The 67,283-nt window shown below is 31.6% G+C and overlaps 1 protein-coding gene and 1 long non-coding RNA gene across 3 annotated transcripts in view; both read left to right on the forward strand.

Moving 5' to 3' along the window:
• Positions 1 to 15,762, forward strand: part of LOC106466468 — a 22,594-nt gene extending 6,832 nt beyond the window's left edge. The window contains exons 2-3 of the long non-coding RNA XR_001291268.2: positions 9,437 to 9,484; positions 14,296 to 15,762. This is a non-coding gene — a long non-coding RNA (uncharacterized LOC106466468). The remainder of the gene's footprint in view (positions 1 to 9,436; positions 9,485 to 14,295) is intronic.
• Positions 15,763 to 18,498: 2,736 nt separating this feature from the next.
• LOC111087534 (histone-lysine N-methyltransferase PRDM9-like) lies at positions 18,499 to 54,114 on the forward strand. Of its 2 annotated transcripts, none has more exons than XM_022394476.1 (2): positions 18,499 to 19,460; positions 52,259 to 54,114. In XM_022394476.1, the coding sequence occupies exons 1-2, from the start codon at positions 19,397 to 19,399 to the stop codon at positions 52,648 to 52,650; spliced, it is 456 nt and encodes a 151-aa protein (XP_022250184.1). In that variant the 5' UTR covers positions 18,499 to 19,396; the 3' UTR covers positions 52,651 to 54,114. The 2 variants fall into 2 exon arrangements, 1 of the variants encoding a protein (XP_022250184.1); XR_002612211.1 differs by lacking the exon at positions 52,259 to 54,114 and adding an exon at positions 37,294 to 38,020 and having other exon boundaries at positions 19,396 to 19,460.
• The last annotated feature ends 13,169 nt before the right edge of the window (positions 54,115 to 67,283 follow it).

Genomic DNA, 67,283 nt, shown 5'->3' on the forward strand with positions numbered 1-67,283 from the left:
AACTACGAATGTGTCCATGAGAGTAACTATACTATAATTTTTCATAATGTATGCACATCTTTACAAAATTTTGCAGGTTATTGGTAAACACTACAAGGTTTTCGTACACAAAATGAGGTTTTTAAATTAAGTATTAAGATCTCTAAACCTTTTTCTTTTAGAATGCTGACTATCCAACATGCAAAGCAATTTTTATTTTAAGATTAAAAATACTTTAATGCATTAGAACATTTTCAAATTTCACATGCGAAATCTTTATAATCTCCTGATAATTATCAAAATTTTTTTGTATAAAAAACTTTTATTTGTTATTTTCACGAGTGTATTTCTTTAAGGGTTGGTTTGATATGACTGTCTTCATAACCTCAATAAAAATTAGGAAAAAATGATAAATTATGCTTTTTTTGTTCTAGAATGACCACAAATCATAACACGAAAACACAAATTTTTAGACTAAATAGCTTAAAACTCATAACGTTATACATTTATATATATTTATTATTTTTATTATATTAACCTTCCAGCTGTGCCTGGATCACAATACAGAAGTTACAATGACGAGGTGCACGTGCACTCATGTTATAATAATAATTAGTCTTTACAAAGTGACTTGTCTTGGCTGTGTTTCAGTGGACTAGTATTTTGTAAAATACAGTCGTATTTCAACTATTATACATTATGTAAGTATATACATTATTTATAAATAAAAATATTCTCTTAAACTTATTTTTCAAAGAACATAGAACAGTAAATAAAGTAAAGCAAACAATTATCAATCTAGTTATGACCTTTGTACTCATTTGCCACTTGTCGTAGGGTGCCAAACATTATGAAATTTCCCACGTGGAGGATGTAAAAAGACTTTTTTTTAGGTTTTATATATACATTTTAAATAACAAACAAATCATAAATTACTATATCGATACCATAGAATTCCACTATAATTTATCAACCGTAGTAACTAAGCTGTATTTGGGTGTAAATAAATATGAAATTTCGAGCTCACTAAATACTTACCTCATCAATTGAAATCTTGTGATGAAAGAATGAAATTAGCACAATAACACATAAAAATGGCTGAGGAAACCACTAGGGGACATTCTGAGGTTTTGATTTGTTATTCATGTTGTATATAGAAGTAAGTGTATATAAGGGACTGTTTCCAAAATTTTGAATTAAAGTCAATAAATGCAATGACATGTGACCTGTCAAGATAGGGTTAAATAGAAGTAATGAGTGTAATTTTCATATATCTTTCTGGCTGTATAATTGTATTATATATATAACTCTTTCTTCTGTAGAGTACATTTAATCAGAATTATATTGGCATATTTTATGCTGGTGGGTCTAGTTTTTTTGTAATGCATCAACAAATTTATTATTACTTTCAATAGATATAGTTTTTCTTGCTGTAAAACTCAACGAAGATGACATTTATAATACCACTGTAGCAAAGTATAGGCCTAGAATAACCCAATTGCATGATGAAGCCATCTAGTGAATAGTACAAAACCTACACCATTGTCATGTGGATAATAAACACAAATTCATCAATATATACAATTAATTCACATTTTAAGATTTGACTGAGAATAAAACAAGTAAATTTGCTTAAGAGTCAATTTGAAAGTATTTAAAAAAATGATTTGTCTGTATCACGTTTGTTTAGTATAGCATAAAAATTAGACTTAACTTGCATTCTAAAACATCCAAGTACTTGCAGTATTAGCATATGCATAGTTTTTATATTTTTCTTTCAATTTAAGAATTAAAATGAGGACTTAGCAGTTTTGCTTGAACTTGAAGTGGATGAAATATCTTCCCAACATTCTGTCAATTTTTAAAAACTTTTTAACCAGTGAAGCCCTTTTGTATATGACCTTGCATGTGAAGGACAGTTTAAACGCTCACAAGATCTTGCCTTCTGTAAGCAGTTCCTTTTTTCAGAATTTATTTATAAACAATCTATGTAAACACCCAATCACTATTATGTAAGATATGAAATATGAAGAACTAAAGGCATTAGTTGACTTCACCTATCTCGGTGATGTCAGTGTCATACGAAACCAGCTAACTATTGAAAACTGCTGAAGCTATAATAGTAAAATATCTTGTAGATGTAACTGTAAATGATGAGCATTCTTTTAAAGGCCAGAGGAAAACCTGGCATAGATCAACATGTTAACTACTGTAAAATTCTATGAACTTCATCAAGAGTTATAAAAACAAGCTTTTACTTCCATAAATGCTAAAAAAAAAAAGATTCATCCACAGCATTGGTCCACAGTTAATAGTATTGATGGTGAATATTATGTACCTCTGAAAATGAAAAATATGGTGTCACCTTCCACTGCAACTTTTATTGTGTCCAAATGTTATACAACTTTTGAACAGTACTGAGTCAATAAATATAGATCACACCAACCTTTCCCTTAGTGATGAAAATTTTGATATTGAATTACAAGAATATACAGAGGTGCCTTAAACCTGTTGTTTCAGTATCTCCGGTAAGTTTTGTAGAACACTGGAATATTTCTAATGGAATACATGTATGGAGTAATCACCTGTTGCATCTGTGTATCATACTTTTTTCTTTATTTTCCTAAATCAAGTAAACTTTTTGCCATTGAATGACAAATTTTCTTCTACTTCTGTTTTTGTCATCATAGTATTGTGAATTATTGTATCATGTATCTAAGTATGGTGCTAAAATATTGAAGATCTTAATAGATTCTATCAGGTGTTTTAATATGGAGTAAAATTGAATGCTAATTTTATCAGAGACAAAGCTGAAGCACAAATGCAGGGCACCACACTACTTCTAGAACAGGTATGCTCTTCATCCCGTAAGAAGGAAATGAACCTGACATGAGCGGAAAAAAAACAAAAGACATGTAAAAGCTTAATTTGATTTGAGTCATGCAATCCATATTAAAAAATGGTGTGAGTTCGAATTGTTCTCCATCGAACAAAACAGACCGGAAAAAAACCCGCTCTTGTAGGTGGAGAGCCACTCTATGAAACAAAACTCAAAAGCTAATTTGATACCCACATGACAAGTCAAAGGACAGTTTGCCAAAATATAACAATGGAGAAAAACATCTAATTATGGCTAGGTATCAACTCAATCTCAATCGGACAGACGAGGTCACACAACGTGTCCTCGGCAATAGGAAGTTGAGGATCATCCAGATAAAAGCAGAATTATAGATACATAAGCATTGTACGTAATCAGTGTTCATATATCAAGCAACTGAAATTACGAAGAGGAAGTTAGCATTCAGCTGAAACCGGACAAACTCCCAAAGCCACCATAAGAGGAAGAAGTACAACAAACCGAATCTGGCATTATGGGGTTGTGTCATTGCCTCAACTCAACTGCAAGAATGGGACAATACCTGTAACCAATATTAAGAGAAGAAATTGTAACTCACTCAACTGTAGGAGCAGGGAAGAAAACCTCCTGCAACTGATTTTAACAAGAAGGGGGGCCTCTACTGCAATCAACCGTGGGAACAGGGCCATGTCATTTTGAACCCAGTGTTACAATGAAGGTCCCATGTAGGCTGGTCGTGCACCAACAGTTCACCTGGGAATAAGCATCCAGAGGGAACCCAGCTTTGCCCTCTACTCATTGAGTGGTTGTTTTGTAAGGTAAATTTCTACTTCACACTCGGATGGAAGCCTCCTTGGTCCACCACCAAAGTGACTGGTAAATGGTGAGGACTCCCATGCTCCACTTGGAGAAAAAATGGGAGGAAATAAATGCAGTCCAGAGAAACATCACACTTAAAAAAAGTGGAATGGGTGTCCATAATTCTCTGTTTTGAAAAGCAGACCATGCCCGATTTATGTAATTAAATGGTTGGCAGAGATGGGCAGAAATCCTCTTTTGCTTTACTCATGATAGTTCATGAGTGACGGTCCACCAATGAGTTAAAATTACAGATACCTAGAGACACATAAGTATATACCACCAGGCATACCACTATCGGTCTTTCAGAACACCTCATCTCTAATGTGAGCATTATAGCTCTACTGGTATGTAGTGCAGATTTGATTAAAAGCACATCTGACCAGGCAGCACTTGCCACAGAGAGGGATCCTATTAGTAGCAGTTAAAAAGGATCCTTGAAAAGAAAACATAAATGAAATGTTGTGAAAAGACGTACTCAAGTCAAATGCGAATGGATATGTGTAAAATCGCCATGGAAGGGAGACGATATCCACCTGAGAAAGATGTGGCCAGATAATGAGCGACAAAGGAATAGGGAAGAAATAGTCCACATTCCATCCTGAACAATTTCTTCCAACTGATGATGAAGATGAACAGCCAAAGACACGGTGATATGACAAATTTGATGAGAAGAAACATTGAGGAAACAGCAACCTTCCATGGATAAGTCTGAATATGTCAGTCTAAGTAGTTGCAAACCCAACCAGTTAGTGTGACAGGGGATAGATCACAGAAAACAGAAGGGTTCCAGGGAATAAAAGGTCAGGAACATGAATCCTGAAAGGAGGCAATACATGCCACATAACACCTTATGGAGCAAACCTGACAAAGAAGCCGATTAGGATCAGAATGGTTGGGAGATGGAATGACCAGTCTGGATATAGGACGACATAAGATGAATGGTAGAGTATTCTAGTAACATTAATAGCATAAATATGCAATTGCTGATGTCCACAAATTAGGAGGAAGAGGAAACACATAATATACCATATACCTGATTAACCAGCTGAAAAAAAAGTGGTAAGATATCCTGTAGAAGTGTAAAGTGTGACAGACCAAAATAAGAAGGTGCCAGAAAAAGTGAATCCAATTTTCTTTCCTTGGTTGTATTCATCCTCAGAAATATTGTAAGGTTGAAAATGAGAAGAAATTGACAGTTGAACATAGGAATCTAGCTCCCCGCAATTTCAGGCCTGAGCCTCTTCAGCAGATAAAGTCAAACCCAATGCCTGTGTAGTCATACCAGAAGTGGTGTCTACCATAACGGGAACTTCTCGTTGTCAATACATTGAATCACAAAGTCATTCTAAGTTATTGTGTAATTCAGTAACAATAAACAAATGCAATAAAAAAAATTGAAACAACTGAATGCAAACACAGGAAAACTGTTGAAAAAGTATTGAAATGTAAATGAAGTACAATCGTAAACATTAGTCATATGTGAAAAAACGTGTCTAAACTATGCTGTGCCAATTGAGAAAGTGAGGATTGAGCGGGAAAATCAGAGGGAGCTAGCCACATCAATATAGGTGGTACAATACTATTGGTGGAGGGTGGTCACATGCTATATACATGTTCAAATGTGGCACGAAATTTGTGGGGTATAGAGAATGGTGTGCCGAGTGTTAAAATGTTTTAGCAGTGCTTAGAGGCAGAGAGAAGATCAAGATAGCTTTGTATGAAGGGAGGTAATTACCTATTGGAAATACATTTTCAATATAAGAAAATGTTAGCTCATTATTCCAACAATCATTTAATCAAAATTATGATTAAATTTATTTGCAAGAAAATAAGTGACTAATTGACAGTAATGTTTTTGATTATTATTGTTTTTAATTATTCAAACAGTTGATTAATTGAAATTATGATTAAATTGACTACCAATAAAATAATCAACTAATTGAAGTTAGTTGTTCCAATTATTACCATTTTTGATTGGAGTGGATCTAAGGAGGATCCAACCTCCTCTATTTCCTTCAGAATTTAATATAAAAAAGAGCTAGTCATCTTCACTCTATCATGTAGCATCCAAGACAAACATTAGGTGTCAGTTTATTTGATTGGGCCATTAATTACCGTAAAGATATTTTAAGTTTTATGAAATCAACACAGCTAGTCCACAGCAATCCAATTAAAATCCTCAACCAATAAGTGATTATTTCTAAGTTAATACAATATAATATGAACATCAATTAATGTTGGAATGGTAAATTTTACTGCCTTGGCTTTTTTATACACTAATAATTTATCTAACCTTGAAGAATTGTTTTTGTCCAAGTTTGTATCATTTAGGGAACCTATCACTTTTATAACAGACTTGTTACACAATCAATTTTTCATTTTTTGGAAGTTGCGAGAATGATTATACTTATAAAACATTAGTATTAGGCCTATTACATTTGTAAACACTACATTCTTTATCTGCATATTCAAGAATTAGATGACTGTATTATAATAATAGTATTCCAACAGCACTAAATTTCTCGTATTCATTGTGGATGACATGTTTGCAACTTTATCATTAAGGAATGAAAAAGAATAAAACTAGAAAATCTATTCAGATAATGTAGTACCATTGTGTTAACAACACTGTTTAACTTCTCCATGTTAACTTATGTTTTATTGTTATGATGAGGGTATGATATGCTTGAGCTTTTAGAAAAGTTAGCTGCATGAGTCAAATGGAAACAAGAACAGAATTAAAAACCAAGGCTAATGAAAATCAAGATGAAATATACAGAACTTTGCCAAATTCATTTCTGTAGTAAGTGATCTAAATAACTAGTATGATACATAACTTGTATATAGCTACAATAAGAAAATCAACTTGCATGAAAACATAAAGTATGGTGACATTGTATGTAAATATAAGTTAACCATGAACAAAATAAAAGTAAAATTATTCGTTTTGTAATATGGCATTCATCCCACCTCCAGTGGTAAGTTTTAAGGATTATAATGCTAAATGTTGAGTTTCTTTACCTGTGTTGGGCATAACACAGATACTTTGTTGTGTAACTTTGCACTTAACAACAAAAAAAAATGTGTTATGCACAAAAATTAGATGTGTTCAGTTTGGCAAGTATGTTTGGACTGAGTAATGTTTTCTTTATTTGCTTGAAGCAAAAATAATTGCTAATCACTAAATGATTGTGTAGCCTTCTGTTGAAGACCTTTTGGTGAAAACTGATTTTACAAATATTATTACAAATAGATATTTTTGGGCCTATTTGACTTTGCTAAGTTATAATAAGTTCCACATCTCTAACACAGACTTTATGAGCACAGCATTTTCAATTATTGTTCATTGTTTCTTAAAAGAAAAATCTTAAAAGTAATACTCAATTTGTGTATATTTTTATGGGATGGTAAGGGAACAAGTAGATTTTTAAGAAGAATGAATAGATGTTTCTTTTATTTTCTCCCTGGAACAAGAAGTTTTTGTCAAATTCCACACCCCTGTTTGTTCAATAAATAAGGATTAAAATCATCTGAATGTTTTGTCATTGTCTATCATACTATCTAAACCTAGTAAGGATTACCTGATTTTTTAAGACAATTTCCATAGGTTTCTATCAAATATAATGTAACACAAACATTTTCAGGAACAAAATGAATGTGTCAAGAAACTATACAAAAATTCCAAGATGTGTGCTTTGTTTTTGAATCTTCTAAAATTCCCATTAGCTTCCATTATTCTTCTCTGCACGAGCTGGGTTTTGTCACTTTCCCTTGAAACCATAACTCAGTTCTCACTATTTTATTCACTGTAAATTGATGTAAGTAGTTTATAATTGCTATATCCTATGGCATGTAATCTATGCCTTTTTCAAGCTGGCCAAGTATGATTATAATTAATTATACTTGCCATAAGACAGGTGGACAGGTTCATGACATATTGTGAGGTTATATAAGGTTGTAAATGAGAGGCTCTAATAATAAAATTGGAGAAAGAGTAAGACATTCACAGGAGAAACAACTATTGATAATTATATTCTTGTCCCTCCAGTGTCACAACAGTAAGTTTGCAGACTTATAATGCTTGAAACTGAGTTTCAATATCTGTGGTGGGCACAGTGGAGTTTCACTTGAACCACCAACTTGGCACTAAATTTTCAAAAATGAGTTTCTATACACAGTTAATGATAATTGGTAGTAACCACTGTGATTACTAACTAAAGCGTAGGATAAATAAAATTGATGCACGTGTATAACAAAGAGAAAAAATATTTGTTATATAAAAAAATGAAAAAGATTGTGAAAACTTTGGAAATATCATGACACAAAAATATGATAGAAAACTAAGTCCAGTTATATGAATTTCTTTAAGCTGAAACTAGACACTGTTTAGTAAATTTGGCTAAGTATTTTCATTGTAAGAACGAAAACAATCAAGGAATATCAGTAACATCTCTCTGGGCTGGAAAGGGTTAATAGATGCTGTCATGTTTGCTAGGTTACTGTGCTCACTATCCTTAAATATCCTTACCTTATGTCTTTTCGTATAAGAATATGTTTTTAGTTTTAAAATATTCACAATGTAATAGAAAAACATTTTCACAAGTGAAAACATAGTCAAAATAAACTATAAAACAAATTTCCATGCTTGGGGCTTGTTCCTAAGTTTTATAAACTTCATGCTAGAATCCTTTGTTCTTCATTATGAAAGTTCCACTATCACTTTTCACAAATCATACATTACTTCTTACCCACACATCTTTTACTTTATAATGATGTAGATAGAATATTTTACATACAAACATATTTAGTTACTGTCTAACCCACATGCTATGACATCGTATAAGCCTTTCAACACTGCTATAGCTAGATGATTAGTGGTATTTGCTAATTGATTAATGAATGAATAGTTGATAAATTATGTTTATTAATCAGTTAGTATAAACTACCCCATGCAAGAAATGAGATGTTTGCTAGCTTCATAACCTTATTATTCCTATTTCCATTTATCCTCTTTTAATTTCTAGATATAGTCAGGCACAGAGTTACATTAGAAATTTAATTAAACAACTTTATTCTCAATATTTGTCAGTAAACTTGACCTCAAAACAAAGTTTATAATAAAAAAAATTGTGTAACTATCTTGAAAACGTAAAAAATAATATAGGAGTGGAAACAAATTCTAAATTAGGCAATTCTGAGCAAAAAGTGTCACATGAAACATAAAGTGAAGATTGAAAATTTATTTAAATATTTATTTTTGAAATTAAGAAACTTAAAACTTATACAATATTAATCGACATCCCTGAGAAAAAATTAAAACTTGTAGCATCTATACTTTCTGTTTTAATGAATTGTATGCCATAAACTGAAACTTGCGTGCCACACCTCTCCTATATGTACCATCTTAAAAAAAATTAATAATTCTCTCAAAGATTTGCTATTGGTTTATTTATAACCATTAGAAAGAGAAGATTTCAATTTCTTGCTTTCCTTACAAGATTAGCTTGTTCTCATGACCAATTTTGAGTTATTATGCATTCATTTCATAGTTTGCTGTTGTTGAGATTGCCTCAACCAGGTAAGGAAAATATTTTTATGAACATATAACTTAGATAGAAAGCCATTTAAATTATTATAACTGTAGGACGTCATTTTTTTTTTTGCATGTCAATATTTTGTGTTATGAGTTGTATGTTTAAAGAGAAAAAAAAGTACTAATGACACTCTTTCAAAAAATAGGGCTAACCTTGATCAAGACTTAGAGAAAAAAAAGTTCAAGACTCAGATGTAAGTACTAAGTTCCTTGCTTTTTATGTATATATTTTTTTTATTTATTGGTTTAAACACAACTAAAATGTAAAAATTGGAAACTTAATAGGCTAGAAAAGAAAAATTAAGAAATATTTGATAATGTGAACATATCTTGCAAATACAACATGCTGTAATTTGACCTAGCGTGTTGGTAACTTGATGCTGTGTTTACTAGAGTTAAGCATTTAGTGACATTTGCTAACTGATTAATTGACAGGCTCATTAATCAACTACATTTGATTAGTTTTTTAGTACATGCCTCTTACATTGCAACAAACAAAAGAAAAAGAGGTTTATGCTATTTTCTTAGTTTTTTTTAATCAATATTATCCTAGCACAGTATTAAGCTTATTTTCATACCCATTGTTTTCGTTATTTTTTTAAAGTTATTTTAAATTATCCTGGATTTCAAATGACGAACCTCTTGTCTGAAAAAATATTTTGACACAAACTTTATGGACATTTCTTACTTGACAAATAAATTACTCATATCGACTGAGTTACCACCATGCAGTCATCATTATGTGTGTTTTTCAAATATGGAGTAATCCCACACTCTTCTTTTTTTAAATTATTTAAAACTGATTTAAATAATAAAAATGTTTAAGTATCACCAGTAAGGGTAATAATGTTTTTATTTGAAACATATGATTCCAATTAGAAATAATTAAGTAGCCAGTTAGCCATTCTATTCATCTATGTTGTTTGAATGGGATAAACATAAGAATTATATGAAATAAAGATCTGAGCCATCAGAATATTTTGCAGTCACCTATCATAATCATTATACAGTAAACTTGTATGATAATGTTTGTATTTGATGAACACCATAAAAAAACTTGTGTTTATGAGCATTGCAACTCAAAAAACCATTGTATATCTATTAAAAAGTAAAAATGCTGTAATTTTAAACAAAGAACGAAATATCAATAACATACATTTATTAATCCTTAAGCAATCTCCAGTCATGTGACTTCTTTATTTCATACTGTATTCATATTCCTGTGTCTAGGGTAAACTAATTTTACTTGATGATGACAAAACCCTCTTCAAACATTGTACATTTGCTACTGTGTTAAACTTGTAAGAAATGTTTCTTTTTACTCACTCAATCCTTCTAAAATGTATAGACTTATCTTCTTTTAGGTTATCTGATGACTGCTCAGTGAAGAAAACTTGGTAGTTTTTAGAAGATATAATTTAACATACAAATAGAAATACTTTCAGAACTCGCAACGAAAGTAACTGAAAGGAACATTTACAGAAACCATAAAAACCTAAATATATCTACTTAAGAATACATGATAGTTCAGTTTTTTCTCTATCCAATCACATTTAAACATTCCTTGTAACTGTTTTCAAAACTGTGTTTCATTGGTAAATGATAACCAGTTGATGTGGCACAGTAGCAGGGTTTCAACTGAGGCTTGTGTAAAAACTAAGGGAAATGCTTGAAAATCAAGAAATGAATAATATATTCTCAAGGTTGGTAGGTTCTTACCAAAAATAATTATTTTTTGGGATGGGCAGAAAAATTCTGCAGCTATGGAGAAATGAAAACATAAAGTTTTGTTTATTATGAAGTACACTAAATATAAGTCAGAAAGTCACAAAATAACAATTCAAAAATATATTTCAGTTAAAACTGTTTAAATAGAGTTAGAATTAACATATAAAATTGACTATTTTTTATGGCAAATATGTGAAAAGCTAGAGGAAATCCTGTGTTCAGGTACAATAATTTAGGAGTATGAGATTCCATAAGACTACTGTACTAAAATATGAATTTTTATTGATGAAAATAAACATATCACTTGATGATATATTACCCTAGAAACATCACCAATAAAATGAAAATAAAATTACATTTGGCTATAGGCCTACATCAGTTAGGTGAGTACTTCTTTTCTTTCACTGTTGACAAAAAATAATTTTTCAAAACATATACAAAAATGTATATAAGATTTGATGAAAAATACTGCTGTTAATAGAAAATGTAAATTATCAAGGCTTGCTAAATGGAGTACTTATGTTAAACATTTCAATCATATTATTCATGCTTATTTCAAATTATATTAAATGTTGTTAGGGGTTCATACTTTAAGAAACTGTTACTCAAAACAGGGTATGTTATGGAAGTGTTCAGCTAAATCTCTACCAGTACTACTGATTAATATGTACTTTTTTCATAGTCTATTAGTACCTACACACTACTATTAAACTTTGCAATAAAACTAATAATAAGAAAGCCTAGAAAAGTCATTATGAATAGCTTAGTTAGATTATAATTGAGCAATTTCAAAGCTTATATCTTTATAATAATGTGGTTGATAAGAAAAAAACTGAAGCATTTCAAATTTTTGTAATTAAATTAAATATTTGTAATTATATTTAGAAAAAATATAGTCTACTCTTACTTCCATATTTTAACATTCACAAACCAAATGTTTGTTTTCTTTTTCTTGAGGTTGTCACATGTACAGTCATAACACTTGCATTTTCACTTATTTTAAAAAAGCATATTCTAACAACTTGCTTACATAAATAGTGTTCTTACCACTACTGTGTTTGTTCTATCCCAGCCATTGTGAAGATCTCTGGATTGAGTGAAACTCCTTTTTAGCAATATAATTAGAGTAGAATTATTCATTTCTGGAAAAAAATGAATGGGGGTTTGGACCCCCTTCCCTAGACAATATTAAAGAATATAGTTACACAGTTATGAATGGAAAACATAACACAATATTAAAAACAACTAAATTTACACTTTATTTAACATTGAAGTAAAAGAGAGTTGGTGGGGGTGCTTCCAGCTATTCATCTTCTCTATAGTCAGCAGTTCTAAACTTCTTACTATGGTGGCAGATAGCCTTAGCAGCTTTGCAATAACAAAGACAAGATCAGCAAGTTTTTAATGGCAATGGGAAATGAACTTGAGACCCTCAAATCACGAGGCAATTCCCTATCCCCTCTGCCCATTATGTAGCTTTGTGCTTCACAAAAAACAAACATAATAGCAATATTTCAATTACTTGGGTAGTTCGAATAATTAAAAACAGTAAATAATGGGTAACCCTAATTTTTATTAGTTGATTATTTTTGTGACAATTGATATAATAAATTGTTGAAATAATCAGAAGCACTAATTTAATATTGATTAATTGTAGTTGAGATCTATTTTACATTTATATTGTTGTATTAGCTCTGAAGTAATCAATTATTGGTTGAGGATGTAATTAGATTGCTATAGATTTCAGCTATGTTGGTTTCAGAAAACATAAAAAAACTTTTACAGCAATTGATAGCCCAATCAAATATATACACTGACATTTAATGGTTCTTTTTGATATTGTATGGTAGTGTAAGAACATTTATTTGGCTGTTTATTATTTTTTGAAAACATAGAACTAGTTTGGACCCACCTTCCATATCTGTGCCTAATTCTGAAAAAACTTGGCAGGAGGTTCACTTTATGGATCCCCCCCCCCCTACATCCATGCTTGTTTATGCATTCTTAGAGACTAGTTATTAATTTGTGGAAGGAATGGGATAGTCAGGACCCCTAGAACTCCCTTACCAAGATCTGTGCCTGCTTATACAAGATTAAAGAATGCAATTATCAATTAGAAACATAACATTGCAGGGAAAACAGCAAATTTACACTTCAAACCAAACTTAAATAGTTATAGAATTGGTGGTAGTGCTTCCAGCCAATTGCCTTCCCTCTAGTTATCAGTTCATAATTAGTGATAATGGCAGTTAGCCTTTGTAGCTTTGTCATAACAAAGAAAGTGTGGGTAAGTTTAATGGCAATTGAAATTGAACCTGAGACCCTCAGATCACAAGGCCAAGTTATGTAAATTTGCACTTAACAAACAAACATAATGTCAATATTTTTATTACTTGGATAGTTAGAATAATTGAAAACAGTAATAATCAGAAGTCGTAATTTCAATTTGTTGATTATTCTAGTGATAACTGATTTAATTTTAATTTGATTAATTGATTGTTGGAATAATCTAAAATACTAATTTTGATTAACCTATTAGTTTATGTGACACTGTTCACTGTAATAATGCTCATAGTCTGATTATATTGATTAATCAGTTAAATTGCCTAGCTGTAATATATACACACAGTATTCTTGAAAATGGTTATTAGTGTACTTGGATAAGTATTGTAAGGGATACCAAGGTCTGAGTAAAAATAAACCTATACTGTTGGATGGGCAGAAAAATTCTAAAAAAAAAAAAAATTGTAAGGGATTTGTTTAATACCTGTCAAAATTGCACAGAGGTCAAAGTTCATGTATTTTTTATTTGCAAATTACACTAAATTAATTTTGCAAAGTTACAAAATATAAATTATTATGTATTTTGGAGTAAAATAATTCTTGAACTAAAGTTAAAATTACTATTTTTGCTTAAATTGTGAAATTTGATATGGAACTTACCCACTGGACAAAAGAGAGCTGCCCAGATAAGGTTAAGGATTTTGTCATAGATACTTAAAAAGGATTCAAAAAGTTACTGAAATTCTTGTTTTTATAATCATACAAATCCAGATGTTGACATTACATATATATGGAATTTGTAGAAATTCTTGACAAAACTGAGGTCATATGACCAGCTTGCAACCCTACTTTTCCTTTTTAAAAAAATCATCAGATTATTTTATTATATTTTCTGAAATATATTATTCCATTGTAAATCTTATGTAGCCTTGCAAGTATGTTCAGTAAGAAAAACACACAGTGGTTCATATTATTTACTGTAAATGTTCTGTAGGTGTGAAACCACTTCTTCGTATTTAACAAGTTTGTGGAGGACGTGGTGTTTGAGAGTCAGCATGAAGCAGTGACAGAATCAGCAATAATGTAATCAAGAAAGAGAGTAAGATGGAAAGGGGTATTTTATGGGTTGAGTTGGATGCATAAAGCTTGCTCAAGAATCAGGATAAACAACTGGAGTAAAAAACAAACAAACAAATGTCAAATACCTGGGGTATTAGTGCAGAGAAGGACAAAGGTGGATATTACCTGATCATAGTTAAGGACAGAAGAACCAGAACCAATGACAGGCTGTGAGACAAGCTGGTCATAGACATCCAAAGATAAGGCAGCTTGAGCAGAAATTACAGAAACAAGAGGCCCTGAGCTCTGGATTTGTGATGCAGAATAGAACTAATTGTCATGTACAATGTTGGTAATTCCAGTCACCATTTAAAGAAAATAACTCCTGTGAGGGAGAGTCAGGACCTTGGGAGGATTCAGAAACATGGATATGATATATAAAATAAGATCCATGAAACTGGATTCATGGAAAGTATTAATATTATTATTTTATTTTAATACATCTGGTATGTCCAGGGTAGTTAGGTCTTAATCATTTTTGTATTGATGAGGTGAGTATTTATTTGAAATGCGTTTTCATTTGTAGAGTTGAAATGTTGATTGTAATGAAACATGTAAGAAAAAAAAAACACTGAGCAGATTTCTAGTCTTTTTATTGTAGAACCAATATAAGTGTCCTGAAATTTTGGGCAACAGAATTCCCAAGAGTGTGTAATTACAATTGCTGATTTCTGGGCCAACAGAATCTGTCTAAAGGATAAATAACAAGTTGTATTTATCATACTTTTTCTACTGGGCAAGTAACTGTTTCTTCTCTTATAGTTTGTTCTGTTGCTAGAAAAACACTTGAGGTAGAATTCTAGGGTATCACACAAATTCCCAAAAATTGTGCACTGCAGAAGTCTAGCATATACACACAAACTTTAAAAATGCATACCTTTGAACCTCAAACTAATTCATAAACCCTGAGTCACACACATAGTAAGAAACTATTGAATTAATGTGTATATATAAAACAATGTTCATTCATGGCAGCATTAAATGTAAACCATAATTTAATTATCACTTTATGCACATAGTATTCTACATGCTATGCTGTGAAAACATAATGATTAAATGTTTAAAATTATAGAATACTTGAATATATATGAAGATGGAGAACATGATGCAATTCAGTCATGACCTGCCATTTGTATTGATTTTGAACATTGTTAAATAAGATTTAAATCCTGAAAGTTATATTCTACTTTTTGGGGGATGGGGAGGAGAAGGCAATTTCATTTTCCTAGCATTCTGTTCCTTGGATAGAAGGTTTTCAAAAATATAACACACTGCATTTCAATTGACTTTCTTTTTATGAAATGTACATTATTAAAGTTTTGTTCACAAAATTTTTATTATTATTATAACTAAAATATTTTAATAACAAAAATGTGTTGAAAACAATAAAAGTGTGAAAACTGAAAAAGTAAATACCATAAATTACTAATGAAAGTTTTATAGTATTATGATGATTATTCAAAGCTGGTTTCTTGTGCCAAAGCAGAAGTTATTTATTCTTAGCAGTATCTTATTCTCTGCGTTTGCAGTTATCGTGCTTTGAACTAGTGCACTATTAACTTTTACATGTTAGACAATACTTGAATTGTTTTTGGAATACTTTTTTTTTGTATGTTCCCCTAGTCTTATTGTGGAATTGATATTAAGGCTCTCACAGTTTGGGCAATGGAATTAATAAATTATACAGGATTGTTAAGGAAGGTAAGTGTTATTCTTATTTGAAAACATATTTTTAATGAGTGTTAGAGTTAAGCAAACTTTTTAGAACCAGAGCATACACCAGTATAGGGTAGAATTGTAAACACTGGCAGTTTTGAGACATTAAAATTAAATTGTTAAGGAGTAGAAAGCTGTTTTACGTTTATCTCAAAATTAGATTTTTACAAATGTTTTGGAAAACAATTCATTCTCAAATTCTTGAAAAATTATTCAGTTCTGATTCAAAAAGCTCTGTAGTATTGCCAATAATGCAAGAAGAGTATTCAACAAATTTGATTAGGTTTCCTTTATAATGACATGTGGTATAAAGCTGTTTGCAGTGTTAGTAGAGTCCAATGTGTGTTGGTTTATCATATACTCCATTGTCAAACTTTCCATGTTAGTTGTACCCAGTGGTGTCTGTAAAAGGCAAAATAGACTCCGTTGGCATTCACAGGTAAATTCTGTAATCATGTTGATCATTCATATAGTCAACAAACTTCATCAGCTATTCTTCATTTTTAAATAACGAAAATATGTAATTTACATAACGGTTATAATCAAATGGTTTAAACTGAAAAGGACAGTCATTTTTTTCACTTGCAAAAACAAATGCAAGGCCATAGAGCTAAACACGAACCCATGCTAACTCTGTCTGTTTGTTTATAAAACTCAATTTATTAAGAAAAAATGATTCATTAGTTGTGAAGTTTATTAATTTTGTAAATATTTGTCTATTTAACCCATTTTAAATTGATTTTTGCCCAAATACTGATTTCAAACATAAATCAATAGTCTCGTATAGTGGTATGTTTATGAATAAAGACTCATTATTTAGACTAACTATAGATACTTCTCCTTCAAATGTGATATTAACAGTTTTCTTTTAAAATTTGAAACAATCTTTTACTGTATGATTACTACTATTGAACTCCATTAAAAAACAAAAAAAACAACATAAATTTGACTAAATTATAGGTGAAACAACCCATTTCTAAGAGTGAAAGTAATGAAGATATTAGACTATAGGTTTAGTAGGACAACCAGGTTTGTGAATCTTTGGTAATTTGTATAGATAGACTTGCATGAAATCCCACTGGTCTAATATTGTTAGAGATCCAGTTATCAGTGATGTTTTTTAAATTCCAACCAATATTTGATTTTTTTGCCTTTGTCGGATCATTGGTCAGTCTATGGAACTTAGGATAGTAGTGTCACTGACAGTCTGTTTAACCTTTTCAGCATAGTACCTTTATGTCTTGAATAACAACACTGTTGCCTTTATCTGGTTTAGTGATGACTAAAGCTGGCTGAAGGTTGGTTTGAAGGTCTCAAAGAACCCGCCACAAAATTTTAGGGACACATAAGTTGTAAATATTTAGGAAAAATACTAACAGGCAAAGAGAATAGGAATATTTGTGGTGAATGTTTGTGTGCAGAACTTAAATTAATATCACATCAAATACCACAAAATTCACCTCCATATAAGGTCTTATTTTATGTATATGTGAAAATCAAAGAAGTTTCCAAATATGTTTATTGCTCCAATAATTTTATTTACTTTGCCAATTAGTGTGGTAAGTAGCAAAAGATCATTTTTGAGATTAAAGTTCATAAAATCATTTTTGAAATGGAACAAGAGAAATTATATGGGGTAGCACTAATTTCTATAGAAAGTGAAATTGTGAAAGAAATTACTATGGACAAATTAATGGAAAGTTTGTCATGTTAAAATCTCATAAAGTTCCATTTTCTTAAGACTAATCTTTGTTTTTTTTTATATGTATATTTCTACTATGTTCCATTTTTGTACTCTATATTGGTGATGACAATTCGTTTGTTAGATTTGAAGTTATCCAAAGCATTTTTCCCCTCCTTGCTGGTATTAAAATATTTTCTTTCAAAATTATGTTAATGCTGACCTATAAGACCAATGCTGCTTATATGGGTATTAACATTACTAGATGTTTCGTCACTGGCAGGATAGATGTCATGGTTGTTAAGTTGTCTTAACACTAGTTCAGATGGAGTGATATGATTATAGAATTTGATCTTATTTGTGGCTAAAGCAAACCTTAATTTCCTTAATGCTCTTTATCTCTGTTAATGTATAACTAAACAGATTAGTTATAACTTTGGTAGATGTATTTTAAATATGTTATTCTTTCTGTTGTAATTTTAATGACTAATTTTTTAAGATGGCTAAGTCTGCATTTCTTCAGTTCTTATTGTGGTTAAATTCAATAAAACAGATAAAATGTACAAAATTCATATAACTGACAATTACTGGTAAGTTATAGATTTGAACATATTCTTTACTTAATTATTTCTCTAATCTGCATTTGTTTTAAATTTTAGTTTTAAGAAATTTGCATTGAATTTTGGAATAGTTTTATTGTTTTTATATCTAATAAAACTTAGAAAGTTTGGAATGATAATGAAAATTTTGCAGTCCTTTAGTAAAGAAAGATTTGTCTTCTTCAGTCATCTTGTGTGATTTATGAATTCTGTTGAACAAAGCGTGGAGGAACTTGTATCAGTTCCACAATAAGAACAGTAGGGGAATGTATAAAATAACACAGTAATTTGAGGTTTATAAACAGTTCATATATTTTTCAATGTGCAATAGCTGATTGTTATTTGGTGATATTTTAAAGCATGTTGAAGATCATTGCAAATACAGAGAATGAAATGGCACTAAGATTAAAGGAGACTTTGATTCAACAAAAGAAACCAGCATTGAATGACTATCAAAATCCTATAGGACTTTTTTTAGTAATTTAAAGTATTTCAAAAAGATGAATTAGTTCTGAAATAGCTCTGATGCTACTGCCTACTTTAACATGAAAATGTAATATAAGCAGCTATTAATGTAGTGTTACCCACATGCTATTTAAAGTCAGAAAAAATAACATTTTGAACAAATGTAATAATAATAAATAATAATGTATAATTTCCATGTATCAAGTGTAATAGATTTGGAAAACCAAAGAAAAAGGATACCACTAAAATATTATACTTTTCTAAATTTACTGCCTGAGTTTTTGTTTAGAAATTTAGTGTCCACATATTTTGTTCACAGGTTTATAACTATAGATTATTTCATGCTAAATTTAACTGAATCACCAAGGAAGAAGATCTTCAAACCAACTGTGTAGGATAGTTAAAAAAGAACTCGGTGAAGAAAGCAACAACTGAATAATTTGTAGTGAATCAACATCTACAGTGACATTACAAAGGTCAGAACAGTATATGCTTTATAATTACTATTCAACAGAATGGTCTGTAAAAAGGGGGAAGGCAGCCATTGCTTTGCACCACTCAGGAAAAAACAATTATCAGGTATGTCTAAGAGCACTGGTGCTATTATGAAAGATTTAGTGGGACTTATGATGGAAGGAAAGGTCACATTTTGTATTGTTAAATACATATTTTTGTCAACTTTGTATAAAATGCTGTAAAAATGAAAACTTGAATCATTGAAAGGAACTACTTACTTTTGTAAAACTACAAAAGCTGAAAGTACAAAATGTACCCTGGTGACTTCACAAATGATTTTATATATAAATATGTGATCATTAAGACAAATCAAAAGATTTGATGTTTTTAACATTGGTAACGTTTCAAAATTCATTGAAATAGTAAGCTCTACAAAGATTCAAATTAACTTAATAAAACACTAAGTCTCTATGAAGGATGAATCACAGATTAAATAAATCAATAAATATATAATAATAATAATAATGTGTAACTTCCATGTATGAAGGATAGTAGATATGGAAAATCAAAGAATATGGATACGGCTTAAAAAAAATATTATCCTTCTCTCAATATAGTGCCTGAATTTTTTTTTAAAGATTCAGTGTTCACAGGTTTTTGAACTATATATTATTTCATGCTAAACTTTGCTTAATCGTCAAGGCTTCTAAACTGTAGTAGGTTGTGGGCGAAAGTTGCTCTATAGCTCCTATAACAACAGCAACAAATAGTATAAAAATAGGGATTAGGTCTATGTACTATGTAAAATAATTGTAAGTGGTATTTGTATTTTATTAGGCCTATATTCTATGTTAAATAACAAAAAACAGTATTTTTTTATCTCTCGTGTTGTATAGTTTTTTATAAGAATTTATTAATTAAAAATAGTTGCTCATTTTCTTTATTAAAACACAGGGCCTTTCACTAATTAGGCTTATTTAGTTTATCCAGTATGTCATGTGAATTAAATGTAATATTTATATCACAAGTACTACAGAGTTGTTTAAGATAGAAATTGTTTAAAAACTTTTTTTTTAAGTTATTAAAACCATTATCTTCATTTTTGTTACAAAAATCTTTAACATTTTTAAAGAAAAGTGGAATAGTTACACATATTTCTAAACATTTTTTAAGCTATTGGGAGAATACTGCACCTTTGATTACAGTTTTAAGTATTTTTAAGATTGCTGAAGTACCTAAGTATCAGTATGTTGAGTACTTCTAAATTGTTACATGTTTTTAAGCGATTTGATTTGATTAAATCTTTTAAATCAGTTATTTATGTGTGTGTGTGTTTGTGTGTGTGTGATCATGCATTATACAATTGTTAAAATAATTTTTTCTAATATTTGTGGTACTACAAACATCTTTTATGTTCCTTTAAGAGGAATTTGAACACGTGTTTTATATCACTAGTATAAAACATTTTTGAATAAGACTTTAAAATACAAAATTTCCCCTATAATTAACTGAAGGTTGTGTAGCCGTAAAGGTACTATAAGCCAGTGGTTTTAAGGTACTTTTATGTTGCATTGTATAGTAATATACTTCAGTAGCTATATTTTTAAAACACTTTTTTTTTCAACTGTCTTGTGGTCTGGCTGAAATCTCCATACGGATCAGTATTTGTTTCTGGACTGGTGGTTGGGAACCACTCCTCTAGTCCATAATGCCCCCTTGTCTTACCACCTGTCGTCACCTATTGTAGTAGGCTATGGGATAATGGCTGCCCTATAGCCTCTATGACAACAACAACGAGTTTAAAAATAGCTGGGTTGGTTACAAAGGAAATAGTCCTGAAAAATGTATAAACAAACTTATTAGGTGATTAGAAATTATATATATATATAGGACTTTTATAAGGAAAACTGCCAAGTAAATCTCCTATGACAAAATGACATAGTTTATAAACTTAACTGGTTTCATTATGAAAGATATAGACTGAAAATATTATATATATATACAGGTTTTTTAGATATTAGAAATTGTGTGACAAGATAAAAAAAAGAACTTTAATGTGAGGTTAGCTAATGTTACCATGGGGAAAAAAATTTCAGCCTTTCTAACATTATTGGTAGGTATTAGGCTTATATCCTATGTTAAATAAGATAAACAGTATTTTTTATCCCATGTATTATATAGTGTTTTATAAGAATTTATTTGAAATTAGTTGCTCATTTTCTGTACTAAAATACATAGGACCTTCCACTAATTAAGCTTACCAGTATGTAACATGAATTAAGAATAACACTACTGAGTTTTATAAGATAAAATTGTTTAAAAAGTTTTAAAAAAGTTATTAAAATCACTTTTTTCAGTTTGACAAAAGTATTTAACATTGTTTAAGAAAAGTGGAATAGTTATATATATTTTAAAACATTAAAGCAGTTTGGAGGATACTGCACCATTGCTTACAGTTTTACATATACTTGTAGAATATGTGGAAATACTAGTTAATTTAAAAATATTTCTTTGCATTTGAAAGATTGTTACAGAGGAACTATTCATCAAAGATTATTTCAAGCTCTAAGTATTGTATTTACATACTTGGTAGATACTTTTCATACTAGTGTATTTGGATAAGTTGTACATTTATATTACTACAATATTTAAGACTTACAATTGTTAAATCATCAATATACCAATATAACTGTATAGTACATTGTTGCTAAATTAGTTGAATAATTAGTGCCCACTGAAATGGCAGTGACTTTTATATATTTTGCATTAAAAATGAATAAAATTTATTGTTAACACATTAAGCTAATAATGTTTTTGTTAAACTGATGAAATGTGTACAAAGGCTAGAAAACTGAAGGATCTTAAGAGTTGGTTTTCATCTTTGTCACTTCATAGATCATATGTTTGTGTGACTTTACTTGGATGGAATTTTGTTGCCTCTACCTTGATACTTGTGAAACTAAATAAAAAAGCAAATATTGCATTGAGGCAGAATTAATCATAATCTTTACAGGAGATGCATTTTCAGATCAGTAGACAATTCTCTTACTGACCTTGAGAAAAACAGCTGCACCTCTCCAGTACTCGAGCATTTGACAACTGGCTAGATAGAACAATAACAATTGTATTACACTGTACTTTAATAGGATACTGTTTTTGCTGTACAGGTTAAAAGTATTCTTTAGCAAAAGATGGAAGGTTACTGAAAACATTTAATAAGAAACCTTAGAAGCTATAGTTTTACAGTAATTCTTTGTGATGTGAATTGAAAAGTTGGTTACAGTTGGCTTACCAAAGGTTTGGTTGAATTAAGACTGATTGGTGCTTCCCATCTTTGACTAAGGCATTGTCAGTAGTGTATGCAGAATTTTTCCTTTGTAAAATATCTGACTATTAATAAGTATTTGATATTCTTGCTAAATATATATATGTATATGTTGAAAAAGGGGTGTTATTTTTCAAAGCATTCACAATTATCTCAACTGAACGTGTAATACATATGCAAGTAATTTCTGTGCTTTTATATATATCTAAAGTGAATATTTTATTTACTCTAGAATGTGCAAGCACTTTCATCAAGGGTTTTATGTCAATCTGTTAAGAACTATGAATGGTAGTGTGAAACACAGTGATAAACAAAGGCCACTTCAATTTCTTTCAAACATTTTATGATCAGGAAAATATTGTAAAGTGAAAAATTTTGAAATTCGAGAGCTTTATAGCTTCAATGCAGTTTTTGCTTCAAACTTTTCTTATGCTATATGTTCTCACATTCCAGCACTCACATTTTATCAATGATGGCACTTTGCAGTTTTCTCTTGTTCTTCTGTCTGATCTGTGTATTGAGGATCAGTAAATAACTCTTCTTTGAATGAAAAAGTTAATTTTTTTTTGAGTCACTTTGCTAAAGTAACTGTCTTCTTCGCTTGTACTATTATTAATGTCTTTTGAAGCTTCAGTCAGCTGATTTTGAATGAAAGAACTGTTTTTCGGATGACTTAGTACATTACATAAAAGCAAAGTTTCAAATGAATCACCTTCCAATTCACAAAACTATACAAAATCACTGCACAAACTACTCAGTTCACCTCTTGTGTTTTCAGGAACCACTTCACTACATCATCTCTATCACAAAGATCAAATCACTCACTGAGAACTCAGAATTAATGCTACTTAGTGTTTTATTATTCACAGAATACTGAACATGCACATTGTTTTTGGATAAATCTGTTAAAAAGTGAGATATTTCTTATTTATTACCAGGTGTGCTAATCTGAAGTTTAGCATTGGGACAGTTTGTTTTCTCAGTCATCTCATTGTGGGACAAATAGCAAACCTAAAACATTGATTTTAAAATTGCTGTATGAAGCCTTATGTAGACTGTACGATAGTAACATTAAAAAATTTAAGCATATATGCATAAATATTTTACAATTAGAGTAGAGGTGCTTTTAATTGTTATACATCTATATTCAGTTCAGTTGTACATAGATTCAACAAACCTTTAACTCAAAATACATAGCATTTTGTGGAAAACTCATTCTATTTTAACTTGAAAATGTTTCACATTGAGGTCATCCATATTTGTACAAATGTATATTCTGATTTAGAAGTTAGCATACAGGATCACATACAAAAGTTGTCATGGTTTTCAAACGAGACCGAAATCTTGCGCGTTTTCGAATAGATCACTATTCCTTATTCTCGTGAAGAAGAAGAATGAATTATTCGAAAGCGATTGAGATTGGGGTCTCGTTTGAAAACCCTTGTAAACAAGTAGGTCTTTAAAAACCTTTCAATTCCATAAGTTTTAGGGCAGTGTAATGATGTTTGTCTATATTAGTAGCTCATATAATTTTTAAGTGTTTAGACAAAACAAAGAAATACTTGAAAAACACAATGAAATGCTAATAACAATCAGTAAGATTAATGTGTTTTTTTTTGTTTTCTTTTGTATGTTACTGGTTGGTAAGATTTAAATTTACATACTTTTAACTGGTTTGAGCATAATATGTATGTTTTTTTTATCTTTAGCTACCAAAAACATGTATAATGGCCTCATGTTTGTGTGCATTAAAGTGGCAAACTTATATATATTTTGGTTTTGGAATAAAGATAAATACTAATGGTATATTCCTATTAAATAACTGTATCACTATTTGCTCACTATGTAGCACATGTAGCATGAAATAAACAAATTAACACCCTTTAAAATATTTACAAGTAGCTTTCAGTTTCTTGTTCTGTTGAGTCTGAAGCAATTTCTCAAGCCCTCATTAGGTCTTATTCTACTTGATTTTGGGTTGTAAGATTAATTTTCAAGCCCAAAGGCACTGAAAAACACAACAAAATGCAAGTGAATTAATTAAAGAAAAAAATGAATTGAAAATGTATGACAAAGTTCATATCTCAATAGTTTCCTCAACTTAGATGTAATATGAGAAATAAATTTAAAGATATTCTTCCTTCTTTGTGATGTTTAGAACAATTTATTTCAATGTATGAAAAAAGATAGTTACAACTCATTTTGAAATTTCTGGTCTCATGTATAAAAGTTTATAGTTTTTTTATGGTATTTCAATAAGTTTTGTTTTAATGTGCAAATAATTGATTGTATTCTGTTCCAGTAGATTAGCTTTGACTTAACTTAAATGTGTCTTTTCTCTCACATCAAGCTTTTCATGTGAATCTTCAAGCAAATTGCAATCACTATTCAAGATAACTTTAGTTAATTTAAATTCACTTGTTTGTGTAAGTGGTATGTTTCTAAACTGACAAACAATGCTCTCTGCTGGGTAACATTTAATAGGAGACACAGAGGGTTATTATGAACAACTGTTAATATATATATTTTTTACACAGAAAAGCAAGCTATTTTTTCAATTTAATGCAGTTCACACCATAACAGTTTCTCATGCAGTTTGATTAATATAAATAGCATCTCAACCACTATTATGCTTATCGCTTCCCAGCCAGCCTGATGAGTATTGGTAGTTGCCACAAAAGCCTCTTCGGCACTGGATGTACTATAGCAGGTTGCATATTGTTGACATATTGTTATACATTTGTCTTTACTTGCATAAGTTCTTAAAATTAAATGTACATTATTTGTTTGTAACCATTGTATTTTTTATAATTAAGTAGAAATGAACAGACAGGTACATCTTTTTTATTCTTTTTATTGATAGATTTTGAAAAACTGTGATATGATGTGGTGATAGGGAGAATGTTTTATGAACATAGAGGAGAATTTAAGTAAAAATATTTTATAATATATGCTGCAGTGAAAGGGTTAAAAGCTGGTTCATATGAACAATAGATAAAATGAAACCATGAAGTAATTTTTTGAAAGTTATTTATTTCATTATGCTTTTTTATCACTTATAATATTATTATTTGGCAGAACACTTAGTTTTACATAATACAAGTAGTTTCTGCTGGAGCCAACCTGGCACAGTCTGGTGATTAGATGTTTAACTCGGAATCTGCGGGTGGTAGGAATGACATCTTTTGCCAAAAGCTGTAGGGTTTTGTAATGTGATGAAAGAGTAGCCCAAGCATTGGCAGTGGGTGGTGTTGATTAGCTGTCTTCCCTCTAGTCTGTCACTTCAAAATTAGAGCTGACTAGTACTGATAACTTTGAGTAGCTTTGCCCAAAATTCCACAAACAAAATGCTTTACATCCATAGTATGCATATACAATGGTGGAAAAACATATTGCATCACTCATTTTTTCACACTTTTCTTCAGAATCCTTGTCTATTTTGAGGCACTAAATGCATGTTGGTGCAAATGTGTTTCATGGATGATGCAATACTGTCTAATTATTGCATCACCAGCTTTATAGGCTGTCTGGGTATTGCATCAGCCATTTTTAGGCTATAAATAGTTTCTCACTGAAAATCAATTTAGAAACCTATTTGCTAGTTGCAAGTTAACTCCACAGAAAAAAAGCACTCATTGTTTTTTTAGCAAAGAGGGACATTTGATGAGGCAGATTGCTAGAAGAATTAAATTTAGCCAGTTTACTGTCAGCTGATGGGTGCAGAGATACAGAGAGATTGGCTGTGTGGAGAAATGGAAGAGAAGGGGAAGGAAGAAAGCTTCCACAGCAGTTGACAATCATGTCTTGAAATATATGAGCTACAGAATTGTCGATTGTCACCCACAGATCTGAAACGGAGCATGGCAGAAAACTTCTGGGGTCACTGTGTGCATCGTCTGGTCTTGCCTGTGTTCATCTGGTTTCCCAGCAAAACAGCTAAGCAAGAAATCCCTCCTTGCCAACAAGATGAGAAATATGGAGCTCAACTGGGCCAAAGAGTACATTAACTGAACTAAAGCAATGTGGAGCAGAGTGAACTCAGAAGAATCAAGGTTCAACCTACATGGGTTTGATGGAAAGCATTTTGTACAGTGTTGATGTGGAGAAGAGTTTTATGCAGCATGCTTGATTGCAACTGTGAAGCATTTTTCAGGGTCAGGGAATATGAGAATGCATCTCTGGCCACGGTGTAGGATGCCTGCATTTTGTGAAAGGCACTGTTTGTGCTGACAAGTATATCAAGATTTTTGAGTCCTGGTTAAAGCCGACAATCGGGATCATTTTGGTCAAGTTGATCAGTGCACATTCCAGGACGATTCTGTTCCATGCCACATGGTTAAAAAGGTTGGTAATATTCATGCACTATATACATTAGACATGAAATAAAGAGGAAATGTTACTCTGTGTGTATTGAAAAGACATTTTAGGTTTTATTTTATTGCTTCAGGTGAAGGACTGTATTTGAAGATAGAGGATCAAGACACTGTGCTGGCCAGGCAACAGCCCATATCTTAACCCTGTCGAAAACTGCTAGAAGGTAATGGGTAACAAAGTGCAAGAGAAGAAACTGAGAAGTATGTTGTAAATGCAGGAAGCCCTAATCCATGTATGTACATAGTGAACTCGCCTCTGCCTATATTCAGTCGCTTGTGCACTCTATGTCACGGTGATGTCAAGCAGTTATCAAGGCCAGGGGAGCACAACCAAATATTAAAACAAGAAACAGATTCTGTGACCACTTTTTGTCAATTACATTAGTGGCATTATCTTCAAATCTAGTATTTTCTATTTGACAAGTATTTGATCATCTGTTGTCACATGTTTTTCACAGTTGGTTTGTTAATAAAGATGCATATATGTGTTTGGAAGACTGAAATATGAGTCAGCTTACATCATACAATGTCCACAACTGTTTTACACTGATTCTGACACTTCCACAATGCACAATATCATAAAAATTACAGGAACCAAGAAAAGTTTGAGGAAAATTGGATGATACGATAATTTTTTAATATCATTGAAATTTCTAAATTGGAAACAGTATGAATTTTTGTATAAGCACCTAATGCAAGCATTTAATTTTAAAAGTTCTTGTCATTTCTTTTTACTTGACCCTAAATGTTTTGATATTGTTTGTTAAAGTTTTTGATCTCTTCATGTTGAATGAAAAGTTTCTTAGTATACAGGATGGTAGATAATATTATATTATACTGAGTGTCTGATAAAAGGTTGATGTTGGAGCTACATCAGTAAATAATATCATTAATGGAGGTCATCTTATTTTCAAAGATCTTGAACTTCTCTTTTAGTAATGGATATTTAAATAAGGTAAAACTACACTACGTTAATTTGACTCCTTTTTTTTTTAGTGCCTAGCAGAAATCTTGTCTTGAGGCTTCCAGTACTAGCTCTCATGATACTTTGGATTAGGCTTAAAATGATTTATTGTTATTTTGCAGGTTTTCTTGAAACAATTTTCTTTAAAGTAGTGTATGGGCTTCTACATATAGAGTACTGAATAGTGAAAAAATACATGTTTAAGAAGTTAATGGCAAAAACTGAGTACATTAGATAGTGCTAAATGATTTCATGTGTAGAAGTGTCTTTTAAATTTTTAGAATGGTTTCACATGTATGGCATTGCAAATTATCTTAAAGTTTCAAACTTGTGGGCAAGGCATTGCTTCGTGGTTAACATGCCAGACTGTGAATCCAAGAGTTCAGGCTTTGCATTCTTTTGCCACAAAAAATCCCACTGTTCATTTGACTAACTGCCTTCTCTATGTAGTCTATCATTTCAACATTAGGGATAGCTAGTGCAGATAGCTCTTTTGTAGCTTTGTGCAAATACCTGAAACAAACTAAGAGACTCGAGTAAGTTACTTGATGTACATTCAAGGGTAGTTTTTGAGGATAGTGACCTCATGAATAAGTACAATTTTTATGTTTGCAACAGTTATATAATTACACACGTCTAAACTTAGCTACATGATAGACATGTAAATTTCTTATTATAAAGTATTTTTATAAATGGTTTGTTCTTATAGTTTTAAAACATTTAAGGTGCAACTAAAATTTCATAAATAAGGAAACATCAAATGGGTTTAAGTGTAATTTGTTTGTGTTCAGTTTAGATTATCATCATTGCTAGAGACAGTTTTAGACTGGCATTGATAAAACTCCCAAAGGAGGAGAAATATCAAAAACCTCCAAAATTATTTTATTACAGTTCATTTTTGGTATTTTTAAAACTGTTTGATTTTGTATCAATCACAAAAGTTGAAATACCAAATACTTTCAATATTATTTATGTTGAAGATGTGGAATGATAATATTTGTTCATAGAATGCATATCTTGTAAAGAAAGTTTTAGGGATAACATGTAAAATAGTGGTAGGCATATGCATCACCTATTTTTGAACTATTTGATCATTATTTTAATCAACATTACTTCAACAGTTGTTCTTACAAGTTATTATTCAGAATCAAAACTTTTTTACAAAGCTGCATAATGAAAATGTATTATGTCAGCGAATGATACAAAAATATTTTTGCCTTTAGTAGAATAAATAAACAAATTTCTCATCTTTAGTTTCTCTTTCTGTTTTGATAAACATCTTTTCCCATTATTTCCAAGAGCTCAGGTTTTTTACAAAAATGTCTTTCATATTATAACTGCATACTGCAGAAAGTGGCCACTAACCAAACTTTGTGGCATGACAGTACCTCTGCTGCTAGAAAACAATGCATTTGGTCTACAGCTAGGTTTGTAGTAACAACTGAAATTAAGTTAGTTAGTTGTATAGTTAGTAGTATAATTAGTAGTATAACTGCATACTGCAGAAAGTGGCCACTAACCAAACTTTGTGGCATGACAGTACCTCTGCTGCTAGAAAACAATGCATTTGGTCTACAGCCAGGTTTGTAGTAACAGCTGAAATTAAGTTAGTTAGTAGTACTGTAGACAAATTATACAAGTATAAGTAGGGGGCTGGAATGCCGATGTCAGAAGGTAAGGTTCTCTTACTTCTTTATTTTTGTTTTTCTTTTTACATTTCTTTGAAGAGCAGTCACCTTCCCAAATCAATCTGCAGGCAGTGAAGGGTTATATAGATGTGGGGCATGTGGGCTTGAGCACCCACATTTTGCTCTCCTAACTTCTTATTTTTCTTAACTATTTTATGTTTATTGTTTTTTCTTTAACATGTGAGAATGGCAAATGAAATTTAAGACTGATAGACAGTGTATCCACATTGTGTGCCCACTTTTTAAATGAGTGAAAGAGTGAGATAACTGATGAGATATAATATATGAATACACAATAGCATACTATATGTGTTGTAATTATTTATTATTTTCATTAGTAAAAATATATTAAATTGCTTAATTTACCATTATTGTACTACTAACATCAATTGCTTGTGCCCTCCCCCAGAGATAATTTACACCACTCAAGGGGGGAACACCCACCACTCTTGGAAATGCTGTTTTAACCAGTGGTATGCAAGTTTAACTATATTCTGAAGTTCATTATAATTTTGAACTAGTTCAGTTTTTGGTAGAAATAATATGCTGTATTATTATATTTCATTATATTTTCATAGTTTATTAAATGTCTTTTAAAACAATTAATTTGTTGTAATAGTTAAGAATTATGAATCTTTTTCATTTGTGGTATCAAATGAAGGGACCTTAATATAATGTGACACCATCTAGATTAGCATATTAATGAGCTTGATCCCTCATTCATAAGCTTAAGTGTCAATACAAGTATTTGAATTATACACCTTAAATTTAGTAAATAATTAAAATTGATGTTTCATATTTACACAATTTTAAAAACTTTATTGAAACCATCAACCACTTTAAAAATACACTCTATATGTACAATGTTTTGACGTCCTCTATGTCATCTTGAGGAGTTATCTGCAGGACATACTAATTTATAATTTTTCTGTACATATCCTGCTACATATTATATTGCTTTTGTATTTACATAATTCTTTAGTCAACCTTTATATTACATCATTGCTTTGACTTGATGACCCTTTATCTCTGTTTAATACTTCATTTTCCTTTTTAAATTTTATTATTTCTAGTGATTTTCTGACATTTAGTGTAATATTACAAGGTTGAGCTAGAATTGTAGTTTTTTCCAATAAAGTTTTGTGTTGTGTTGTTTTTACATGTTTTGCAATAGCTAAGTTTCTATTTTATTATTTCTTACATAACCTTTATGTTTCTGTAATCTGTATTTTAAATTCCTTTTAGTTTGATCAATATAAATACTCTCACATTCTATTTTGTAAATCAAAGTTTTATCTTCTACTTCTATTTTATCCTTATAACTCCCCAACATTTGTTTAATCTTATTTATAGGTTTAAAAGATAGGATAAAAGTTTTGTTGGTTCTTAAAAGCTTTGAGTTATTGACCTGTTAATCCTGGAATATAAGGTAAACTTAAAGTTTCTTTTTTGTTTTTTTCATAAATAGATCTTAATGTAGTATTTGTAACTGACAATAAACCTTTGTTAAATTTCTTAAATGCTCTATCCACTATATTTGGTTCAAATTCTCTTTCAACAGCTACATATAATATCAATTCATTATGTAAATCTTCCTGTCTTGAAGATATTTTTAAAGCTCTACATACCTACATATAAAGTGCAGAGATTATTTGCATTTTTATATGACATGATCAATATTATGGAGTCAATAAAGTTTTTAAAATTGTGTAAATATGAAACGTTAATTTAATTATTTATTAAATTTTAGACAATACACAAGTGCCGATCATTCAAATTTAATTGTACACCTTGTTTGTTGTTGCCTACTTTCCTTGTAACTTTTACATTCTAAACATTGAACTGCTCTCGTGCTGTGGCTAAAGTTATGAATACCCTTTACACAATGAAGAGCATTTGTCAACTTTTCCATAGCTTTTCACTCTCCCTGTGACTTTATTGTGCTTGCATCAGTAGGAGGTATATAGATCATCCACAACTTAAATTTCATGAATCAACACGTTCAGACATTTCCTATAGAATTGCAAGCCTTGGAGTCTGGTGTTCATACTCTTTGGTCTTCCACATCTATGCTAAAGATATCCATTCTGCTGTGGGGACATTGGCCTCACTTCGTGAAGTCATTCTCTTGAGGTGCATTTATGCGTGCCTCCTCCAATGGGACCTTGCTTCCCAGTGGCATATGATTTCAGATCTGTTATCACAACAGCAAGATCTCTTTGTTTTTCTTCCTCTTCCTTTCAACTGTCTCTTCACAGATGCTCATCTTGGGGGTTGGGGAGCGGGGGTGCTGTGTTGAGGAATTGATGTAATTTTGGTTCTTGGATTCCTTAGGAAACAATAGCTGATATCAACATGTTAGAACTTTGGGCTGTTCAACATGCCTGTCTTGAGTTTCTGTCCCTTCAACACCACCATATTTTCTGTTAGTTCATATAGACAACTCTACTGTGGTAACTCTCATCAACAATCAGGGTGGTACTCATTCTTACAGCTTCAGTTTTTCTACTTCTTTGTGTAGTACCAGGTTGTACCACATGCTTTCCACTTCTTTTATTGTATTTTTCACTATAATTCCTAAAATTGGAAAATGGCATTGCTTAATATGGTTTCTAACTTTAACTTTCCCCTGTGGTTAATTGGGTCAAGTAGAGATGAGACACTTTCTTGTCTGATTCTCTTACAAGGATAACAAAATGCTTTTTAATTAGCATGCCAAGCTATTCTTGTCTGTGAATCTAGCAGTAGTTGTGGGTGTACTCACCCATTATCTTCACAGTGTTGGCCAACTAATCTATCGGGTACCAGTCACTATTTTATTGTGTCAGAAACTCGAGGCTTATTGACATGTGTAAAACAGTATTGGGATATGAGAGAGCAGAATTTTCCTAGCTTTAAAGCAGATGTTTGCATAGATTTACATAGAATTTCCCTAGATTTTTTCTCAATTCAAATTCATTAAATAACAGTAACACTGCATATTTTAAATGAAAACTTAGGCTCCACTATTCTGTGGGGCACATTACACACTATCTGCTCACTGACAACTTAAACAAATACTTAAACACAACTAAATTATAGGTAAAGACCAAACAGTACCCATATAAACAAAAGAGAACTTGAAGAGTTTTCAGAAAATAAAACTGCACAAAACATAGACCTGTTACCAGTAATTACAAGTGAGAATTTTAATAATAGAAGCAAAAATTCCAGAAATGTTATGTGAAAATCTAGTGAAAGTCTGCTTTAACTTGTTATGTTGTATTTTAACTTGGGGACACAATATGTGTGTGTAATTACAGGTTGGAGCATATGCATTAACAAGAGCATATTATTTAATAAAGTTTTCATCATTTGTCTAGTCGCACACCTTTTTGTTTTTAATATAAACACACGATCACTTGCCCTTCATTGTGAAGTAGTCCTTTGTTGTTTGTTATTCTGTAAGCTGCCAAGACTTAAATTAAAGATTGCTTCCTTGTTCAAATCTGTGTGTCCTTTCTCATTCTTTGAGGCCCAGTTGTCACACCCATATGTGAGGTCCATGAAGCTCCTGATTTTGTGGGCTTGGATTAATCTGCTTTCCCAGAATCCTGAAGATACTACATTTAGCTTAATTCTCAACATCTTCATCTTTGAGCCTGTTATGTTCCTGATGTGATGAACATTTTGGTCAACTATCTATCTCAAGATCATCAACTTCTCACAGGATGAACCCTTAACCATTTGGTTTTTCAGTAAATTTGCCAAAGTCTGGGTTATTCTGTGATTAGTGACTTTGCCACATTAATCAATTATCTTCTACTCTACTGCTTTTCACTTACAAAAATCAAAGTTCTGTGGTAGTAGATGCTTTGAATCAATCTTGGGAGAACCTCTTCCTCTATGCATTACTCTCTATCAGCCTTCTTCATTGGGTTCTGGCCAAAATCAGTTACTCAAAGTGCTAAGTTCTCCTCACTGCTTCACGTTTGCCTGCTCAATGTTTCTGGTGTTAGGTAAACTTTTTTATGGGGAACCAGTTCCATTACTATGGAATAATGTACAACAACAACCTCAAATGACCATTTTTCACAGCAACATGTGATGTCTAAAACATTGTGGCTGGCTGTTGTTTGGTCCTTTGTCCAAGAAGCTGGATATTAATCCATTTTTGTAGACTGTTCTTTAGATGTTTATCACTCGTTTTGAAATATCTTCTGGAGTTGTACACTAGACATGTTTTATCATGTTTATGTTTAACTCCAGTAATTTGCTTCATTCTTTCGTTTTAGTTTACTGGCTGTAGCTTATCTTCTTCCATAACTGGTTAGAGCCTATCTTGTCAGCCACCTTCCGAAGCCATCGTTCCTTTTTGTCCCAGTTAGTTAAATACTTCTGCTAAGCATTTTGTCTTCAGCATTCCAAAATTCTTTGGAATTATCTTAAATGGGATTTGGATTTCATATTATGCTTCTCCCTATTTTGAACCCTTAACTAACTTTTTGCTTGATCATATATTTTTTTTTATTACTGGCATTAGTCAGACAATGTTGTGATATCTATGCCTTCAATGCTTCAGGTACCTTATTTTTTCCATAAGGTCTAATACCCTGTTTGAAAATTATGTGGCATCTAGTGTAATAGAATCATTGTTGGATGTAGATGTAGGGGCATTAGCTTGAGGAGCATGTCCATTCTTTAGCTGTTACTGATCTATTTCTCCAAGAATCGTCCACTATAAACATTGTGATCTTACCCTGACTACCTGTTATTCCACCACCTGTGGCCATACCTGATAATGTGATGGTTCCATAGATAAACACATACTGCCTGATTCTCCTTTCCTGTATACTATTTAAAGGGTGAAGAGGTACCTTGCTGAGAATAATTCATTTTCTGAATGTTGTCATTATGAGGCTTGTTTACTCCACTCATGTTCCCATGAATTCAGTTTGTAGAATCTACTCTGGTTCTATATTCCTTTCAATTCTGCTTGATCTCATTTTTAATTGTTGTGGTGTAAGCTATCATCTTCCTGACCAAGAATTCATATTTTGGCAAACCAGTGGTTCTTCAGATTACTTCTAGTACCCTCCTCCATCTGAAAGAGGATATTCTAGCTTTTTGTATTTCAGAAGTAAATCTGTCTGTTTATAATTTTACATTTTTAGAATTAAAATTAATTTGAAACAGATGCTTGCCTCTAAAATACTTTCCCATTTACCTCCCCACAACTTGGAGGTACTTGATTTTCATCGTAACTGCAACTATGAAATTTGGACTGTGGCTGGAAGGCAGAACTTGTATACGTCCTGACATAGTGCAATGTCATGTGGGAGAGTGGAGAACAGTGGGTAAGTTGAAGCATGCTTTGCATTGTGTGAAGGACATTTAATATCTTAGTCTTACTTTCATGCTGAAAGCATTAGAATAACTCAACAAGGAAAGGCTTTTTGTATTTCAGAGATAAGTACCTGTTTGAAAATCATTTTAATTAAAGAAAACATAAAATGAACATTATTTTTAGTAAGTTATATATATAAAAGGGAACCCACTATCAAGTGTCCATGGAATTTGTCAGTAGCACCTCTTGCTGTCACATTTCAGTAATATAATGTTGTGTTTTACCTTATTAAACAAATGTTTTATATTTGTTTTGGCAGTCTGGATACCTTTACAGTTCAACTGTGAATGTATTTAACATTTTAAATAGCTTAACTTTAAATGTTCTTTTTGAAAATATAGGCTTCGTTTGAATACTTCAGAAATGTTCATGAAAAACAAAACTTTTTATATAATGTCATACACTCTTAAGGAAATTATAAAAATTAAAAATACATAGTTAAATGTCTGCATGGTGTCCAACATTTGAAATTTTATAGTTTGTGCATATAAGTGGGTTAAACATTTGATATTACTAATTCATATATTAATTTATGATACACTTCACTTAATTAAGGTTGAACCGGAAAAGTTGAATGAAAATAAGATAATTGTGAAGTTAATACAGTTTTGAATTTGCAAAGTTGGATCTTTGTAAATGTAAGCCATGGACAGTTTTAATTTTGTATAATTTATGCACAGTAGTTGGGCCGGCATGGCCAGGTGGTTAGGGCGCTCGACTCGCAATTTGTGGGTTGCGAGTTCGAATCCCCAACACACCAAACATGCTCGCCTTTTCTGCCATGGGGCCATTATAATGTGATGGTCAATCCCACTATTCATTGGTAAAAGAGTAGCCCAAGAGTTGGTGGTGGGGGGGGGGATGACTAGCTGCCTTCCCTCTGGTCTTACACTGCTAAATTAGGGATGGCTAGTGCAGATAGCCCCTGTGTATCTTTGCGCGAAATTCAAAAACAAACAAAGCACAGTAGTCATGAAGTGAAGACTACAGTCATTTTTCCAAATATTATCTGCAACTTTCATACATTGAATTTAGAAAGAGTGTAAGTTATCTTATTTATCATTTTCTAATTTTACAATTTGTATTGGCTGATTTGTTTTATGTGAAAGTATTGATTTTGTTAAAAATGTATTTTACGATGTATTTTACTAGTTGTTTGTATTATAGCATATTATGTAAAAAATGTATGGAATAGGTTTACAATAAAAACATTTAAAGTCACACTGCCTTTAGTTCTCTTTAGTGTTGTAAATTTATTGTATGCATGAGACATAGATTAAATCAGATTTATTGAATCACATTAGGCTTAAGTGTTAGCAGATTTCAAGTGCCACTGTTGTTCAAAGTTATGTTTTTACAGCATATTGACGTTTAAAGTGATGGTATTGAAACTTGAGAATATTTTTTGAGGATTAAGGGTTTTTAAATAACATAATTTCATATACAAGGCTTATTGTTTTAACTTATTAAACAAGTACATGTGAAATCAGGTGAGCTCAGATCACCATGTTTATGCTGGTGGATTTGAAAGAAGTATTCCATTTTCAATTATTGTATTTATGGTTTTGAATATGGTTTGTTTCTGTGGGTCAACAGTTTGTTTCTAGTTTTTCTTTATCTGGAAAAAGTTAGATTTTCTAGTAGCATGCAAGTAAACTTAAAATTAAACATAAATAATTGCTGCTGAAATGTTTGAATCTTTTGGTATTTATATAATTAGCTTACTACATTCTACTATAGTATATGGCAGTAGGAATATAATTCTATGGTGAACACAGAGCTTAAAAACATTGAATGTAAGAGTAGTTCAAAACCTTTAAAGTTAATCATTTGTTTGTTTTAATTGATGATTTTTTCTAGTTGAACTTTCTATAAATAGAGAAATATTGTGATGAAAAGTATGTAAAAGAGGCTATAGCTATACCTAGTCCATTTACGTACAGATTTATGTTGTAATTGTTTCATCTGCTTCAGTAACTGCATAGTGTTTGAAACTTTTTTCATTTAATAGGTGCTTGTTCAACTGTTGGTAACCAATATTGCCATATGTTGCCAGCTGTAGTCAAAAGCTGTTAATGTTTAGTTTGTATTTTATAATATATTGTGTGAGTTATTTTATAAATGTTGGAAATTTTTGTTTATGTATATTTATATACAGAGATATAATCACTAAACACATAATAATAATTAACTTACTTTTTTTCATTTTCCCATGCACAGGCTTTTATGGTGACTTGTGTCAGGTAGTCATGACGTTACCAGAGAGACCAGCAAAGAATCCACGAATCTATCAGTGTGATGTTTGCCAGAAAACTTTCACTGAAAAAGCTAATATGAAAAGACACAAAGCCATTCACAGCAATGATAGACCAGTTTTTTTCTGTGACTTGTGTCCTAGGACGTTTTCATGGAAGGATAATCTTGAGAGGCACAAGAGATACAATCATTCCTGTGAATAATAAAAAAATTTTATGTATTATATGAAACTGCAGTACATTTGTAAGCGACAAGTGATCAAGATGCTCTGCACCAACTTGGTAAAATAAAGACTTATCAATTCACATTATTAAACTATGTATTGAGTGATAAAAGTAGTTTTACGCTGCTGTTCTCCTTTCTTATTTCTGATAGCGATGGTCTGAAACATTTCTCAAATCTTATCATAAGGTATTTATTATGGGTTTGACCCTTCATAAACAAAAAAAAATCTGAGAGTAATGTTTTAACTGTTGAATTTCCTATTGAATCTACATTTAGGACCATGTTTCAAACAAATAAACTTTATCATAAGGATGTGTTTCATAAGTGCTTATATACTAAAGCATTAATTCTACAGTTGATAAGGGTAACGTGAAACAGTTGAAGAAAACACAGAGATTGATTATTAAATATAAAAGTTGTTTTGTCAGTACACTTGTGTTCAGAACATATGAAATATAAAAATGTTACATATTTTATTAAATCAAAATTTTGGATTTCGGTCAGAATATATAATTTTTTTTAGTATATTAATTTGCCTACTACTTCAAAAAGAGCATTTATTGTAACTTAATATAAAATGATTTCAAATAGCTTATAGCCGTGGAGTTTTATGGAGCATTATCAGTGGATGTGTATCCTAAATCTACAGTAACAAAAGATTATACCTTGGACTTAAGTTTTGTAAGTCTGACAATAACTCAAAGTACATTTAGTTTAAATTGTATTTTTTTGCCATAGGCAAATTTATAATGACTTTTTTGTACTGCTAAGCAAAATAGATTTAGAGTTTAGCATTGGTAATATAGTTCATATATTAGAACAGACTTGAAATTAAGCAAATGATAATGAAAGATAATGATTTCTTCAGAAAGTTGCATTTTTGAGTGCATATAGATTTCAATTGGTTGTTTATCATATTAGCTTAGCCCTTTCCCTGTTTTAGGTCATTTAATGGTTTTTATGGATACACTTAATTTAACTGCTTATTTTTATTCATTTGTTGGAAAATTAGTGTAATGGGTAATGAAAATATGAGGAAATAATAAAAACATTTGTTGTATTTATCTTAGATTTACAGTTTCTCTTGAGTGAAAGTACCTTAACTTATTATTATTAACATGCACTTTGAGTGTCTGTCACATATGATGCTCTTCTGACCTCATACGTTGAACCAAAACAACAAGTTCCTATTGCCATGTCCATGAACATCAGCTGCGTGTCAAATAAATGTCACTGTGTATCACATATGATACTCGGGTGCTCTAGCATTATTTTCTGTGTATCACATGTGATACACAGGTCAGGAATGGAGATAAAGCACTTTTCAATTAATTATAAGATCTCATTATTATGTAAAAAACCTCTTTGGAGGATGAAGCTGTCTTTTTGTTTGGTAAAGTTATAATCAAATGAAAAAGTACTTTTCTGCATCAAATATTCTTTAACTTACTTTCTGGTTCACTTGTAGCCAACTCACAACATTATTGTTTTTATAATTTCTACCTATATGTGAATTACCAGATATCGTGGCCTATTCATAACTATTTTGTTTTTATCTCCAATACATGATCTGCTATTGCTATGAAAGTTTGCATTGTTCCTTGAGATTGAGGGACTTCTCTTACCAAAGGGCAGTTTGCATTAACACAGTTGTTAGTACATATAAAAAGAAAAGAGTTACTGCATGGAGGTACTTATACTGCACTGCTATTATATTTCAGGAGAGTAGACTGTTTTAAAGATTTGCTTGCCAGAGTTTTCTGTTGGAGGTACAGGAGAGTGGATTGTTTTAAGGATTTGCTTGCCAGAGTTTTCTGTTGGAAATACAGGAGAGTGGACTGTTTTAAGGATTTGCTTGCCAGAGTTTTCTGTTGGAGGTACAGGAAAGTAGACTGTTTTAAGGATTTGCTTGCCAGAGTTTTCTGTTGGAGGTACAGGAGAGTGGACTGTTTTAAGGATTTGCTTGCCAGAGTTTTCTGTTGGAGGTACAGGAGAGTAGACTGTTTTAAGGATTTGCTTGCCAGAGTTTTCTGTTGGAGGTACAGGAGAGTGGATTGTTTTAAGGATCTGCTTGCCTGATTTTTGCCAGAGTTTTCTCTTGTCAGTACAAGTTTACTTAGACATTGTGCATTGTAATAATGTTTTGATAGTGTCATGTAAATAAGCAAGGACTTGCAAAATCTGTGCTAAAAATTGATTGATCATTGAAACTGTCAGTTTGAGTCTTTCTATATTTTAGGAATGATATATCTCATGGCAGACCACCAATAAAATTTTCTAGTAACTGTGTTAAGTATATTAGATTCTGCAAAGTTCCAAGTTTTTATATATTTATTTTTTTATGCTTTCCTTCCTGTGAATCTCTCAAATGTGTCCTATTCAAGAGCAAGTATTCTTGGCTTTGTGTTCTGCTGGTGGTTTGTTCATTTTGGATGATGAATATTAGCCTACCACTTAGGTTGATTAACTCAACACTGTTCCAGACCTTTCTCTGGAGATTCTAGCACAAGTGATACAAGGTTTGAATGTTAAGTTTTAGAAAGTTTGAAATCTGTCTATATAGGTACCTTTCCCACTATTATCCCTGTCTTCTCCTCATATTTGTCATAATGATAATGGATTCAACTAACAATTTTGGTACCAAGATGGTCAAATTAAACATGGGTAAGTTGTATGGAAGGTTCTGACTGATTAGTTAGTGTTTGAGTCTTAATGATTTTGTTGAATATGTGAGAGGGAAGTTGTGTTAATGTATGGATTGTTGGTATGACTCATCTAGAAGTGTAATATTCAAAGCTCAGTTGAAGTGGGATATAAGTATTTATTTAAGACATTTCACAAATGTGTGTATATAGTGATATTTAAAACTTAAGTTTTATTGTAGATTTTTTTTTCTGAGTTTAACATTTTAGCATAATGTTTTCATTAGTTCTTGAACATTTGTGACATTTTGATATTACATTCAAACATAATTTTGAAAATTTGATTTTAATTTTCATATCTTGGTAATAATTTTTTATATTTGATTTTGTAATTTCATGTATGATATGTATGAGTAATAAAAACAATGGAAAATCCCGACTTCCATAAGTTTGATTACTAAATGAAAGTTCTGAAATTCATCTCACTGGAAAATGCGTAGGATGTAGTTAAAGCATACTCTGTATCAAAAGAGGTACAAGTAAATTTTGGTTGGTTTTACATACAGCAGTGCAACTGAATTAGTATGTGGTTGAAGCTGCCCTGTAATTTGTTTATTTCTATGTATGTTAGGTTTCGTGAACTAGTTAAAAACGCATAGTTCTTCATAAAAGTATTGTATTTTTTTTGGTGTATGAAAATATATGAAAGTTAGTCTAGTTTGTAATGTAAGAAACTTCATATTCCTTGTATATGTTCTTGTATTCTTTATTATTAGAAGGAAGTATATGTCCATTTTACTTACGTTTTCTTTTATATGAAGCAAAAATATTAAAGTGTACTTAAGTTTTTTTTTATTTTTAAAGTAGAGTTTAGCTATTAATTTTTTCGTGAAGAAATGAACCAATGTCTCATTTCACTCACAGTATCAATAAATCTTTTTTTGCAGCTATCTATTCAAGAAGAAACAACTATCCTTGGTTAAGAACTTTATCGAGAGATGGAAACACTATATCAACTGTATGGGCAAAACACCCATGTAATAAATGCAACAAAGTATTCAAAACCAGAGACCTTTTGAGGCAACATATGACTAGTCATGGAGGAAAGATTCATCAATGTCCCTATTGCTCTGTGAAATTTAAGTGGAAGAAGTACATACCCATACACCTGCGCACAACATGTCCAGGACCTCAGCAGAAAGGTTCCAGGAAACCAGAGTAGAATACATTGAATTGTGTTGAATGATATTCATTAGAAGCTAATTATTAGTCTATATGTCTGTTTTAATAGTCTTTAGCAAGTTTTTCATAGTTTTTTCTTGTACAAAACTCAGATTAAATGCAACATTTGTATCAGCTTCATTTGAATGTTTTATTATTTTCAATTAGAAATAGTTTTCATGAAATAATTTATAACACTAGTATAGTTATTTAATTAAACTATATATATAAACAATTTTGAAATCTAAAGATGTTTTCCCTTAATTTTTACTAAATTGATTTTGTTTAATCTAAGTTTTGCAGTATGGTTTTGGAACAAAGTAGTAGGAATTTGTATATTTGAACTCTCTACATTTAGAAAAAAAAATATTGTATGCTTCAAAGACTTGAAATTCTTTTTTTCTTCCTCTCACCAGTATTTTGAAAGAAAAGGCCAAATTATTAAAAAGTGAGAATGAAATGTGCCAAACCCGCCATACTGGCATTAAGTACCTTGTAATTGTAAAAAAACGTTTTTATTATTACTTGGTGTTTCATAACAGTAATGATTTTCAAGGAAGGTAACTTTAATTTTGTTTATGTTCTTGTGATGCAAAGAAGCAGCCATACCACAAATTGTTTTTAAAATATTTTTAGTTCTTTGATGTTGAGACCATGCACGAAAAAATCAAGGCATTACTTAGTCCCAGAATATGTGATATTTTCAAGTTATCTTAAGTTTTTCATGAATGCTATTCAATTTTGTGTGTGTGTCTGGGGGGTGGGGGGGTATGAATTTATGCTTTTTAAATATTTTTTATTCAACTGATTTTGGAGAAGTGATTTTATATTTAAAAGATTTGTTGTGTAGTGTGAAGTGTAAACGTTTGTGGTCTTTTATAGTATATACAGTTGTTATTGATATTTATTGTTATTATTTATGTTTTCCTTTATTTTAGGTGTTTAGTTTAGGTTGTGCTTGACATCACTCTTTTATATCATGATTTTATATATTATCATGTTTTGTTATGGTTTTGGTTGGCAACACTTAGTTTTATTATTGTGCTTAGCATTACCTGTATTATGACTTAGCTTAGCATTATCTCTCATTTGAGCATTGTTTTACCTAACACCACTTTTGTTTTTCTTAGTGTCATATGTATTAAGGATTATCTTAAACACCATCCGTGTTTTGTTAAGATTTTCATAAACGTCACTTTTGTTTTGCTTGGAGTTTTTACAAATCACCATGTCATGATGTGTTTAATAACATCTTTCTCATTATATTGTAAGAAGTTTTATGCGAGATATTGTTTGTTTTGTAATATAGTACTTGAATTTTTCATGTATTTTTGATGGACATGGAGTAGTTACTGTAATCGGTCTTGTTTTATTATTGTATATCTTGTTTGAGGGGTAATGAACCAACAGGAGTAGAAATGATTGATTTAACTTTATACTAAGTCATAATGTCAATATTTCACATTGCAGTAACTAGATTTTGCTGCCTGTTGAAAATTTAGGGTCTGTAATAATATTTCTATGGCAGTTTTACACTTATGGTCTGGCAATTCTTTGACAAGAAACCCCTTTCATGAACTAATAATACTCTCAACCAGAAAGTTATTTATACCTTTAAATTTTGTTCTTGTGTGTGAATTAATATGTTTGTTTATGTTCTATCTCTCAGTTATTTTGAGTGACATATGAAGTTAAGGTATTCTTATGATTTAATAGTCCTCCAATAAGACAGCTGTAACTTTACTGACTTACAATGCTAAAGTCCGGGGTTCGATTCCCTGTGGTGGACACAGCAGATAGCCCAATGTGGTCTTCCTTTAAAACAAACAAACTGATTTGATATGCTAAAATGCTTTTATTCTTACAGTAGGCTATGAATTTGAAATTTCTTTAAATAAAACATTTTGTAGGCTAAAATATGTTCTTACAATATGATTTAAAGCTGAAATATTTTCAGATTTAATTATTTCATGGACTAAAATAGTTTTTGTTGTAAGATATGAAACTGAAATTTGTTTAAGTGTCATAGGTTAAAACATTTTGTTTTTATATTATGCTAGTAATTTATGATTATCTTTCAAAAATACATTGTAGCCTTCTAAATGTTTATATATTGAGCCTTTATACAGATTTGTTTTTAATGATTTTTCCTTCCTTGTTGTTTGATAATTTTTGCTGAACTTACATCTGTATTAATCTAACCCTGGAATTTTGAATGATTTTTTTCTTTGATAGTTACTGAAAATCATCTGACCATGTGTTGTTAATCTTAGCTTAAATGTTGCAATTGCTTCAAGAAGGAAATTTTGTTTTTTCTTAGACAATTTAATTGTGTATATATATATATATATATATACATGTGTTGTTAGTAGCACAATCATTTTTTATAGAAAATACCTGATGATAAGCCAGAAAAATGTGACATCTATTAAATCTGAGAAATCTGTCATGTTAAAGATATTTCCTAAAATGTCTTGTAAGTTGTTTATGTTTTATTAAAGTGTGTTGTATTGTGTGCCATTCTCTTTCTGTGTTTGTTTTACTAAATGATGAATCTGAATAAATTATTTTCAGTGTAAAACTCGAATGGGATGTTTAGCAGCATGGGTACAATTTTGTTAGCTGTAAATATCAACATGAAACCTTAGTTGTAATTAGTTGGTATCTTTTGAAATAAAAACCTGAATAGTAGATTTACAAATGACTAATGAAGGGTGGGTTAAGAAATAAAATCTGAATGAGGTTAACCCTTGATGACCAGTGAGTACCCTTCAAAATTTAAATACAAAAATAATTCTAACTATTTCAACAATTTATTGCTTAAAAGTATTTTAGAATTGATAATATGTCATTTTGTGACATTTATTTAGTGTATTCACAAAGAAAAATGTAAACCATTGTATAAATCTGAGGAGTCTTGCCTGTAAACAATGCACTTACTGATTTTTATAGAATTTTTCTGATCATCCCAAAGCATAGGTTTTTATTTGCTAATAAACTATCATCCTTTGAAAATATAATTAACCAAGTCTTGTTTCTCTCCCTTATCTACCTGAAGATTTATTATATATATAATTAACCAAGTCTTGTTTCTCTCCCTTATCTACCTGAGGATTTATTATATATATAATTAACCAAGTCTTGTTTCTCTCCCTTATCTACCTGAAGATTTATTATATATATAATTAACCAAGTCTTGTTTCTCTCCCTTATCTACCTGAAGATTTATTATATATATAATTAACCAAGTCTTGTTTCTCTCCCTTATCTACCTGAGGATTTATTATATATATAATTAACCAAGTCTTGTTTCTCTCCCTTATCTACCTGAGGATTTATTATTACAGGCTTGTGTATACATCACATGCTGTGAGGTCAGTAAAGGGTAGAAACAACTGTGAAAAAAAAGCTGGAGGCAAAGTTTAAATGCCATTATAAGCTAGAAATTTTTTTATAGTTTCTTTAAATGTGCTTTTCGTTCCTGAAAATGTTCTTGTGTTAAATTATATATACATGTTTGAAATTTATGAGAATTTTTTATTATATGACAAGGCTCTAGATAAGCCTTTTTAGGTTTAGATAGTGGTAGCAATTGGCAAACTATTGGTAGCTTACTGTAACTCGTATAATTATTTATTGAATATAATTAAGTTTATCATATTCAAGCAATTCCCATAAGTATATTAGATATAAATTGAACAATTTAGTTTGACCAACAACATTATTAGGAAAATAATGTTACATAGCCTGACCTGACACAATTTTGAAAAGTCAGGTCTTAGGTCAGTGATAAATCTTTTACAATTTATTTAGTGTTTTTTTTGCAATTTATAGCTGCAAGTGGTGGCTACTGCAATTAGAAAACTAGTTTCAAAAGAAATATGTTAATGAAAATCAAGTTGAAACTGACTGAATATATAAAATGGAACTTCTTGATCAACAACAAAAAAAGTTGAAATTCTAAGATGGAAGGAAGTATTTTGAATGTTTTTTTTAAAGAAGTGACAACAACGTTTTGGAAATTTCAGGACATAAAAATTGCAGAAAAATTAAATAAAAAGTTATATGGGTTTCTTTTTAAGCCTGAACTAGATACTTAATAAATTTGTCTTAAGTTTCATGTGTAATTTGGTTAATTATGTTAGTTACAAGAAGGAAAAAAACAACAAAGGATTTTAGTGACATATCCCAGTCCAGAAAGTCCACAAGCATTCTGTCCTTGTTGTTAATTACTTGAATTGTAATATTCATTAAATATAAATGAGTGGTGAAATAAGTGCACAGTATAAATGAAAAGGATGGAGATGAACTATGTCTAAAATAGTACACTTTTGTAAAATGCATTGGGCACATAAAATTGTATAAAAAAAGTAAAGCATTGGCTGTAAGACATCACAATATAAACATTTCTTTTCATGATTAAATACAGCTGACTAACTCACCCAACTCTGACTTTGTAGTTTCTTTTTTTTATTGAATGTTTGGATTAAGCAGTAGTAATTTTCTGCCAAACAATGAGAACACTTTTTTCCATATTTAAGAGTATTCAAGTTCCTTAGGCAAGATAAAAAGTCACTTGAGTCTACTTATTAAAGCAGAATATGGCATACACCATAGGATTATTAATACTACTGGGTGATTCTCATTTTATTGTTTATTTAAGAGAGATTAGCCAAAACTTGAGTCTGTTTTCCTAATACACTGATAGCTACAAGAGTTATAACTGTACTCATGATTATGATATGATTATTACTTCATTTTTAAATCAGATATTGTTTTTATTAATTTTGTTCAAGAAAAAATTGCTTGGAAGATTGTAAAAGTTTAACTTATGTAAAAGGTTTTGTATATATATATGTTGTCCTATGAGCTAACTAATGACCAGATGAGGTTCTGTAGATGATTTGGGATACTTAACTTCAGATGGTGATAATATGGTGGTGTACAAGTTTGGAAGAAATATATGTGCACTTTTTTTCTGAACTAACTTGGTAAATTATTTTCATTTTACAGGACCTTCTGTTGTACAGTGGGAAGACAGAGAAGCAACAGATGGATTAGGTTTATTTTGTTCTATTTGTTTTCAGTATTTTAACAAAAAGAAAGGTTTAAAACAGCACTTGACAATGCATAATAAAAACAAACACAAGTGTAACATATGTAATAAAGAGTTTAAATGGCAAACCAGTCTATTCAGACACATGAGAGTTGATCATAAGTAATAGATAAATTACATCTATATCACCTTGAACCACTTCTGTTGTTTTTGTACACTTAAAACTATGTAGAAACCAAGAAAATCCATACAATTTTGATTAAGCTTGATTTAATGATGTAGTAGTAATATATATATATAATGTTGACTGTTAGGAAAACATTATCTACAAAGATTATAATTAACTAATTGTTTTTGTTATTAGTAATGAATTATGTGTACTTTATGTTTTCATTTTTGTATTATAAATGTGCTATACTAATTAGATATTGTAATTTAGTGAGAAAAAAAAAAGGTAATTTTTAGAGATTTTCAATTCTTGTAGAATGTTACTGAGAAGATAATTTCATTTTCTTTGCTCTAAGAAGTAAATATTTTATTCTTCCATTTCAAGTGAAATTTTTTTAAAAGTACTTTTAAAACTTATTGTGTGCACTATATATATTGTATTATTGTTCATACAGAGTAATAAATGCTTGTTTTATCGTTTGACTAACTATTTTATATAATTTCTTAACATGGATGTGATTTATTTAATAATTAGTTATCAATGGTAATCCAAAGTCTGATATTTTATCTATAACATAATTAATTAAAGGACCACGTATTTCTGTAATGAGTGATAATACACCAGTGGGAGTTTGTAGAATGTATTTGGTTAAGGGTTGTGTATCGTTTGGTCAGGTCTATGCAATTTGTAAAAGGTTATTTATTAAAGCTGTAAATAAATGTGAGTATAAAAGTGCAGAATATTTGTGTAGTTATTGGTAGAAAGTGTTAAAGGAAAATCAGATTTGATAGTATATAATGCTGAAGCTAGTGAAGTGTCAAGGTGACAAAAGTCGTGGAACATCATACGATGAAAAGTGGTAATTTCAGTGGTGCAATAAAAGTTTTCAGGTGTAGTAGTGCATAATAACATTCCTACTACGCTTCATTATAGACTGCTATCTACCAGGCCTTTTCCTCAATAGCATATTGAATCATAACTCTTTTTAAAGTCTTTGCTTAAAAGAGTATTTGTATCATTGAGGCACGAGATGAACTTGTTCATTGTGTAACACCAAAGTTGATGAAGCTATATCCTTGTTAGGGTGGCACACGATGTTTAGAAATGTACCTTTTAACAGTTTGATGTTTACTCACACTTCATACCTCAATATTTATGATTTAATTTATGCAACTAAATAGAATACATCTAGTTTGTTATAGTAGACTGTTCCTTAGCTTGAATTTGTTGCCTTCAGCTACAGAATAAAGTGTAATCATCACTGATTACAAATGTGGAACAACTTTAACTCTGTAACAAGGAGTATGTATAACCAAATTATCACTGGGGTATAGAATTCCTGTTTCTTAGTTTATAAGTAAAGTGTTTAGGATTATATGAACATGTTAATTGCTAATAACATTAAACTACTATGTTTTTTATGCTATGGTTACAATAAAATCTGTATGCTCAAAAAATATTCACAGTTTTAGCTTTTTTTTATATTCTTAATATAATTCACCTTTTCAAAGATGTGTGTTTTGTTTCAATAATGGTTTTGTTTTACTTACAGGGATGCGTACTCAGTGTTTTCTCTGTGAAAGATGGTTTTCTTCAAACTCCAACATGAGAAGGCATATTCGAGATCAGCATAACAACTTGGCCATCCATAAGTGTCATATCTGTGAGAAAGCATGGTCAAGACGAGATAAACTAAGAAGACACATGCGAGGAGTTCATCAAATCATTAACTGCTGACATAAGTGTATATATAATAGCATTGGTAATACTGGAACTGTTTGCATTGATTGTGGTGCCAATAACAACAAATGCATATAGACACTGAAAGTACGAAGACTTCTTTATCAAATAATGTTCTAGGTTCTGATGAAAGTCATATTTCTCTTTCCCTTGTTATCTCACTGACATGTTATTTTAACCATTTGTGAAAAAGGTTTTGTATTTTTAATGCTTATGTATATATTATTTAGGTAGTATTAGTATAAGATTTACATATAGCAGTTGTTGTTTTTTCCTTCTAATATTCACAGTGGTATTTTTCTACAAAGTACTGAAGTGTGATATTTTTTGTGTTTAAAGCCAAGCTTTCTCTTAGCATCTCATATTCTAAATGGTATTTATACCTTGTATGTATGTAAATACAATTTTGTTCTAGTTACATTTCTATTACTTTGTTATTTAAGAAACCTAATCTTTCAAATGTGATGCTACTTGTTGTTTTTTGTCCTTGTAAACTTTCCCATGCAAGAGTAAGGCTAATAACAAATTAAATCAGTGTTTCATCCTTGCACAGTGTTATAATATTGTGTATTGAATATTGTATTAATATACATAGGCTAGTTTGGGTATAGAGAAAGCTGAAATACCAGTTGCAAAAGTATGCACAATTAGGATCAATATTTAGGGTAACACAGAATAGCAAGGTACACACACTAAAGCTAAAAGCATATAACTTTAGAAGGTTTGACACTATCAGAATTATAACATTTTTTTCATTGACACACACTAAAGCTAAAAGCATATAACTTTAGAAGGTTTGACACTATCAGAATTATGACATTTTTTTCATTGACACACACTAAAGCTAAAAGCATATAACTTTAGAAGGTTTGACACTATCAGAATTATAACATATTTTTTTCACTGACAGAGAAAAACTATATCAGCACAAGGTAAAAGCAAAACATTATCATAAATTTAAAAATGCACTACAAGACATCCACAATATGAAATAACAATTCAGGGTGAAAAAATTTAATAGGAACTTTAACTTTTAACTACTGTTCTGACAGAAAAAATACACAAAGCATTGTATATGCAAAAAATATTTCTAAATGTGCAAACACTCCAACAGATCTATGTAGCTTAAAGGAAAATTATTTAGTTAGTGTGTGAAACATTTCTCAAAACAATAGGTATAAGTATTAGCTTAAAAAACAAGCTTAAAAATGGTAAATATAAGGTTGATTTTAAAAAATGTGAGATTGCTGGTTGACTCTGTGGTAGAGATTTGAATTTCAAAGCTAGTGAGCCTGGTTTGAATGTATGCAATACCACAAAGTATTTCCTGCACTTTAAGCTGTTGGTGCATTACAAAAGTCACAGTCAATCCCTTAGGATGGATGGTGGGTACTGTTGACTGGCTTGCCTTCCCTCTAGTCAGTAGTTCAAAATTATGGATGGTAGCAGATATTAACGGCTTTACGATAAATACAAATAAATAAACATATGGTGTAATACATTTATTGAATGTTTTCATTCGGTTTTTTATTAAGGTAGTATCAAAAACAACTTTTAAAGTTAATGTGTTTTTTCTGACTTAAGTTAGAAGTCTCCTCAAGTTACAACTTTTTATATTCTGTTAAAACTTAAGGTTAGCTAATTAGTTACTTTTAAATTGTAATAGATTTTATTTTTGTCATTGTATCAAAATATAAATTCATTAAAGGTATGGAGGTAACATGCTTTTTTAACATGAAAACATTAGTTTTTTAAGATATATTTCAAATAGTATCTAAATTCATTATAGTGAATAGTAAGCCTTTGGTATGCTTATGTTTTTTTTTGACAAACAAAGAGCATTTATATTTAGAAATTTATTTACTACTTAAATGGTGAATTTTTTTGTGAATTGATATTCTTATACTTGGATTGTGGCTAGTTTTGTTGTAAAACTGTGTAGTTTTATCTATGTTTTTAGCATTTCTAACCTTTAAACACAAAAAAAGGCACAATGTTTTGATTGTTTTAAAAATTAACTATTATAATTTTAAGTTATCAGTATTAAATTGTTTTGAATAAATAACTTTTATTACCTGCATAAATGAAGCATTTTATTTTACAGAGGACATTTACATAAACACATTTTTCTTAAATTGTGATATTTGACTTTAAAATGATGGTTTAGAAATTATTCACATGTAAATTTTCCTCTATTTTTTTAGGTTAGGTGATTTTTCATTACATAGATGTGTTGTTGAATCTTATTAAGTTTAGCAGTTTGGTTTAAATAGAAAAAAAACTGGTAGAAACATATACTTAATTCAATCCTAGTTCTGTTTTCAAAAGAGGTGACAAAAAGACTTCAATAAAGTAAAAATTCATTGATGTTATACCAGTTAAGTTTTGTTTAAAATTTTCTTTGTGTGAATACGTAGAAATTTGATAAAGGTCAAATTTCAAGACTGTTTTGTTTTTCTAAAGAAATTTAAAAATATTTTGGTTTCCAAATCAACAAACAGTTTTCAAAAATCTTTAAAATAACTTATTAGTGATAGCTTATTAAGTTCTAATTTGCAGTTTTATAAATCTGATAGTTACATTAATGTGAAAATAGATTCTTTTGTTTTTCTTTCAATGCCAAGCATTTTGTTTCAGAATCTATGTTTTCTTGATTTGTTGCAGGTGAAAATTGCAATAGTAAATATGCTTGCTCATGTTTTTACTGTTCTTGGTAGAAAACATCCAGTGAGATGATATATCATTGTTTTTATTAACTTTTAATTCTAATGGAATTTCAGTAAATTCAGAGAAAAGGAGTTTGGATCAGACAAAATTAAATAACCAAGAAAGTTTTATGACAATTTTGTTAAGAGTTTGATTACAGAATGACATCTTGCATAGAAAACACTATTGTGATAAACTGATTTCTGACTGAGATGTTAGCTTGTAAATAAGATATATATATATATATATATATAATCGTTTACGCCGTTAACATCGCATGTTGCTTCTGTTATGTAATTTGTAGAAATTACAAGGTTGTGAATAAATTGGGCTTGTGAATGATGTATGTATTCAAAATAGTGTGAAGTAAATGCTTTGATGAAAGAACATTGACAGTTTACATACAGAAAAATCATACTTCAAAATGTGCATTATACTTCATGTGTTCCTTGATTTGGGAGATAGTTTTTAAAGTGATATTCCAGTAACTATATATATATACACACACACACACACACACACACAACATCATGTGCATACAAAATAGATTATGCATTTTTTTGAGAAATATTCAAAAATAATAACATGCATTCTTTTAAGCTTTTGGAAAATAGAGGTGTTCTTAAAGATCTAGCTTGTCACATAATTTTGGGTTACTTAAGATAACAGTTTACTGAACACACAAACAGTTCTCATGTCTTATGTATGAATGCTGTATTACTAAACAATGAAAATTTACTTTATTTGATGTATTTAGAAATACTTAAATTTCAATAAATTAACCATTGAAATGATTTGTTTTCAAAATTATTAATATTTTGTGATGTGAGGTGTGCAAGATTACTTTCACCCAAAGCTGTGGAAGTGTTTATATCCCTTAGTTCTAAGGTATGTTTCTTTTAAAGTGATAAATTAATGCATAATGTTGAGTATGCTATAGCATCAAATTATTAATCCTGAAGTACTAAATGTATTTATTAAGGAGTTGTACTTCTTTCAAGATGACTATGATAACATTTCTTTTTAGTGCTAATTGATAATCATGTATATTAATGAAATCAGATTTTTTTTTCAGACAGTATAATTCCCTATTTCTTACTTAAGTAGATAAAGCATATAATGAGAAATTACAGGTTTTTTAAGTTTTTAATATCTATCATTTTTATATAGAACATAAAGAAGAATTTGTCTTGGAATGTGATATTTGCCACTACAGCATACCATCATACCGAGAATACTCTTTTCATAGACAACTTCATCTTTCTCAGCCTCAAGGTTTTGTTTGTCACTTATGTTACACTGTAATCAGCAGGAAAGATCACTTGTTACGTCACATGAGAACCCGTCATCCTCCAAGTGGAGAGTTCCCAGTTTGTACAATTTGTTCCAGATCATTCCGAGGCAGAAAATCCCTAGCTCGCCATATGCGTGCTCGTCACGTACAGTTATCGGCCAGAGGAGATGGAAAAGCAAACCCAGTAGTGTTGAGTACAACTGAAAAAGTTGAAGATGGTTTCACCGGTGACACCAGTACATTTATTGGACCATTTGAAAATAACTAATGACTAGATGTTGAAAAAAAAAAACTGTGGTTAAGGAGTTTCCTGTTTAAATAGCATCTGGTTGAAAAAATATATTCACCATATATATATATATATATATATATATACACACACACACGTCTGTTGTAAAGTTTTTGTGGTAACTAACTGAAAGATGCAGGTGGTGTTTTAATTCTTAAATAGAAATAATTTAGTATTTAAGGCCTTATCAGGTAACACCTTTGAATATTGAAATATTCACAGTATAGTTTGTTGAATTTTAAATTGATAGCATATAGAGTGATATGAATGTGTATGAAGTATTGTACTTAACATATGATGTAAAGGTAATTTTGGGTATATTGAAAAACTAAAGTTTCTGTGCATTATTAATGTTTTACCATATATACATATAATTCTCATGATTTACTGATTAACTTTTTAAGAATTCATGATACTTTAAAAACAAATAGGATAAAAATATAGATGAATAAAAAACAACAACAAGGCAAATGCTTTCACAAATAACTTCTCTTTCCCTAAAAAATTTATACTTATAAAGTTATACTTGCAAAAAGTCCCTGATTTGTCTAACTTTGAATTGTCCTATAACCACTATTTAAATAAAGGAACAAAGTAAACCAAAAGTGTTATTATGCCTAGTTATGAGAGAAGGCTTTGTTTTATATTTTTAGGCTTTTTATCTTCTATATTTTATCTTGTATGATTTGTATGTGCTTCATTCACTCAACTACACAAAAGATGATTTATTTTTGAAGTACCGTATTTTATATCTTCTATTATCTGGTTGTTAAAGTTGAATTATTTGTATATTCTTTGAGTTTGCAAGAATAAGGCAATATCAATAATTATATCCTTTCTGAAGGTCATAATGAAAATATCAAACTCCATGTCAAAACTTTTATAACCACCCTATCAGTTCACCATGCAACACAGTTCGAAAATGAATATTTCCCATTCTTCTCTGAAAGTTTCTAGTATTTTTTTCCAGTCTTTTAACAATCTGACTCTGTAGAAGTAATTGTGTAGCTAGTATGATATACTGTGAAAGTTTGTAACGAGTTTCTCTGGGATACCAGTGATTATTAGTGGTTTCATACCTGTTGCAGTTAGCATTATTTCTTTAAAGTGAATTTCTCCTGTCTAGTTTATTTTGTCAAACATCAAAATGAAGTTAGTAGTCTTTCACTAGCATATAATTTTTGAGTAAAATTAAATTACCAGAAATCTATCTAGACCTAGCTTTTAGCCTTAATTAAAAAGAATACACTTACTGAAAAAAACAAAGGTCTCACTGAGCTTGAGTTTCTTACAGTTTATTTTTTTGTAAGCTAGGATAATTATTACCTAGTATTTGTAACATCTTGCCTCTGTATGTCATAATGTTTACTTATTTTTAGAGCAGAAGGAAAATAATAGTGTAGTAACTAAGATCACATAAAATTAAAAAGTATTTTTCAATAATTATTTGTATTTCATACATTAATTTTATGAGTCAGTGTATTTTTCTGATTATCTACAGGTAAGAGTAGCCACACATGTAACTAGATGTTCAAACAGGAAAACATTATTGGAGTTAAAGCTAAACATTTGACACTGATTTGGACAAAACAGAGTGAACACATTGTTAAAAATGGTAAAATCATTCAATATTTACAAGTCAAAAATATGGTGGAGTACACAGAGTGCTTTCAGAGATTTTGAACACTGTTTCAGATTGAGAAAGTATGACATTATAAACACAGACATGATTTATTTTTTCATAGTGTAGGTGCTACCCAGTCATTAGTTTCCAAAGTAAAGGTAATAAGACTAACCTCCAGGCATTTGTGAACTTAAACATGGTGGTATTACCAGAGAACCAAAAATCTCCACCAACATTGCAAATGAGAAATGTTTAAACAGATCTAAGGTCGTTACTCAACTTTCCTATGTTAAAAGTTTATAAGCTCTTTCAGATATGTGAACAGTTTTCATAAGATATACATTTTACCTTACTAAGCTGAAAGAGAAGGGAAAATACTGTATTTTCAGATACTAAAACATAAAGGCATTGCTAACAAATGTAAGAAACTGGATATTTTCTAAGTTTCTGTTCCTGTGTTATACAGTAATTATTATTAGAGATCAAACTTATAATTCAGAAAGTGTAAGCTAATTAAAATCATAGTAATGTGAAGTTCTTGATTTGCTAAGCCAAGTGCAAAAAGAACAAACAAAATATTAATAAACCAGTTTATTGTTATGGTTTGAAACATCAAAAACCAGCAAAACAATGGAAGCAATAGGCATAACATTATTGTTGAAAATCACTTCAGACGGATACTATGTTGTAAGAAAAATGTAGCATAATATGCTTTTGATCACTAACATCAAAACAGTTTGTGAATACCAAACTAATTATAATCCGTACTGACTTACTAGATAATCCTCAAAAGTAACAGAAAATGTGAGAAAGAAATAGCTTAATTAGAAATATATTCAACTTTAAACTGTATCAATCTTCTGGCCTGATGTGGCTGTTTGTGTAAATTGTGAATCCAAGGATTTATGGTTTGCAACTAGCTAGTCGTCATTAAAACATGCCCCAAACTTTGTGGTTGTGAGTACTGTTGACTAGCTGTCTTTCCTTTAGGCTGTTAATTCAAAATTAGAGACAGTTACATACAGATAGCCCTTGTGTAGTTTGGCACAAAATTCTGAACAGGATTCAAACTCACGATCTGCAGATTTTGAATCAAGTGCTCTAACCACCAAGCACCCACAGACAAGGGAAATCAATTACACAGATAATAATTACAAAACTGAGGATGTAAAACTCAGGTCAACAACTTAGTTTGAACAAACCAAGAATTGATAGGTAAAATATAAATTGAAGTAAATATTAATGTCATAATAGGAGAAATGAGTAAAATAAAATTATCGAAACAGCAAGCTAGCATTTACAACTCTATCATAGTTAAATAAGTTCTGAAAATTATACATTACACTCAGACAAAAACTACTGTTTAAATTTTAAACATTTATGCAATATTCCAGTTACCATTTATAATTTATATATAGCAATTGTTAATTACAGCCTATACCTGGCTTCATTTTCAGGTTTCCATACAAGCAGACAAATTTCAACTTTTCACTGTCATCCATTAGAGGGCCTCGTTTTTAAACAGTATTTTGTCCCATAGTGGCTCAGCAGTAAATCTGGGGAGTTGTACAAAAAATTGTGTTGTAGAAACAGCACAGATATCCCATTGTATCTTATATGTAACACTGGCACAATGGTGGGCTCTGTCAAAGCAGCCTTTGGTACCTCGGTAATTGTAGCTTTTGCAATCATGAATGTATTATACTGCTCATGTCATGTCGCTCATATTAGTGCTTCTTTAAAAAATTCTGTTTAGGTCATCATTGTTCCATGATTTATTGGCCTTCTGTGATAACTCAGTTACTGGATGCTACTACATGGGTGCACCAGTCTCTTGCTGCCTGACAAAGGTAACAATGTAATTGGGAACTTGAGGAATTTATCATCCATAAATAGACTGTAGTGGTCATCCATTCTCTTGTTATTGGGCGGTCAGACACATTCCAGCTGACTTCAGTAATAAGATAATATGGTCAAGAACTTATCCTTGTATATCAGATTTCATGATTGATAATGCTTTAACAGCCAGGGGTGGTGGACCTAAGAGGCTTGGGGGGGCTAAGCCTCCCAAAATGAACCATCCCTCACAAGCATCATTCTCACCAATTCAAAAATATTACAGTATTTGAGGAAAGAATGATTGAAAGAGGGTTTACAAGAGTCACTGAGGAGAGTTTATTCATTTCGGTACACTAACTGATTCTTTCCAATTGTACAACCTCAAACACATGACAGAATAGCCTACCCAAACAATGGCTTCACTAGCCACCTAGTTAACAGTCTGATTGACCATTACTGAATATTTTTAGAAAATATGTTAATACAGGATTTCAAACAATGAAACAAGTGCTGACCAAGCTTTTCAAATACAAACTCCAAACCAGATTGTTGCTTAGCAACAGCAACTCCCATAATCTAACATATTCCTATGAGATCTATCTTTGTCTGGGTGCTATGGCAAAACTGTGGTTCTAGTAAGAGGGTTAAAAATGGTATGAAACTAATAATAGAGAACCTGTGTCTGAATAAAACTTGGTTAGGGAATCTACAAGAACTGGCCATCACTCCTGATCCTGGGGGCTAATTAGTATAAAGCTGATGTTCAGTAACTTTCCTCTGAATACGTTAGACTCAAAACTGGTTACAGTTGTCTTCTTCTAGCCTAACACAAGTCAGTAATTTGTTTTATCACTTTGTTTAGAGTTAAATTAGAAATATATAAATATTTCTATAATGACAAATTGAAAACATTGGGTGCTGTGAGTGAAAGCAAAATAACAAGTGTTATAAAAAACTAAACACATTCAATATCACCATCAGTAAATCAATGGCCATATCATTTTAAAAAATACCTATGTGTATTAATGGCCATATCATGTTCTCCGATAATGTGGTCCAATCTAATTATAATAATTTCCACCGAAAGTGTGGAGACTCACAAGCTGAACCTACTGTTATATAATGTCAATAAAAACCTAGGGTGCATCATGTTTCCCATTGATGTGGTGTACGCTAAAAGAGGCTAAACTTGACACATGCATATCTTAATATCCTGACCAATTTTCTGTGTTGTTTGTAGGTATTCATGTACGTAATACATCATGTTTAGATACGATCTAGCTATTAATCTATATTAATGTATTATAGCAACATACACAATAAACGTATTTATATACTGTACAACAGCCTGGCAATGACACATACGGTGTTCATAGTTTTGGTCGACTGCTAACACATGTATCGACGCTGTTCAATACTATACTGTTTATTCAGACAACTTTGCTAAATATCCATACACTTTCTGTATGTGTTAACTGGATGCTGCAGGGTTGTAAATGTGCTAATCCTTTTACAAAGGTAAATGTTACATGCTAAAATCTTTTTTTTAAGTTTCAAGGTAACTTATGAATATCTGAATTGACTTCTTCAAAGGTAACCTATTCAAAAGGTGATACAGAAACCTGTACAAACTCACTTGGGATAACAAAATTGTTTGAAAAACCATTGGGTAATATATATGTAATCTAATGACACTAAGGCTTTGACTGTAAAAGTAAGGTATTTTCGTAATTATCATATTTTGGCAGTAGCCTGACAGTAGTTACACAAATAGAAACCAGCTAGCAGTTTTGTAACTTTCACAAATATAAGTGTGAATAAATAGAAAATGTATGTGCTCACTTGTTTTCCTTTGATGTACAATTTTGACTTATTCTAGGAATAATAGTCCTGAACCTAAATTATGTTGATATTTAAACTTCAACTTTTTTTAGTTTCATGGTTGATTGTCTAATATAAATTTCACTATGAAGATCCACTCAGTAGCTTGGAAAAAAGTGCCCAATTCCCTTTTAGCATTTAGATGTTAACAACTGAACACCTACCTCCTTCCAAACTGCTTTGATATAGTGGACTTCAGGTGCCTGTTCCACAAAATTATTATCCAGCTCCACTCTGTAGCTCAGAATATACTGGAATCTATTTCTTGTCGACTTCTAGGTTACCTCAGCCATGTAAGATTGCAACATAGAGTCTCAAAGCCAATCTAATGGCTAATTGGTTTGGTGCAAGCTATATTTATTCAGATATCACTATTATTGCCTCGGCAACCTCATAAACAACTGAATTATTTTTATATCAGCCTATTCTTCTCTGCTGCTTTGTAAACAGCCGGAAAAATACTTTTAGTATCTTGTTCATTATTGGATGGGCCAAGATGACTCAACACAGTACCCTCACTATTCTCAATACCTTCCATTCTGATACCCATTTCTACTAGTAAAGAAGAGGCTTGCCACTGACAAACAGCTGTAATTTTTCAACATATAAAATAGGTTTCACATTTCATCTCATAATTTGATAGACTGAGCTTCCATAGTACAGGATACTGATAAGATCAGCTAAAAGCAAGTTGCTTTCGTGCTACTAGCACACAGCAAAACCATTTTTTACTGTCTTATTATATCTTGATGTATGGCTGATTTAGCCATCTGATGAGCACAAACTCACGTGCATCACCTAGTGCAAACTAAAACCATTTCACGTACTTCTGTGGGCACTAGGACATCTGCACTGGGAAGTAGACAATACATCATATCCCCTACCACCTTAACTTCATGTTTAAACATTAGTTGGGTGAACAACCAGTCAACTGTTTGTTGCTATATATACTAACATACATGCAGATAGCCATCTTGATCAGTTCAGTGAGGATTTAGAAAATTTGCAAACATACATATGACTGTCAGTACAAAATGATAAGACTGAGAAAGATATGCAAATTGTGCATCTTTTTTTACACCTAACTGTTGGTACAATTCTGCAAACAGCTGACTTTGATCCACATGGATTTTACAAGGTGCTCTGAATCATGCTACTCACTGTTGAGCCACCTTATCAGTGATTCACTGCACTGTCAACCAGCAGATAAGCTTCAGCCCATACATTAATTATCATTAGTCTGAAAAATGACCAATAATAACCTGGGCTATTTTTTTTTAAGGAGAATATACAAGTCTCTGTCTGAGTCTTCCCTTGCAAATTCCTAAGGGGGGCACAGAGTTTTGTAGGTTTAGCATGCAACTATGACTACAGGAACATATAAATCATATCTGAAAGTACAAATTTAAAGGATTTTTTTAAAAATTATCACACAAAAAGTATTATTATTATTACTATTAAGTTACATAGTAACAACAATTAACATGAGAAAAGGACATGTACTATATATATACATAAATAAGTTACGAGTGTGGGGCAGTAAAAGGAACAAATAGACATCCATTCCACATTGAAATGTAAAGAGAGGCTGTAAAGTCGAAAGGTTTTGTATTTCACTTTCTTACTTCTCAGCTTGGAAGTAACCTCTTATATAAACAAATAATTTTGTATTTGAACAATTTCGTACAAACAGGCAAAAGTCTTCTCACTCCAGACATAAAAAATCTAATCCTTTTGTTTGGGTACTAGCTGTTGGTTGTCCCAAAACACTGCATCTTGCTGTTTACTGGCAAAAATTTCAAATCTGTAAATTAGGAAACAAGGTAGTTGCACTTCAAACAACCGATTGTTTTGCCCCATTTTATAAGTGGAGCCCAGTTGATAGATGATGCTGACTAGTCATCCTTGTATCTGTTTAACATTTCAACCCCCCCCCCCTCAGACTTATCTAATTAAACTTCCCTTGTACTTATTGTTTAATTTTTGTGTATTTGTTATTTTTGCTGCTAGCTAAAACATATTTGTTTAATTGAGCATAAAATAACCATTTCTACTGTTTACGTACCACAAGTGCAATGTCTAAAAATTTAGTTTTGATTAGAAGCATTCAATCACTAAGGTGGCAATACCCCTCTATTTCTTAATCGGGGTGTAGAAATGCATTAGATATGGTAAACTGGAAGCCCTAGTTATAATATTTGTAAACAAATATATGGGAATATAACCTGTAGTTATGGCTATATTCCATGTTAAAGCAAACGTGACTGTTGATTGAATGGCTGAGATATTGCGAGATATTTTTTCACACATTTTTCAGCTTGTTAGTTTCAAGTTTTGGACATTAACTAGTTTGTCAAAAACATGGATAGATGGGTGTTGCGTATTGGCAAAAAACGATCTCATGTTTTTTTCCAGTGATGACTCGGAAGTAAACATACAGAAGAAATCATTAAATGGTGACGCTTTATGCTGTCACTAAGTAACATCTACAAACAAGTAACATGCTACAGTTGTTCCTCATTATTAACAACTTTGAAAGTGTTATCAAATTTTAAATAGTTCTCATGGTACTTTATTTTTTGGTGTGGTGTTAAATTTACTGACAGCATAAAGCAAAAGTGCAGCTGTCCACTTGTTTGTGGTGAAAACCTCATCCACAAGAGAGAAAATGGCTTCCCCTGTAGCTCTCCTCTTTAGAGAGTGGCTAAACAGAAATTCTTTGTAACAGTTTTGTACAAATATCAGAAGCCGAGTTAAATTTGCAACATCTGTGGTTTCATAAAGTTGTTTGGTGAATTTCTGACTGTCCTGGATGTGAGTTTTATCATTTGCATTTTTATGTCAGCGGAGCTTCCATCTATACGTCTTGCGAAAGTGTCAAGTTATAAAGGGATAAACTTGAAGACCTCATCATGCCTATCTCACAGATTTTTATGACAAAAGAAAGAACTTGTCTCTCCTATATTGAGGGGCTTCCTACTTTTCCCAGGCAAATAGAGTGCTTATGCTTCTAAAGAAGCTTTCAAGGGTTTTGATGGAATAGTAACTTGCTTTTCAAGCAAGATACTTTGCCATTTCAGTTGTTTTACTTGTTGCTTGAAGAACTTGATTGTTTTACCCACATGTCCAGGATATTTGGTTTTCCAATATCTTAAAAGTTTATTTTGTAACATATACACATTGCATCATACATAATGAAGCACTGGTTTCAAAGAAATTGCAGTCTGGAGCAAACAAAGTGCTATAAGATACTGTAAATGTTTGTAAAGAGCTTTGAACAACAAGCTGTTTTCCATTCTTAGTGGAGAAATTAGATCAACACATGATAAACTCCTGCTGCATACAGAGGTGTGCTGGTTGTCTCGTGGGAAGGTACTCAGTCGCATTATGCAGCTGAATGAAAAGTGGCTTTTGGTATTATGTTACCAATCTGATATTTTTGATAAATCCAATGATCTCAACTCATTGCTGTGAGGTTGGAATAACAAAAAATGCAGAATAGGTAAAACTGCAGTCCACAGCAGATGGTATGGGAAATCAAGGAATGTATTAGTCCTCTACGTCACAGATTATATTTTCAATTTTACCTTTGGTGAAATGAAAAATTTTGTCATTAAAAAATATTTAGTATTATTATTATTAAATTATACGAGAACTGCCAAATGATAGAACACCTTACAACAATGATGTCATGAGAGGTATTATTCTGATGAAAATACAATATAACTTTGACTAAAGTTGAACTCCAACTGTTTAAGATGATGACAACACAGAAAGAAGCAAGATTGAAACTTTGCTAAGAAGATGAAACAGTTAAAAGAATGCCAGGAAGAAAGAGGCACATAATAAAAAGAAGATATTGAAAAGAGATACAGAAAATTAAAAGAACAAGGAAAAAATAAATATGAATTCAAGATTTAAAGAATTCAAATAAAATAAATCTGATTAAAGCTAAGATTGACGAACTATTGAAGATGTACATAGGGAATACTACAATAATAATGAAGAAGTACAAAACCAGAGATCACTGGTGAAGAAAATATCACTGACAGAATGAAACATCTGGAAAAATGAATAAATTATTCAATTCTTTCTGTAGTAGATGTTTTAGGTTGAAATCTTTAGGCAGATGCAGAAAGAGGTGTGGCTGGTTTCATCTTTCCATATACTAACCCTCAACTGATATGACATCTATAAATTAGTCACATGCCAAGGATTCCATTGTTTCTCATGGAGCATCTGGATAACATAATTTGTTAATAAGTTCCAAGTCCTCCACTAGTTTTTCTAAGGTCTCTTCTTTCCTCTTCTGGAACTTTTCTCTGGATACTTAAACTGGTGTATCTTTGAACCTGTTGGAAAAAGCAGCTACCAGTTCTTAAGAGTTATGGCTTTCAGCTGGAAGGTTACTTAATATCCTTAAAGCTGACCTTTTGAAATGGGCAGCAGGATGAATAGCTTATTCACTATTCCACCTGATCACTCTGGAAATTATTTTGAATTGAACCTCGTATGCTTCCCATGATACCTTTCCATCATAGTCTGTTGGTTTCTCAATTGAACTGTATTATTGAATGGGCCAGCTAAATTCTGGAACTTGATTTGGTTCTGGCATGGTTGAATTAGACCATGAAGGTCCTGCAATAACAGATGGCAAAGTAGTAATAGGTGTAGATCAAAGGCAGTTGCTATGGCTTTCAACTGGAAAATTACTTAATGTTGCTAAAGATGGTTCTTTCAAATGTGCAACTAGATAAAGAGCTTGTTCGCTCCTTAAGTTGATGTTTCAATGTTACAGTATCTGATATTTCCTAACTTCTAGATAGTCTTTAGTATTTTATCTGCAACTTTAATAGAATCAAGATTGATCAACAACTGAAGAACTGCACTGAAAAATGTATAGCTACTTTGCTTCAATCTAGTTCTCATGAAGCACTGATAACTGCCTTATCCAGTAGGTCTAAAAGAATTGAAAGGATTAGACAATTAGTTCCAAACAATGGAGGCATAAACCATAAAACAATAGATATTTCAAGTGCAACTTGAAAGGAAATATTGCTAGAAACTGCAGACAAAGACCTGTATGGAATAGCAACTCCTCCCAAAGGATGATGAAAAAGGGAACTGTTATAGATGTATGAAATCTGTCCACTAAAGCCATGAATGTGAGGAATAACAGTTTTCAATAAACCAAGAAGATAATACTATAATAACTAGTCTTTGAGTCCAACCAGATAAAAAACAACAAAGAGTTAACTAGAAACTGGAAAACATGGTATTAGCTAAATTTATGAGGTGAAATTCAGCTGGGAATACTCCATCTATGTATATGAGATATAATGTTCATTTAATGAAAATCGTTCAGGAGTCCATGAGCTTAATTATGGAAAACCTTGGAATGTGTTGATCAACACTTGTTCTACAGCTACAACTGTCTGATCCAATTTGTTAATGAAAATAGGATAGGGATTAATTCAAACAATAGGTATACATAAAGTTCTAGCAAAAGATATAATTTATCTACAATGAAAATGTATTTCCAATCGGTACTTACCCCAACTCATATAAATAGCTATTCTCATTCAGTGCTGCCCTCTATATGCAAGAACATTTTAACGCATGCCACAAACTTTCTATCTTCCCTCCACTGGAATTGACTGATTCCAATGTGTGTCTCCATGCAAATCATCATGCGTCAACTTTCCACCAATAGGAGTGCAACATACTCTCATGACGCATGTGACTCCCTCTTATTCCATTCTACCTAACTATCACTTCGAGTTTTGACAGAAGATGGAAGCACTGGTTTTCAGTGGGGGATGAAGGTGGAAAGTGAGAGATAACCATGTATCGGAAATAGATTTTCAGTGTATGAAAATTATAACTTGCGATATGGTACGTTATCTCCATTCAAATAAATAGCTAGAATCCCACATTGAATAGGTGGAGGGACTAGTACCAGGGAAAGAAAGAAGCATCTTTTGAAAGACTGAAGGACTTTCCCTAAGACGAGACAGTCAGATTCGAAGATCTGATGTGGGGAACTGCACCACGTCTTAACCAGGTATACTCTTCGCCCATTGTAGAAAGATGCTACATATGTATGGGTGGAAAACAGAGGAGCACATCCAAATGGGAGAGAACTATGGTTGAAAAGTGATCCGAACCATGCAACAGACATGAAACTCAATCCCTGAAGGTATAAAAGTGGGTAAAATAAAAAGGATGTGCCTCTAGGTGTAGAGTGGCTAGGGCATGACAGACTGTACATGGCAAGTCAACTACTTCCAAAACCCATGCCACCGGGAACCAACATCTACGTAGAGATAGGATGAGAATCATACCATCGGTAAGTGAACTACAATCCAAAACACTGCCACCAGGTACTGACATCCATGTGGGGGTAAGAAAGAGGATAATAACACCGGCAAACCAACTAAAGTCCAAAACCCTGGCAACCAGGAACCGACATCCATGTAGGGGTAGGAAAGAGGATTGTACTATCTTCACCTCAAGTTCATGGCCCCAGAGGGAATCTGATACCACATATGAATGTGATAAATTGATAAACCGATCCAGGATCCCAACATCCAGTATTGAAAAGATGTTTACATAACAGAAACCAACTCCCTCAAATGCGAAATTGACCAAAACCACCCCAAGCACAGTAACATCCTTGGATTAAGAACATTGAGGGATAGAGGAAGGGGAAATAGCTGTAACAATCAGCAATTACCTCCACCATGACCCACAACACTGATGGGGTAGAAAAGATGGAGGAATATAGACATTTGTAACTCATGTGTGAGGACTTGTGTTGATTGGTTCTACTCTTAAATCTGAAACCTGGCCACTAAGAACTGACATCTACATGGGGGTAGGATGTAGGATCCTAATCGAAGGGGTGAACAGCAATTTGATGTCTCACTCCCATTTGTTTTTATGTTTAATTATGGAGGGCATTACGTCATCTACACCAGGAAAACACCACCACCATACTTTCAACTGAATGGTTTTATAATCATTTCTATATTTTGTTTGTATTTCATTAATCCATTCAGGAGGATGCCTCATTGGTCCAACACCCTAGTGGCTTAAAACTGGAAAGTGGCAAGGACTCTCAAACTCCACTAGAAAAAAAGGGGGGGGGTAAAATGCTGTGGAGAGTCTGGAGGAATGACAACACCTGAGACAGTGCAATGGGTGACCACGAAACCCTATTTTTAAAAGCAGACCATGCTGATTTATTCAATACAAGGCATGGCAGGGTTGGAAAGCTATACCCTTCCACTTTATCCACATAGTCTATGGGTGAGTACAGTCTGGGACGAGCAAACTCATGAAGCAATTCTATTGCGAGAATAAACCTACAAGCAATTTTGTGGAACACCCCATCTCTGCAGTGTGTGTTGCATGGCCATGGAATTATATAATGCAAGTCAACATGGCTTGACAGTGCAAATTTAAAAGGCCAAAGAATACCTGGTCAGGCACCACTCACCACACAGCAGGATCCAAACAATGAGTAATAATAATAAAAAGGGAAATAAGGTCCCCTGAAAAGTAAATAAAGAATAATAAAAGAAAATTTACCCATTCAAAGTCTCACTGAAGTCTGAAGAATAGCTACAGGTGGAATACAATAACCCAAAGAGGAAGAAACCACGATCCTATGCAAATAATGAGACAAACGTGTTAGGAGTAGTCCGCATGCCAAATTGAAGAATTTCCTCCAATGGGTGATGAAGATGAGATGCCAGAGTAAAGATAAGGTGTCAAAGGTGATGAGAAGACACCTGGAATAAGTTGTGGGAGAAAGACGATAAAGAGGAATATACCAATCAAATCCAAAGCTGAACCCAATTGGTGAGGGTGGAAAGAGAAAGATCACAAACATAGGAAGGCTGCCAAGGAATAGAGAGGCGGGAATGGGTACCACAGAAAAGCATGTACAGTACATAAAAGTCTCTCTGGATTAGGCCTAAGATAAAGGTGGGAAATGGAAGAAAGCAAAATCGGCTAAAAGTAGGAGTTACCCTCTCTAGTCACCAAAGTTTTGGGGTGGAAAGAACGATCCGAATAAAGGAGAATGTATATAGGATGATCAGTACGTGAAACATCAATGGTAAACAAATCTGACCTCTGATGTCCACAGGCTAAGAGTAGAAGGAAATAAAACCAGGTGTGAAGACAGAGGGTATGAAGGGCTAGATGAAGTACTGGTTACCAATGTTGACGAAGAAGGGAGGGAGGTAGAGGAAGATGTAATGGAGGGGTAAGTTGGAGCTGAAGAATTTGTGGAAACCAATCAGAAGGACTTGACATGGAGTGGTATGGATGATTGAAATCACCCAGTGAAGAAGTCGAATGGGAGGATAAACACATAGCTATGTGTTGGTCCAATCCTGGCTGAAAGCATCGACAGCCAGAGGAAGAGGGACCAGAAACCAAAACAGGGGTAATTTGTAGTTGAGGGACGTGACAAAAGCATCTATGTGAGGAATACCCAATGAAGGCAAAGCCAGTGGAAAACAAGAGGATCAAGAGACCATTCCATTGGATAGATTTTGCCTGGATGGGAAAGTTGATCTGCAACAAGATTGAAAGTACCCAGAACATGACACACAGTGATATGAATATCTTGCATGTGAGCCCCCCCCCCCAAAAAAATCCAATGTATGAATACAGAGGGACTGAGAACAGGTGCCACCCTGTTGATTTATATAAGCAAACACTGTAAAATTGTCGGAATGAGAAAACTACAGTAGGCCTATTATAACATTTAGCATGATAGAGTAGTGTTGCGTCAGCGAGGTCACGTGACAAGTAGTCACGCCACTTCTTTCTCGAACCTTCGTGAATTGTCGGGAGATTACTAGATTGGGGTAGTCTGGTATATATAAGATGGTCACAACGTGACGGGACAATGTGTAGGTAATGAGTAATTGAACTGCAGTCAGAGAGAATATTGTTAAGCACATGAGAATTATATCGTTTGTTACAGAGCGACTGTTGAAATTAAGTGTATCGTAAAGTTGTATTCGGAAAGAATAAACCAGTTTTATTTAAGAAAGGACTTGTGTCGCTAAAGTTTCGTCGGAACGAATTTACGGAAAATTAACTAACGAACAGAGACGTAACAGTAGGCTAATTTTGGTAAATATTCCAGATTTGTTTTTATTGTATAACAACATGCCCTAGCTATTATATCAACTTACCTCGCATCCGGGGCATATTGTTACACTTGACTTTACTTAAAAATATTTAC

Source organism: Limulus polyphemus, unplaced genomic scaffold, assembly GCF_000517525.1.
Source record: "Limulus polyphemus unplaced genomic scaffold, Limulus_polyphemus-2.1.2 Scaffold2268, whole genome shotgun sequence".
Lineage (NCBI taxonomy): Eukaryota > Metazoa > Arthropoda > Merostomata > Xiphosura > Limulidae > Limulus > Limulus polyphemus.

Coding starts and splice junctions, on each gene's coding strand:
- LOC111087534 (XM_022394476.1), top strand. CDS start 19,397: ATGGTCTGTAAAAAGGGGGAAGGCAGCCATTGCTTTGCACCACTCAGG. Junction 19,461..52,258: donor CAGGAAAAAACAATTATCAG/GTATGTCTAAGA, acceptor ATTTTTATATAG/AACATAAAGAAGAATTTGTC.